Source organism: Lolium perenne, chromosome 7 (assembly GCF_019359855.2).
Source record: "Lolium perenne isolate Kyuss_39 chromosome 7, Kyuss_2.0, whole genome shotgun sequence".
Lineage (NCBI taxonomy): Eukaryota > Viridiplantae > Streptophyta > Magnoliopsida > Poales > Poaceae > Lolium > Lolium perenne.
The window spans coordinates 2,455,892-2,525,551 of NC_067250.2; the positions used below are offsets into that span (position 1 = coordinate 2,455,892).

The 69,660-nt window shown below is 43.5% G+C and overlaps 5 protein-coding genes and 1 long non-coding RNA gene across 9 annotated transcripts in view; 2 read left to right on the plus strand and 4 right to left on the minus strand.

Annotated features, from left to right (window-relative positions):
- Positions 1-566: 566 nt before the first annotated feature.
- LOC127313885 (uncharacterized) lies at positions 567-2,513 on the plus strand. The gene is made up of 3 exons (XR_007859229.2): positions 567-774; positions 862-1,020; positions 1,393-2,513. It is a non-coding gene; the product is annotated as an uncharacterized lncRNA (long non-coding RNA).
- Positions 2,514-4,009: 1,496 nt separating this feature from the next.
- On the minus strand, positions 4,010-9,110 carry LOC127311683 (dihydrolipoyllysine-residue acetyltransferase component 2 of pyruvate dehydrogenase complex, mitochondrial). Of its 2 annotated transcripts, none has more exons than XM_051342140.2 (19): positions 8,952-9,110; positions 8,187-8,280; positions 7,782-7,882; positions 7,606-7,688; positions 7,455-7,495; positions 7,279-7,334; positions 7,087-7,161; positions 6,914-7,006; positions 6,570-6,809; positions 6,475-6,496; positions 5,880-5,965; positions 5,710-5,795; positions 5,458-5,533; positions 5,173-5,240; positions 5,011-5,077; positions 4,844-4,939; positions 4,657-4,759; positions 4,472-4,564; positions 4,010-4,364 (listed from the first exon to the last, which is right to left on the minus strand). In XM_051342140.2, the coding sequence occupies exons 1-19, from the start codon at positions 8,979-8,981 to the stop codon at positions 4,294-4,296; spliced, it is 1,581 nt and encodes a 526-aa protein (XP_051198100.1). In that variant the 5' UTR covers positions 8,982-9,110; the 3' UTR covers positions 4,010-4,293. The 2 variants fall into 2 exon arrangements, with proteins under 2 accessions (XP_051198100.1, XP_051198098.1); XM_051342138.2 differs by having other exon boundaries at positions 6,424-6,496.
- An 11,232-nt stretch (positions 9,111-20,342) lies between these two features.
- Positions 20,343-23,497, minus strand: LOC127311682 (uncharacterized). Of its 3 annotated transcripts, XM_051342133.2 has the most exons (3): positions 23,197-23,310; positions 21,085-23,120; positions 20,343-20,992 (listed from the first exon to the last, which is right to left on the minus strand). In XM_051342133.2, exons 1-3 carry the CDS (start codon positions 23,274-23,276, stop codon positions 20,613-20,615), a joined length of 2,496 nt encoding a protein of 831 aa, XP_051198093.2. In that variant the 5' UTR covers positions 23,277-23,310; the 3' UTR covers positions 20,343-20,612. The 3 variants fall into 3 exon arrangements, with proteins under 3 accessions (XP_051198093.2, XP_051198092.1, XP_051198094.1); XM_051342132.2 differs by having other exon boundaries at positions 21,085-23,497; XM_051342134.2 differs by having other exon boundaries at positions 20,733-20,992; positions 21,077-23,497.
- Positions 23,498-40,753: 17,256 nt separating this feature from the next.
- Positions 40,754-50,779, plus strand: LOC127311681 (protein arginine N-methyltransferase 7). The gene is made up of 14 exons (XM_051342131.1): positions 40,754-41,186; positions 41,714-41,936; positions 42,219-42,344; positions 42,454-42,618; positions 42,697-42,815; positions 42,891-42,991; positions 46,883-47,142; positions 48,177-48,413; positions 48,513-48,586; positions 49,458-49,551; positions 49,619-49,768; positions 49,849-49,923; positions 50,239-50,335; positions 50,466-50,779. The coding sequence occupies exons 1-14, from the start codon at positions 40,846-40,848 to the stop codon at positions 50,600-50,602; spliced, it is 2,199 nt and encodes a 732-aa protein (XP_051198091.1). The 5' UTR covers positions 40,754-40,845; the 3' UTR covers positions 50,603-50,779.
- A 1,436-nt stretch (positions 50,780-52,215) lies between these two features.
- LOC127311680 (uncharacterized) lies at positions 52,216-61,616 on the minus strand. The gene is made up of 13 exons (XM_051342130.2): positions 58,712-61,616; positions 58,314-58,637; positions 56,702-56,830; positions 56,501-56,623; positions 56,233-56,394; positions 55,422-55,547; positions 55,211-55,345; positions 54,636-54,763; positions 54,445-54,556; positions 54,036-54,344; positions 53,604-53,711; positions 53,229-53,524; positions 52,216-53,147 (listed from the first exon to the last, which is right to left on the minus strand). The coding sequence occupies exons 1-13, from the start codon at positions 61,346-61,348 to the stop codon at positions 52,619-52,621; spliced, it is 5,118 nt and encodes a 1,705-aa protein (XP_051198090.1). The 5' UTR covers positions 61,349-61,616; the 3' UTR covers positions 52,216-52,618.
- A 5,827-nt stretch (positions 61,617-67,443) lies between these two features.
- Positions 67,444-69,660, minus strand: part of LOC127311678 (protein REVEILLE 3) — a 4,439-nt gene continuing 2,222 nt past the window's right edge. The window contains exons 6-9 of the mRNA XM_051342127.2: positions 68,725-68,834; positions 68,450-68,509; positions 67,866-67,963; positions 67,444-67,766 (exon numbers count right to left, since the gene is read on the minus strand). Of these exons, the coding sequence (XP_051198087.1) occupies positions 67,751-67,766; positions 67,866-67,963; positions 68,450-68,509; positions 68,725-68,834 (284 nt within the window). The 3' untranslated portion in view covers positions 67,444-67,750. The remainder of the gene's footprint in view (positions 67,767-67,865; positions 67,964-68,449; positions 68,510-68,724; positions 68,835-69,660) is intronic.

The following is a 69,660-nucleotide window of genomic DNA, read 5'->3' on the forward strand; positions in this document are numbered from 1 at the left end:
ACCTCGTTGGCCACCACTCACGGCTTCTTCTCTCTCGCGTGGCCTCAGCACATCATCCTCCCCAAACCTCCTCCCACCGCCAGTCAGCTACTCTAAATCATCCCGTCTTCTTCGGTTCTGGCGAGGGCTAGCCCACACCGGAGGGGTGCACGTCGATGCACTAACCGATACAACAGGTGTCAAATAGGAAACATCCAAAAAGATTTGACAGAAGTCCACCGATCTATTCATAATCCTCAACAACAGTATAAGAAAACCTAAAAGTAATTATAAACTAAAAAAAGTCTTTTAACCACCTAGCAACGACTACAAGCACTCAAACACGCACCCCTATTCTTGTCTAAATGTCTATTATCTCTATTACTTATAAGGACTTATAAAGGCACGAAGTGCCGTTGGAAAATTGAATCTGAAACGTCCATCATTTACATCACAGGACCACGATGATCCGTTCTCCCCGCCCACGATTTCAGCTAACAGCATCTCCCCCACGTTTATTTTTCAAAAAATCTGGCTGGAGACTTCCGGAACGCCCAAATCACGGAACAACATGGAAACGATTCCCCTAAATCGGTCCTCTTCCTCACGAGTTCTGCAACCTCGCCACCGCCCCTAGTCCCGACCTCCTTCATTGTTGTCCACCCACGCGCCTCCTCCACGTTGCCGTTTGTGCCTCCTCCCTGGTGCAGCCCTAGTCGGATGCAGCAGAGGCGGAGACACAGGTCGTGCCGCCACATCTGGAGAGAGTGCAGGGGCACAGGATGTGGCTCACGTGTGAGCAGCAGCCATGTCGATACGCTCCCTAATTTCTCTCTAAAGCTTCTAATTTTGGATTCTTTCTTCGTGCTCGAGCTTGTGCAGATGGGCTACTCGGGCAAATGCTCCGACCCCCAGCCATGTCCATCTGAACAACGTCTTTGCGTTCGTCACCAGCGGCAGGTTGAGCGACCTCTTCAGCTACCTAGCCTCTATCACCGCGCAACCCGTCGCTAGGTTGGCTCTCCTGGACCCAACACTAAGGTGTGATTTTTTTTATCTTTTCTGGTCTGAAGTATTGCTTGACATCATGGCATAACTATTGAAGCAATATGGTTGTGTATGTGGCTTTAATAAGGGCAACTGCGTATGGCTGTGATGCATTCATGCTTCTATTTTCTGATTTAGAATTATAATCTCTTGGCACTTTGCTTAAGTTCTGGATTTTGGTATTTAAGTGTTAGGAGGTGTAACTATACTCCCTTGCATAAAATTGTTGCTAAAGGAATGTACTCATGTTTGTACTCTCAGTTTATTATTAGTTTGCATATACCATTATATCGGTTGGCAAGATTGTTTTTCTTCATTTTCTTCAATTTTGCTCTGTGAGACTCTAACTATGTGCACATTTGAAAGGACCAAAAGGCCGATAGGAAACATGGAGGTTCCAGTGTAGCTCCGAACATTAAAACTGAAGAGCCTAATGGTGTTCTACAAAAATATGCAGAAGCACAAATAGGAGTCAGGGAGCAGGCAATCTCACATTTTGTCCAATTCACCCCAATGGTACTGATCCTCGCCTAAAGGTTAAGTGAGATGGGGGCATTGGTATCGGTCTCACCAAAGCCGCTTGATTGGGCCAGGACCCCAGGATTATTATATCCAGTGTAAGGTATGACATCCAACATCCTTCACTACCACCACCTATGCTCCCTTCTATGTATGTATGTCATTTACTCTTTGGCCTTTCTCTTAGTGCTAGACTAGCGTATGTACCTAATGAATCACATGATACTTCAGCTGTTAGATTTTTTGGCTCACATAATAAATTCAAATCTTTAAGTACAATGCCTTTACAGATGAGTTAGATCATTTGCTGGTTTATTGTATTCATATGTAGAACGAAAGAATGAATTTTCTTTTCATATGTATTCCTTAGAATCCATTGCTCATGTTAAATACTATCTGCAGTAACATGTGCACATTGATTATTAGCACTACCATTTTCAAATTTCACTCTTCAAATTGTGGTCATCTTTGTCTTCATGTCCACTGGAGCTGGTGCATCTGACTAATGGCCATGACAACAAGGTCACCATCTGAGGTCACCAAGTAGGACTGCATTATTTGCTTCAAGCTACTAGGATACATCTGGTCAGCGAGTGGTTCAATTCATGGACGATGCACTCGCTATGAACAGGACCATCGTGCTCACTGGTGGAGAGGTGAAGCAAGAGCCAAGAGGGGCACAAGTTGACAGTGGTGACGCTGGATATGATGAAGATCCAGAGACATCTTGTAAATTTTGGTTGGGCTACTTCATTTGCAAGCTCAACATTTTTCGCACAACACGTAAAATATTGATACGTAAGCGAGAAAAATTTTGTTCGAATTTTTTTGACATTTCAAAATGTTATTTCCGGTGGCAGGAGCATATATTCCCATGTGTCGAATTGAATTTATATTAGTTGACATGCTTCTGTAACATACATTTTCTATCATGAGTACAAAGTAATATTAGCTTCAAAATGGAGCAAGGGGAGATTTTAATATCCTGGATTACATTAGTTTGGAAAATATCAGACACATGATTACTTTGATGAAGACGTGCGTTGCACGTACAGCTGGGCATGGGCAGCCCGGCCTGGACGGCCCGACCCGACCCGGCTCGAAAATCCCGGGCCGGGCTCGGGCTTGAAGAAAACAGAGTTTTAGCCTAGTTCGGGCCGGGCTTGTCGGACCGGGTCGGGCTTTTGTTAGTTCGGGCCGGGTTCAGACCCGATTTGCAAGCCCGAATGTCGGGCCGGGCCGGGTTCAGGCCTGGGAAATTAGGTTCGGCCTTTTTCGGGCTTGGCCCGAAACCTGGCTCGGTTCGAGGAATGCTCAGGTGTAGTTGCACGTACAAGCTAACTAGTTACGAAAAGTTTTGAATCTTGAGCTTCTCCCGTTGAGATATTTAAAACTAGCTTCATATTGATAGATTTTGAGAAAAAATAATAATACTCCCAAAACTACTTTGTTATAGTTGGGTTTCAGTGTAGTTGTAATACTATGGTTTTAAGTGCACTTTGATTTTGTAGCGTAATTGTAGTTATACCCTGCGTATTTGGGACAGTGCAAGTTAAAGTTGATTGGCTTATCTTTGTCGCCAAGATAAGGGTGCGTGTTGATGCGCTAACCGACACAACAGAGGTATAAGAGGAAGTATAATAAATCCTAATCAGCTAGCTACAAGGATTAAAATAATACTCCCTCCGTTCCTTTCTATAGTGCCTATAAATTTTTGGTATTTGTTTCAGAATATAAGGTTGTAGCTTGATTTTTTTTCAATTACCCCCTCCCCCGTTTAGCTCCCACACGACATGCGTGAGAAAAAATACATACAAAATTGGAAATAATTAATTGAGATTCCTAATGCATGGCCCAACAATTCCTTAAAATTAGGCAGCAATGTTTTACTTTTCTTAATTGAACTTGGCTGCACATATATGGAGAATCAACAAGAGAGATTTGTGGGATTTGTTATGGTAAGTTAGGAAGATATGGATTTCCCAAATTTTACGTTGATCTAAAATCGTTCGGGTCTCTTGCGCTAATTTCCGTGCCAAAAAACTATAAGCACTATAGAATAGAATAGAGGGAGTATATTTGTGTATAGTTGGAGGAGAGAACAGGAGAGAGAATGCCAGTGGGCTCTTAAGCAAGAGCTAGCTCTAGCACATGCTGCTATGCAAGTTGTATCAATAAAATATGGATCATCCATTAAAAAAGTGATACATTTTTATAGCTAACTATTGTATTTGTTGGCTATAAGTTGGTTATAGATGACATGACATCTTGCTTATAACCAACAACCGGCTATACTATTGGAGTTGGTCTAAACAGTTGCGCCGTGATGCTAAAAGTGGGTCCCAAGCTGTAGAAGGTCGTCCATCTCTCCTATCTCATCTTCACAATGGCATATTTTGAGAAAGAACAATGCACACGCACAGATAGTTGTCTCGCTATGAGCAGATACTTCGCCTACCAAAGAAAAAAAAAACTGGTACAGGGTATTTCTGAAATCAGATTCGGCCGAAACCGGCACAAAAGTAGGCAACAAATTTGCACCAGCCTGAATTTGCCCAGGAACAAGTTAAACAGCCTGCGCTGACTCTGCTCTTTTTGATCTCGGTTTCCAGCCCTCGTTACCGAGGTTATGCACAGCAAGAAAAGGGCGGGAAAAAATTGAGATGTGGTTATTTTGTGATCTTTATTAGTGAGAGCCTATGAAGGAGAAAATTGCTCTCATCATCATTTACAGAAGAAAATAGCTCCCTACAGCAGCATGGTTGTCGGGTTCTCGATGTAGCCCTTGAATGCCTTCAGCCATTCCGCACCGATGGCGCCTGTGAAACGGAATAGTGGATAGTCAGCGCACAGACTTTGCCATAGATAGGAATGACAAGCATCATCCACTGTTTATAGCTGACGCAGGAAAAAAAAAAAGAAGTACCATCAATGACCCGGTGGTCACAGCTTAGCGTGGCTGACATGAAGGAACCGACTTCGAACTGACCCTCAGCTCCAGGGATCACCCTCTTCTCAGCTGCTCCAAAGAAATTTCCAACCATATGGTAACTCATAAGTAATGGAGCGGTTTCGATAAGGACTATCAACTACTATGAGGCAACATATTACCAGAGCCAATAGCCAAAATTGCTGATTGGGGAGGATTTACGATGGCACAGAATTGCTTAATTCCGAAAGGGCCTCCCAAATTTGAGACGGTGAAAGTGCCACCCTGCAAAGCATAGCGTCAACATTGTCAAAGATAAATAAATACTATTAAGTTCTGCCAAGATATAACTCGGTCTATACTCTATACCTCGTATTCTGATGGTTTTAGACTGTTATCCCTTGCTCTTTGAGCCAACTGCTTCACCTCATCGGCAATAGTAGCCAAGCCTTTCTTGTCTGCGTCCTGTAGAAATAATTCAAGTTAAAGAAGCAGATAATGTGGAAAATAGCACGATACCAAGTCAAACAACCCACCCTAACTACTGGAACAAACAAACCATGCTCGGTTTGTACAGCAACATTAATGTTCACATTGTGATACCTGCATGGCAAATAGATGAAATACATCACATTATGAGTAATGGAAAGTTGAAAACAAAGCTCCCAGTTTTAAAGATTTTACTGTCCGTATCTTACTGGCGAATAAAATCGTTCATCCAGGAACTGTTACACGCGGGAACCTTACGAAGAGCCAATGCTGCAGCCTGCATATCGAACAACAATCAATTCAAACCTGTAGCATGGAGGCATACAAACCGCTGATAACTGCATGAATAACCCAAGATAAACTTATTCGAATAACTTTTCCTGTCACTCAAGCAATCAATGAACACCCTGCCTTCTTAAAAAACTGTGAACTCAAGTCGGTACTTGAGTACAAAGAAAACGGAGCACCAGAAGCTACCATACATCAAAACTTACCTTAATAACAAGGTCGTTTATAGATATCTTCTTCCCACCAGAGGCATCCTGCAGAGGGTTCAACTCGCTCCGCAATCTAGAACAGAAAAAAAATAATGAATTGATCTTCCGTCAAAGCCTTCCAGCAGAAAAATGGTGCAAACAAAAGATAGGACCAATTATCCCAAACAATGATTGAGCAGATTATCTATCTAATTCACACAAAACCAGTATGTGTAAAATAAAATACAAAATGATTAAAGAATTACATACTTAATAAGTTTGTCAACTCGACTTTCAACTGTCAGATAGTAGTGAGGGATGGTCTGCTTAGATTGCAGCAAGCGGTTTGCAGTAACCTAAGGCAAATAAAAATAGAAGTTGTCAAATTAGAAGTTGGCAAACAAATCCATGTTCAAAGAATCCCATGGCACTGATTTTACCTTCCTTATTTGTGTATTTGGAAGATCCACATAGCCTAGTCCTGGAGCTGCTGAAGCTTCCTTCTTCGTATCCTTGGCGGCAGAGGCTTCATCAAGCATACACATAACATCATCAGTTGATTACACTAGTTCTACTTGCATAACTAAACTGATAAATTTTATGTATTCCCTCCGATCCATATTACTTGATGCTAAAATGGATGTATCTACAACTACAATGTGTCTAGATACATCTATATTAGTGTCAACTAATATGAATGGGAGGGAGTATATTAAACACTTCAAATACACTTTTCCACCATCCATTAATTTTCCTACAAATGGGAGTGGTGGAGTGAAAAAGAAATGATGGTGGAGAAAAAAGTGCTAAAATTTTATGTAAGCAAAAAAGTTGTATGTACCATAGCCACAACCTACTCCCTAAATAAACATCATTCATGACTAATCATGCTCTGTTTCTGCACTTCTAGAACAGTGTCATAGCACCCAATCAGGAGTGAATTTTTTCATTGGCAGGGACAAAAAATAACAGAAGAGAGCATACACAAGTAATCCTCAATGTCTGCCTTCAAAATACGCCCATCTGGACCAGTACCTTTTAAGCTTGAAAGCGGTACCTGTACACAAATTGGATGGTCAAAAACTGCATTCCTTAAAACTGTCTGGATAGCTGAAATGTAAGTTGCTTACGTTGTTGTCTTCTGCCAACTTTCTGGCGACAGGACTGGAGAATAAGCGATCCCCTGACTCTTCAGTCTTTGTAGCCTTTGGCTCGGGAGCCTTGGACAGCTCTTTCTTCTCCTCTTTTGGTTCTGGGGCCTCAGACTGGGGTTTCGATTCAGCTGGAGGTGCAGCTGAAGCAGAGGATGAAGCCTTATAGTCCTTAAATTTCTCAATGTCCCCCTCCTCTTCCACAGTTATGCAAATAATCTAGTTCACACAAAAACATATGGGCATTAGTAACAAGCCAATAAGTATGTCACCGATGGTAAAAAGAAGTTTCGCCTATACATCAGGATATATCATATCCGTACCTCGCCAACTTTGATCTCTTTTGCGCCATCTCCACAAACAATCTTAGCAAGATAGCCTTCCTCCATGCATTCCATCTCCACGGTAGCTTTATCCTAGTCACCACAGGTGTGCTTGAAAATTATCTAGCTGCACATTCGTGGTCTGGGTGTACATGGAAAGAAACAGAACTTACGGTTTCCACTTCGCAAAGAACTTCACCAGGTGAAACTTTGTCTCCTTCCTTCTTCACCCACCTTGCAATATTTCCCTACAGGTAATTTAAAAGTTTTTGACACCATACAGAAAAATGAAGAAACACATGCACATTGGTCATGCTTTATGTTTCTGTATCATTACTTTTTTTTCCGAATTTTGAGTGAATTACCTCAGTCATAGTAGGTGACAGAGAAGGCATCCCGATTTCTTCGTGTGCTGGCAAATCTGAAACAGTGTATAACTTTGTTAAAATGCTATACGACGGTATCAACTTGTCTGTACCATCGCATAACTCAAAGTTGGATAGAATGTTAAAACATTAGCATGACTGAGCGAGGAAGGTACCTGCACCACTCGAAAACTGCCTTGCCGAAACTACATGCCCACTGATAAAATAGCAATGAACAGTCAAAACATGGTTGCTGCTGTGGTAAACCAGCATAGAATATCTGGACACATAAATTCAGGAAAAAAAAACATAAATGAGAGTGCCTACCATGAGAACAAACTATTGGCCCCAGTAACAGAAAATTGCATTCTCTTCGGGATGTAGCTTCCTCTTGCCTCTCGTGGAGATACCTGCAAAAGTAATAGATGGGGCAGCCAATCTAAGTCAGAACAGATAACAAGATGTTCAACTAAAGAAGTACGATTTAATTACAGCTGCATAACCTTAGAGGTACCGGGCCCTTTTCCAGACAACCTCTCTTGGAAAATGCTCGAGCTTCCAACTTTTTTCCCATAGTCCCCATGAACACTAGAACTTGAGACACCTGCAGCAGGGAGCCAACGATTAGTTTTAATGAAAATTATAAGCAAGCCACTGAGAAAAACACTAATCCAGAATAATATGTGTTGCAATCTGTGCAAGGTTCATATTAAAAGAAACAGCGGGTACATTATATTATCACTGAGAGCAAATTTTCACTTTGGAAGAGCCAGTGGCTAAGAACAAGATGACTACTGTATTTCCATTACCAGCATCTCAGTTGAACATGCGAGGATGAAATCAACATTTAACTTGTTCAGCTTGGATTAACCAAGGTGTGCAAGGAGCACAGGGGGAGAAGCACATACCGTCTTCCTTCACAGCAGCGGAGCAGGCACTGGCAGAGAAGTGCCTAGCGATGCTCCCACGCTCGTAATCCAGGACACCGTGCACTCTTTGCAACTGCACACGCAAAGCAACTATGAGCATACGAAAACCATACACGTGGCGGAACACTTTCGGAGCTGAAAGGACCGGCAGCGAGCAACCAATAAGCCACACGGTGCCAGAACCTGTCTTCTGCTCTGTCACGCCACACCAGTCACGAAACATCGTCAAGCGCTCCACACAGGTGTCGCGATAATATTTTGAGGATGGACTACATCGATTGCACAAGGTAGCAGCTCAACCTTTTTGATGCTACGGGTGGTGGCCTTTATGCAGGTCTTGCATAACAAATTTACGGTTCCAACAAATCACATACGTACATGGCCAGCGGGTCGAGGCAACCAATTGGCCAGCATCTATGACTTTTCTACGAGTTTAAATTCACAATAAACTCTCCACATTAATTTGCTCCAACTTCCAACCCAACTTGCTAGTCTAGCTTTATCTAAAAAAAATCTTGCTAGTCTAGGGAAAAAAGGCATAAGCCGTGTACCAATCTAATCCGCCGTGAGCCGTGAGAATTGTTGCTATCCCCTGGCTCGTCGTACAATTCTAACCATTATCACCGTCGCTGGATCGGATCGCAGAGCCGCGGCGGACTGGAGGGCGGGACCAGATCACCAGAGCGATTCCAAGAAAATGGGAGGCCCTGCCGCAACGAAAAGTAGGGAGAGGGGGAGAGGTACCTTGCGGGAGTGACGGAGGAGGAGCGCCATGGTGGCCGCCGGCAACGGCAACGACGACGGCAACGGAATTGGCGGAGATCGGAAGCCTTTCCGATGGAGGAAAAGGAAATGTAGAGGAGAATCACGGAGGAAGGGGGCGGTTGGTGCGGTCAGGCTATTTGTTAACTTTGATTCTGTGTATGTATTTTTAAGGGACATATTTGCTTATTCGCCAATCGCCCAAGCATTGCCACCTCTTGCAACTTTGAAATTCATTGTTGCTCCATCCGGCCTAAAAAAATTGACACACGTTTAAAAAAAAATTCAGACAGCTCAAGTGTACATGATTGAAGTAACTTGGGTGGGGGGAGTATTATCTATACTATTATAGTGGATGGAGTTGCCCCTAGGTCGTCAAATGCGTTCAGTGAAGGAGATTGGGATAATCCGAACCGTCTGTTTGCTCACTCCCCAGCGTCTCGCATCGTACGATCGATCCACGAAGTCGAGTCCCCTCTCGAATCTCTCCAATCACGCAAAAGAAAACCCTTATCGATGGCGGCGGGGATTGTGCCACTTGGGGCGGTTGGCTTTTTTTATCGGATCTGCCAAACTAGATTCGAGAAAATGGACCCGACAGGAAGCCATTGCTTCCTGCCCGTGCATGAAGCCGGTGCGGCCCCTTCCGCTCCATCAGGCTCTGTATTCCAAACCAATCTTGCAAATTGTAGACATCTTCCTTTGCTTTTTATGTTTTAGTGTTTGGAAAGTTCTGCTTGTTGAATAGGTCGCTTTCGTTGTGGATGATGATGTCATGAAGAAGACCTTCCTTCTCCACCTTAAGATGAGACGGATACTCATTTCAAGGGTTTTTAGTGTTGAACGGCAGTGCAATTAGCCTTCACTATTATTTTGCCCGGTCATCTAGTTAGCATCTTGAATTGCTTACTTTTACCTTGCTTATGGCGTTACGTTGTGATAATTAGCATTATAGTTTGACAGAATTGAGACGTAACAATGATGCCTTCAAAAAATAATAAGAGAAGTGAATAACAGAACTGAGACATGACAAATTTATTATTCTGAAACTTATTTTACACTGTCTCCTATAAATTTGAAAAATGCAGTCATAACTTCTTTATATTACTTAGTAGGGCTTATGTTCAATTAAAAATGAGGTAAATACACTTGTAGTACTACATCTTCTCCTGGATGTGCAAGTTAGTACCACATCTTGCAAAAGGTGTAACCGGGGTACCTAATCTTGCTTTTCAGGTTAATCCTAGGTACTTGAACGTCCGCTGGTGACACGTTTGACGCCACGTAGGCACCAGGCACACGTTCTCAAGTGTAAATTTTGCATAAGCCCCCACAGCATATCTTAGTAATACAGATTCCTTTGCTGTTAGATGTAGAATAGCAAAAGGAGAAAATAATCCTCAATCGAGAACGTGCGGCAACGGAGACGTGGAGACGCAGCGGCGCGCTGTTCGTCGACATCGGCGACCACGCCCATGGATATCGCGCCGTCGGCACAGCACGCGGACGCCTCTCCGCCGCCCACGCCGCCTACGCCGCCGCATCAAAGCTTCCTGTACAGCACGCCCACGCCGCCGCATCCAAGCTTCCTGTACAGCGCGCCCACACCGTCATGTACAGCAGCTACCGCCGTCCTCCTACGTGCAGCCACGCAAGGAGCCGACTGGCATCCCAGGCAGCGATGGAACGACGGCCGGGGAGGGCACCGACAAGGATGATGATCCGTGCTCGCTGACCCTTGAGATTGAAGCGGTGTCGTCGGAGCAGGACTGGGCATGCAGGTCGCGCTGAGCGACAGGGAGAAGGCGGCCACGGCGGCAGAGGCTAGGAGGAGGATGAAGGAGCTGACCAGGCTGAAGCACATGCAAGCTGGCGGCCACAATGTTACTCTTCTGTGCTCAAATTGTTGTTGAATTCCTCTGCTCAAATTGCTCTGCTTTATTCTGTGCTTTGTTTCTGCTCTGATCAAATTGATCTACAACTTGTACAGAATCTGTGCTGAGAACAAGATGCTAACAAGCTGCTCAGGAGGATGGCTGAAGTGGAGCAAGAGCTTGAGAATTTGAAGGAAGAGAACAAGATTAGAACTAGAGATAGGAAAGAAGTGGCAATTCTGGTTGTAGCTGCAGCTTGTGTATGATTTATGTGTGTCTACCGCTGGTTACTATCGGTTTTCTGTGATGTAGGAGAGTGAGCCTGTAACTTTTACATGATCTTGTTGACTATTTGCTAGAAATAAATGGCATGAAGTTGTTTCTGTTTGTTGGAAATAAAGTAGCATGAATGGCAGAATAGCATGAAGAAATATATGGCAAGAATTCAGAGATAGCATTGCAAATGAATGAACTTGTTACTGCTACATTGCAAATGAATGAACTTGTTATTGCCACATTGCAACATTGCAACTTAATTAAGCCAGTAGGCAGTACCAAAACTGAAATCAAGAACATCTATATGTCATCAGTTGGTGGCGCATTCTGACTGAAAGGAAATTCTTGCGTGTTGAGATCAGTGATAACATAGTCATTAAGATCTGGTATGTCAATAGCTCTTCTCTCCTGTGCATAATTAGGTATTTCTGTAGCTACATGTGGTGTTCCACTAGTAGAAGCTTCTGCACTTCTTTTCTTACTCTTTGCTTGACCTCTACTTCCATCTCCTTGTGTTGATGAATTTGTTTTTGATTGTGGCCTTGGTGCATTTGACCTTCCAGATCCTTTTCCACTTCCTCTTCCTCTCAAACTTCCTCTTGTTGAAGCAGTTGTGACCCTAGCTCTTGGTTCTAGAATGCTATCTCTAGCTACAGCAACAAAAGCATTTTCTGGCAAAGGCCCAAGAAACCTATCTACAGGGACATTTTGTCTCTTTCCTGCAATTATATTTACATATATCTGTAAGTTGCAATTTTATGGCACACTATTAACAAGATATGAACAAGCAGTACCTCTAGCTGCATCTTGTATACCATGCTGTCCTCTACATTTGTAGGATCGAGATTTGGGTTTGGTGAGTGTGGGATGATGTGCTGAAATACAACAACAGAAAATGTAAGAAACAATATTAACTATGTATGTAAAATTGTTAGGAAAAATATATATCACCTCTAGAATGGAAGGAATGTCAACTTCTTCGTGGTCTCCAACTATGCCCTGTTTCATTTGCTCTACTTGAGTGTTCACATATGCATTGTGACCCTTCTTATTGTGGCCATCCTTACCACAAACAGAGCAATGAATCGTAGTTCCCGCCTTTGTAATTATTGTGACCCCCTTTTAAACTTTCTCCTCAGGTGCCTTCTTCCTATTTTTCTTAGGTTTGCCCATTACTTTGGTGTACAAAGGAGGATAAATTGGTTCTCCATTCATCTTCTCCCAGAAAACTCTCCCTCTAAGTGGTGCCAAGTTGAATCCATATGCTTTGTTAAATGTGTCAATGGTGTAACAACTGTGCACTAAGTTCTCTGGATTAATCCTATCTTTTCTACAACAAGCAATAGCATGGTGGCAAGGAATTCCAGTCAGCTGCCACCTTTTGCAGTCACATGTCTTTGTTTTAAAATCTACATTGTATTGTTTCTCAAATTCATGACTACTAACAGCATATAGAAAATTACCAGCTGACTCGACAGTGCATTCATTACTCCATTCAAAGAATTTTTCCAGCTTCTTCTTAATCTTCGGGCAGACTCTTCCTGGCCACTTCTCAGCCTCTCTCTGTTTTCCTTCATGTCTTTGCATAATTTTGTAAAAGATTGTTTCTAGCATTGACAAGAATGCCATCTCCCTGGCTTCTAGAATATAGCTGCATTAGAAGATGAACAAGAATTTGTGAGTCGCAATAGTTGTCACACAACATGTTATCTGGTAAGTTTGAATTGAATAATAGATCACTACCTATTGAACACCTCCGAGTGATTATTGAGCAGCATGTCGCACTTGGGAAAGTCACTAAAAAATGCTTTTATCCATGTATTTGGCACAAGCTCTTGGATCCACTCAAAAGCTTCATGGCTATCTATATGTACTCTGTTCCTTATGCTGTATGCAGCCAATGCTTTCCTCAATTATGCCACATCACTAAATACCATCCCCCTTTTGAAAGAAGGATTGTCCATGTCTACCACAGGATTAAAAGCCGACAACTTCTTCATCAATTTTACTCTCCTGCCTTCTTCCATATTTAGATCATCATCCTCAAGTGCTTCATCATCTTCATTTTGTACATACTTCCCTTTCATTATGATCACTCACAGATTTGTCAATATTGTCCGAGAATAAGTCATCATCACCATCCTCAACATCAAAGTCACTATCATACATCACAAAATCACTGTCTGTGTCACTGTCACATGCATAGCTCACTTCCTTCTTTGCCAATTGAACAATTGATGAACTGGAGGAAGCTGCAGGTGCAGCAGAAGTAGTTTCTCTTGGAATTTTGATAGAACTCATTACAGGTGACAATGCAGGTCCGTCACAAGTACATCCTTTCTCAATTGCCTAAGAAAATTTGTGTGGTCTACAAATAAGACAAGTGTCTTGGCTGTCCTGCTTGACTTGGCCATATGTCTGATGTTTGCTTCATTCTCAATTAGCACTAATCCATCTTGTATCTCCTTGTCTGGCAAACACCAGTAAACATGCAGTTTACCATCTCTCACATATCCCAGAATTCTTAGCATCTCATCAATCCATCGAAGAGACCAAGTGTCAGCAGTTAAGTAGTCAAACTGATCATAAGACGCACTCACGTATGTCAAATTTTCTCTTAACCCACAAAAAAAACCATTGTGCACAACTTCTACAGTGAACAAGTCACTATCTTCACTTGAATTAAACACTGACGGAAAGAATGGCAATCAGAAAATATAGTATGATTATAGTAACACATGTACAGAATCTTATAGATAACATATGGAGCTGCAATTATTCAGATAACAGTGCAATTATTCAGACACTTGTTCTCTACAATTATTCAGATAACATTTGTACATCTGCAATTATTTAGATAAAACTGCAATTCTTTAAATATGTAGATATCAGTATCGAAGCAACAAATTGTCTTAATTTGTGATGTACGGAACATTTACCTCGACTTAGAACAAAAAAAAAGTTCAATTTTTGCAGCAGCGGAGATCAGGAGTTGCCTTGGACTAAAAGATGAATTACACGCACAGTAATCCAGACCTTTTATACGTGTAAACCATGTACCAGTACTACATATGCAGGTTCCCATGATTAATCACCAGTAAAATCACCTGAATTCTCCCTGATCAAACGCCCACCTTAACCCCTACCAAACCCCACGGTGATGAACAGAGGAAGAAGGTTGGGGGCGGGAAAAATTGCCTACCATACTCCGGCGGGTCTTCCTTGAACTGCCGGTGGTGCATCTCCGGTGGATCCTCGACGGAAGCGACGACACGTTCAAGGTCGCCGTCGCCTTCTCCCTCTGCTTCGAAAGCTCTGCCTACGAAACCGAAAAGAACGCGATACCCAAATAACAGCCGATGCCTTTCCATCCGTTGTGCCTTTCCATCCCGGCGGAAGGACCCGCTTGTTATATTATTTCGTCCGTCGTGGGCTAAAATGCTAAACTACCCTCCAGCTAAGCGCCCATGTGGCAGACTTCCGACTAATTTGACTAAACTGTCACCATTCAGCAAGATTAGGTACCCCGGTTGCACGTTTTGCAATATGTGGTACTAATTTGCACATCCGGTACAAGATGTGGTACTACTAGTGTATTTACCTCAAATCCATAAAAGAAACTTCCATGCATAACCTTTTACCCTATTTAAACATGGCATAAACTCCTCTATTAAGAGTCTCATATTCAGTTTTCCAGTGAACAGTATAAGAGAAATGATTGATAAATTGTTAAAATGAAGGTGTGAACGATGCCAATATGATACATGTGTGCAGGTGAAGAAAATGGTTATATAACTCTACGATGATGGTCATTACAATTTAATGCCACTTTATCGTAGGTCTGTCTCACATTTCCATGCCAGCTCATAGCCATGTACCGCATGGAGCTGCCCCAACAAAATTAACAAGGTAAGAAAACCGTGATTGTTGGATTCAATCTGTAGACTGAAAAATGAGGATCGAAAGTGATAATTATTGAGTCAGTTACTGAAAGGACACGGATGTCGCCTAGAGGGGGGTGAATAGACGATTTAAAACTTTTACGAGATGGGCTTAACAAATGTGGAATAAAACTAGCGTTTACTTTGTCAAGCCTAAAGCCTATATACTATGTTTCACCTATGTGCACCAACAACTTATGCTAAGCAATACAAGCAACTATGTGATAGCAAGATATATAACTTCAAGCACGATGGCTATCACAAGGTAAAGTGCATAAGTAAATAGCTCAGGTATAGAGATAATCGAGGCACGCGGGAGACGAAGATTTATCCCGAAGTTCACACTCTTGCGAGTGCTAATCTCCGTTGGAGAGGTGCGGTGGCTTAGTGCTCCCGAACGCCACAAGAGGCTCACCTTGAGGTGTGGTTGCTCTATGCACACCAACGCCACAAAGGCCTCACCTCAAGATGTGGTACTCACACCACACACCGAACGCCACGAAGGCGCCTCACCTTATTCTCCGGTGACCCTCGCCACAAAGGCCTAGGTCACAGTTCCACTAAGGGATTTCCTTCGAGGCGGAAATCGGGCCTTACACAAAGATTGGGGCACACATCCACAACTTAATTGGAGGCTTCCAACAAATCGCCACAAATGCCTAAAATCCATCTAGGGTTCCAAGAACCCAAGAGTAACAACTTTCTTGCTTTCACCTCCACGAATCACCGTGGAGAACTCAAACCGATGCACCAAATGCAATGGCAAGAACACCACAAAGATGCTCAAGTCCTTCTCTCTCAAATTCCAACAAAGCTACAAAACCTATTGGGGGAATAAGAGAGGAAGAACAAAGGAATTCACAAAGAACACCAAGATCAAGATCTAGAGAGTTCCACTCACAAAGAGATGGATTTGATTGGTAGAATTGTAGATCTAGATCTCCTCTTCCTTTTCCCTCAAAAGGATTCAAGAATCATTGGAGGAGTAGAGGGATGTGGCAACCTCTCAAGGTCAACAATGGTGGAGAGCAAAAGGAGGAAGAAGAAGTGGGGAGAAAGAGGAGGAAGAAGGCCTTAAATAGGGGTCTTAGATTTCTGCCCGTTGGGGCCAAAATCGCGACAGGCCTGCAGTGCCAGCCTTGTGCCACCGGCAGTGCCGGGGTGGCCGGCAGTGCTGGCCTTGGCCACCGGCAGTGCCGGGGTGCTCCCGGCGGCAGTTCCGGCCCCCCTGTTTTTACCCAAACACCTGATACGAAAACCTTAAGAACTTTTGCATCCAGACTCCGATTCGTTGATCTTGGGCTCGTTGAAATCACAACAACGAGCTCTACAACAATATGCATAGAAACATCATAGTCCAGCAAAGTAGGATAGAAACAAATGAATAAAGGTTTTACCTATCTATAAAAAGCAAACCGATAAAACCTCTAATATGGAAAATGCAACAACTTGAGTTAGGGAACTCGGATTTAGGTGAAACCAATTTTTTTGTTAAAAAGATGACAAGAGCTACCCCACAAAGAGTGAAAATCTTAAGAACAAGTGGGGTAGGTTTTTCTATGTATTTTAGATTGAAACCTCTCAATACGAGAAACCGAGAAAAACTCCAATATTGAAAACGCAACAAGTGATTCATGCGGAATCCGTTTTTGATGAACTAGAGCTTGTCATGAGAATAAGCACAAACTCTAAAACACCATATGGATAAGATCCAAATAACAACCAAGAAAGATGATGCAAGAATGCAAAGGTTTGAACTCTCCGAATGATACGATCGAGTTACTCACTCGAGAGCCCTCTTGATAGTACGTCAACTAAACTATAAACCGGTCTCCAACTACACCATAAGACCGGTGAGAAAGAAATCCTATCAAGAGCAAACCTTAACCTTGCGCATTCCACTTGAGCTTGATGATGACGGTCTTGACCGCAACAAGATGGAACGCCTTTCTTGATTGTGCTTGCTTGATGAAGTCATACGAAATGCTCCCCCATACTCCACTATGGGAGAGCTACTTCTTCGGCGCATCTTCACATATCCATGATCACCATATGGATGGCAAGCTTCAAGCATATGATCTCTTCGAGTTGGCTTATCTTGAACTTGCACTTCATTTCTTCATTCTTCATCATGTTGATGTCTTGATGTAACTTGAGGGCTCACTTCATCTTCATCTTCAAGACATACTTGATACTTGATATCCTTCATCAATTTCTTCTTAATGCAACCTTGAAGCCAACATATGGTTCAAGCATTGCTTATGGACGACTCCTACAAATATAACTCAATGCAAACATTAGTCCATAGGGATTGTCATTAATTACCAAAACCACACATGGGGGCTCCATGCACTTTCAGTTACAGCTGAATCATATTGGTATAATTTTTGTGGCATATATCTCATATTTTGTTGACTAAATTTATAGTCAAATTTGTTTCTCGGAGTGCGTAATTGCCCATTAATCTGGTATGGAGGGAGTATTTGATATGCTGTCAGCGTTGAGAATATTCTAGAAAATATCATTTGTAGTATCCTTCTCTCTATATATTTGTTGCCTGGGAGTGGTCAATGGCACATGCACGAAGTTCCATTCGGTGTGATGTAATACAAGATTTCTTTATTATATGAATTCTCTTCGTTTTAATTATCCTACTACTTCTGCACTTACCCTACCGGCCAAAACTTGAACAACAATTACTCTATTAATATGTTGTTTATGTGATATGGAAGCATAATAGTTAGTACTGAGTACAAATCTAGTACAAATCTAATGATAACAATTTTATGTTATATAAATTACATACTAATGGAGTATTTGTTGGCCAAAGTCTTGTTTAAAACAATCAAAATATCATACAAAATGAAACAGCGTGAATGATATCTTTGTCTAAAGGTTTCCATTGTGATTATCTATGGTAAAAATAAGTTTTCACATATTTCATCTCTCCATTGCTTGCCTACTACTGAGAATGTTTGCAGATTGCACATGAATGGACTGTAGTTTTGGGGAGTGCAGTTGGTAATTGGTCGTCAAACGGGTTTGATGAAGGAGATTGAGATCCTTAAGACCGTTCGATCTAATCTCTTTGCTCCGTTCAATCATTGAGATTTGTTGAAGATGATCATGTAATTTATTCTGAAGTACCACAAAGCTTTTTTGCAAAAGAAAAAGCACCACAAAGTTATGTGACAAACAATTAGGTTAGCATAATCAAATTGGTATCTTATTAGAAAAACTTTGAAGGCAGAGAACCAAAATAATGCCGTACCTCTAGGAGTGTTGTTGTTGCCAAACATGAACTTGGAGTTCCTTGGTCTACGATCATCAGGTTCTGTACATTTTCACTCATTGAGCAGTAAATTTTTGTAAATGTATAGATCAACCCATACATTTTTTAGTCATGTTTAGACCTATGACACAAGCACGTGCTTCTTGTTCACAACAATGAACCATATGCACTACTGTTATGCATCAAATAGGTATCAGCTGCAAAGTACGAATATTTGAACGGGAGCAGATGTCAATCTGCACCAAAGCTCATTGTTTCTGTGTTGGACCATACAACTATCGGGGACAGTGAGCAGAACATAATGGTTTGCTCAGTTGGCAGGAAATCTCCCAATAATCTTCTAGCTTAGCCGCAACTATAATCCAGCATGGTAGCCTATCTTCTAAATCCTTGCGACCCATTTTGTGTGGAAGCATGGAGGAATCTAACAAAAAAATAAGTCATCCTCACCGTTGAGTCTCCAAGCAAGAAGTCACCTAAAGCACCATAAGGCAGCGAGTTAGCAAGGCTCATACGACAACTCTCAATTTGTATTATCATGGGTTGTTTGGGAACAATGATGTTTATAGCACCTAGATATTGTTGCCACTTAGCCATGAGATATATTTGGTCGATGCAACACACATCGCAATGTTTGATGAGTCATTCATGTTTAGGAATATGGCTAACATATACAACATATTATATTGATGGCCCCGTGTTCCCTTCTTTCCTTCTTCTTTTGACTCATTTTCTTCATTTCAGAATAAGGTTATTATAAAATTTCAAGCGAAGCTGTGAGCCTACGATGTTTTGAACTAACATTAACTTTTTTGGTTTTTATTATTTACCTGCATTATGTTTGGCTTGACAATAATTATCTGTAGCAATGCACGGGTGAATAGTGCTCATGCATGAATAGTGTCTGATGACAGCTTTTTTTTTACTTTTTACAATAATCTTTATACAATTTTGGGTCATTTTCACAACAATTGGCCATTGTAATTTAGAAGTAGAAATCCTCAGCTTTTGCAAAAAAAAAAAACACTAGAATTTGACAGTGCTATTTGATAGTAGTTTCTCTAGGATCTTGAAGTAGAAATCTTCACCTTTGGTATAGTAATTCCCGATGTTAGTTACTGCTACTTGATTGTAGTTTTCGAGGATCTTGACGTATCCATTTTTTTGAAAAATAATGTGTCAGTAGAAATATTCTTCCTTAACAGTAGTTTACCGATGTTAACTATATCCGAGTAGTTTTCCAAGGAGCGTCACTTATTTGGCATCATGGTGGCCTTGATGGTAGGCTTGACAAGGTCGGCGCGTTGATCCATCCTAAAGATGGGTTTAAGGAAGATGGCGGCGACAACACAAGCGTGTGTGATGGTGCGCTTTGAGAGTATGCTGGACCGGTAGTGCTACTAGCTCGTCGTGGGGCAGCCAGTTGAAGCTTTCGGTCTTTAGATAAGGCTGGTCGGTGTTTTGTCTGGGCAAGTGGCCCTTGCATAGTCATCCACTTCATCAGTTTTTTAGGTTTAGCGATCTGTAGGATGGTAGCTTTGATTTGATCATTGTATTTCAGGTTCAAACCTCCATTTCGAAAGAAGGCTTGGGCGGTGTGCTAGCACAGGATGCAAGTCTATGGATATGTTTGCTTTGTTATTTTTTTCAATTTTGGCATACTTCTGCTTCTTCGGCAATTCCTTCAGTTTTGAAATTGAACTCATCCTTGGACTTGCTTCTTCGCTAATGATGGATTCATGCATGATTTGTAGTGTTGCATTTGTGCTAATTAAACAGAGGATACGATACAACAGTAAACCAAAGAAGCGTATTCCTGGTTTAGAAAAATTCAATATAACATGCATGATACATATAGCTTTTATATTTATATGTGCCAAGTTTCAGGGGAAAATATGTATGCACGTGGAATACAAAGAAAAGAATACCACCTCTGTCTAGACACATCCAAAATTAGATAAATCTAAGACATTTATTTGTAAACGGAGGGAGTATGTAATTTGCACAAATTTTTATCAGTCGTTGCAATGCATGGACATGTTTCCTAATTTTTCTTATGATATCACCAATATTGCATCACTTAGAGTAATTAAAAACTGATTGCATCACTGGAAGTATAAATCGTACTTTTCTATAGTAGTACAGGAAATAAGCATGGGAGGAAATATTGAAACTGATTGCTTTCTCACTGGAGATTGCTGGCATCTTGGTGTCCTCCAGAAACAAAATTTCATATGATCGAGCGAAGAATTTCAAGTAGTCATTGTGTTGCACCACACGATGACAATGTTATCCTTCTATTGTACTCTTCTTTGATCTTCTTCAAACAGATGACCGCGTCAGTCATCGTCATTCTCTGGTCAGGCAAGTCGCTGGAGCATAGCAAACCCAGCTCGAATACCGACGCTAGGAAACTCTCGTTCATGTTGTGGCTAGAAGAACAGGCCGAGCCTTGAAGTAGCTGGTCATCGACCACATGTACAAGCTCCAAGGGAAAAGCACGGTGTACCCATTGTCTAAGGGTTAGTTCTCCACCAAAGATAGCATCTGTGGGCCTTCTTCTGGTAAAGACTTCAAGGAACATGATCCCGTAGCTAAATACGTCGCTCTCCCGTGATGCTTTTCCAAGAGATCCATACTCTGCATGAAATAAGATAGACGAGGAAATATAAGACCAAGTATGTACGGTAGATTATAATTATGTGATGGTTTAACAAGAGCTACCTGAGTACCTGGTGCCATGTAGCCAACTGTTCCAGACATGCTTGCACAAATCATGGAGTTATCATCACCTAGAAGCAGCCTTGAAATGCCGAAGTCTGCCACATGCGCAGTCATGTCCTGATCAAACAACACATTGCTCGGTTTCAAGTCACAGTGCAAAATTGCCTCGTGCTGATCATTGTGTAAATACTCCATTGCCATTGATACATCGAGCATGATGTCAAGCCTCTCAAGGAATCCCAAGTGCATTGGGCTTGTAGGCTGGTGTAGTAGCTTCTCTAAACTGCCATTTGGCATGTATTCAAGCACAAGTGCTCTAAAGTCTAGGTTGGAACATGTGTTGAGTATACGTATCAGGTTACGATGCCGTGTCATGCGAAGCACGCGACACTCAGCATCGAAGCTCCGCATGGCCTGCTCTAGCCGCATGTCAAGAACTTTTATCGCCACCACCAAACCATTTAGCTCGCCTTTGAAGACTTTTCCAAAGCTTCCATATCCTAATATGTTATCTCCATCAAAATTATTTGTGGCGTGAATGAGATCTCGACAGGAGACCATTTGATGGCCTATGCTATCCAATGACTCAAAAGAATTTTTTGTGTCTACCTTAGTGATCTCAACTTTCTTTCTTGTACATAGGTATAGGAAAGTAGCAATACTGCCAAAAGCTACCGTGGCAATTGGGAGTAGAAACCTTATCAAGTGTCTTCTACTTGAATGAGATTTGTCAAAACATGGTGAAAATTCTAGGCGTGGAGAGCCACATAGTCGAGTATTCCCGATCAAACATTGCAACGAGAGATTAGAGAAAACACCCCCCTTTGGTATTTGGCCTTCCAACATGTTGAATGAAAGGTTCAAGGTAGTCAAGTCGGTAAAGTTTGCAAGAAACATTGGAATGGTACCAGATATGTTGTTGAAGGAGAGGTCTAATGAAGCTAAGCTAGTTAGCTTTTGAAGTGGGTCTGGAATGGGGCCTATGAATGTGTTGTGAGATAGATTTAGATTAGTTAGCATCTTAATTTGCCCAATTGATTCCGGGATGCTTCCTATCAAGAAATTAGAAGAAATGTCCATTCGGTATAATTCTGTTAGCCTCGAAAAGTCCGTTGGTAGTGCGCCATCAAAAGAATTGTAAGAAAGATCGAGTATGAGAAGCTTATCAAGGCGGAATAGACTTGCAGGTATCGTTGAACTTAATTGATTATTGGACAAGTTTATTTGCTCTAACCTAGTAAGATTACCGAAGCTACATGGTATTGAGCCAAACAATCTGTTTCTGTTGAGGAACACTCGTTGTAGACTCCCAACCATGCCTATTTCTGTTGGGATATTGCCTAAAATTTCGTTGCTAGAGAGATCAAGCCACGTGAGATTTCTCATAGTGGCAATGGATTTTGGAATCGGCTCGGTGAGTAGGTTATTGCTCAAAATTAACGTTTGAAGGCTGCTTATGTTTGAAACTGCTGCCTCAAGTCCACCAATTAACTTGTTGTAACCAGCCCGGAACGTGACTAGTCGGGAAGCGAGGCTTCCCATATTGTTAGGGAGGGACCCCGAGAAAGAATTATGCTCTATGTTAATCTCTTTGCAATTAGAAAGAGTTGACATGAAGTCCATGCTTCCCTCTAAATTGTTGTCTTGTATGAAAAGTCTCTCCAAAATTGTGTTGTTGAATAGATAGGGTGGAATTTGGCCACTCAAGTCATTTTCATATAGCTGAATTTCTGTAAGGTTGTGCAGATGTAGTAACATCTCAGGAGGGATCTGGCCCGAGAAACTATTGGTATCAATCAACATGTACCCCAAGGAATGTGTGTTGTTGAATAGATAGGGTGGTATTTGTCCACTCAAATCATTTTCATAAAGAGAAAGCCCCCAAAGTTTCCGTGTATGAATGAATATGTCATGGGGAATTTGGCCAGTGAGGTTGTTGATACCTAGGCTAAGAAGCTCAAGCCTTGTGAGGTTACCTAGGGCAGTAGGAATGCCATTTGAAAGGTAATTTCCTTTAAGACGGAGAGTCTGAAGCCAGCTTAGCCTGCCAAGTTCGGGAGGGATTGAACCCATGAGGCTAGCATTGGTAATGTTAAGGGTGGAGAGAAAAGAGAGGTTACCGAGCTGAGGAACCAAAGATCCACAGAGGGGTGTGTCCTGAAACTCTAGCTTGGTGACACGCTGCCTGCGACGGCAACATGAGACACCAACCCAATGGCAGAAAGACGTGCCGGTCCAGTTGTGGGCGAGGACACCAAGAGGGTCGGCGAGCTGGGCTTTGAAAGCCAGAAGAGCGGCGAGGTCCGACTCGCTGCCGTTGGCCATACTCAAGGAAGAAGAAGAAGCCATGGCCGAGAGTGCTAGCACTAGGAGAGGGATGACGGGAATTTGAGCACATGGTGGTGCAACTGCCATTGCTCCAGCTGGCTTTCCAAATGTTTATATGGTGAGAGTATTTATATGTTTATTTGTGTGTGTGTAGAATCTCGTCCTGTTTTGCCTCACAATCACAGCTATCGTTGGATCGTAGTCGTGTGGCTCGCATTACCGTCTCCGCACGGCAGCGCCACATGCTCTAGAGCTAAGAGCATCCCCACTCGTTGGCGCTCCCCACGCCCAAATCCGGCGAAATTTTCGTCCGGATTGGAGGAAGATTTGGCGTGGGGAGGAGTAGTTTCCCAGTCGTGTGCTCCCCAAGCGGCGTTTCTCGGGGAAAAAGAGGATGGCTCGGGGAATCCGGACGAAAGAGGAGACACGTGGGCGTGGGCGGTTGGTTTAGCTTCATCCGGAGTCCCCGAGCGCTCCCCGGGGGGCCGGGGATGGCGTGGGATCGCCGGATGAAAATAGGCCCAAATCCGGACCAAAACGAGGAACCGGGGGCGCGACTGGGCCGAATTTCGCCGTCCGGATGGAAAAAAGTGGCCGTGGGGGGCTTTGTGGGGAGACGAGTGGAGATGCTCTAAGTCCGGCCTAACTATGACCTGTGCTGAGATATGCGCCATGAAATTAGTGCAGGAAGCGGACGACTAAATCATTGATGTGGCAATAGTCTTACTTTCGGCATAATGCCACAACCATGCATGAGCACGCTAAAATACTCACACCATTCCAAAATAACTGATCGTGATAGGTTTATCGTTGAAGGTTAACCAAGTTAATAGAATAATATATCAACTGCCGACAACACCGCTTTAATTTGATTACATTTACCGCACAATAGGTTTTCAAAAACTATATATGGATGGTATGTCATAGATATATATCAACTCATTTTTATTTATATTCGGTCAAACTTTTATTTTTTTGAAAAAGGGTCAAACTTAGAGAAGTATGGCTTAGAACAATGGGATTAAGGTATTGCTAGTTCTCGGCTAAACAAAATTCGTGATCAGCCAAGTTCTCCACCGATTGATTGCAGTGATTCATGCGTATGAATTGCAACTTGGTTTGCAACTGAATTCTTTTCGGTTGCAAGTGGAGTTAAAATTAAGATTTTTTCGGCTGCATCTCCAACTGGGCGACGTATTTCGAACGCTCAAAATGTCCGCTTACGTCCGTTTGCGTCGGTCCAAATTTTCGAAATCGGCCGCATGTTTGTTTGCGTCGGGGGTGGCTCCAGCGGCATGACGTATTTTTTCGACTTTGCATTTTTTCAACATAAAAACATACATTACATAGTAAAAGAAAGGAAAAAAACCCTAAAACCTAAGAACGGCTGCGCCTACTGGTCATCGTTGTCGCTGTCGACGAGCTCCGGTACCGGCCACGGCCAGTTCGCAAGCGGCAGAACATACGCCGGTGCCGCGAGCGGTGGTGAAGTTTGAGAAGCCCAGGCTGGTGGTAGAGGTTGAGCAGCCCACTCCAGTGGTGCTGGTGGCGCAGCCCACGCCGGTGGTGGAGGTGGAGGCCTCCACGGGTTGTACGACAGAGGTGGAGGCGGCGGTTGCATGGCCGAGTCCTCAAGCGCCCGTCATAGGGCCTCTTCCTCCTGAGGCCCGGCCGTGATGAGACGAGGACGTCGAGCCTCGCGATCTCGTCGTCCGTCATCGCCTCCGGGTACTCGAACTTTCGGCCCTCCACCATGGCCAATTGCCATTCCTGGAAAATGCAGGTGACGTAGTCGTCGCTGTCGTCCTTGGCCTCCTCGTTGTGGTAGGCCAACGCCTCGCTGTAGTCCTCCTCCTCCTCATCTTTGTTGTCCTGTGCAGGCGCCGGCGGCTGCTATGTTGGACGACCATGCGCTGGTGGATGGTCAAAGGGGAAGTCCTTGTCGCCGAGGAAGCCCGCCCTCCTCCTCGAATCCTTCTCGGTCTCATGCCAGGTGTCAGAGTCGATGGCGTAGGCGGGATCGGCGCGGAGGTCCGGCGGCAGGTACCGCCGCCTGCGCCGGATCAAAAGGAGGGATGTTGTCTTGAGCACATCCATGGTTCTCCTCCTGAATGTACAACCACTTCTTGCGCCACCCTTGAACCGAGTCAGGGAGCTTGACGTCGAAGTAGTCGACGGTGGGGCGAACGGAAATTACAACGCCGCCTATATTATAGGCGACGTTTGGAGAGCCATTGCGGCGACAGAAGAAAATGCGCTTCCATAGCGCCCAGTTAGGCTGGACGCCAAGGAAGGCTTCGCATAGGGTGATAAAGATAGAAATGTGGAGGATGGAATTGGGTGTCAGGTGATGAAGTTGCAGACCATAAATAAAGAGTAGTCCACGAAGAAAAGGATGAATGGGGGCGGAAAGACCGCGGATAAGGTGGTCGACAAAACTTACCCGATACCCCATTGGAGGGGTTGGGTAGCTTTCTTCGCTGGGGAAGCACAGCGCTTGGGGCTTCTTATTGATCCCCAGTTTCTTCAAGAGATTGGCGTCCTGGGCGGAAATCTTGGACCTTTCCCACTCCGCGGTTCCCAGATCCACGGCACCCATTGAGGATTCCGGCGTGCTGTGCCTGGTCAAGCGACGTGGTGGCATCAACAATGACGCAGGAGTGCAGAGCTTAGAGAATTGTGGAGCGCAGGAGGATTTGCAGAGGAGAGCACAACAACGGCGCGAGCGGAAGTGCTCGAGGAAGAAGAAGGAGATCTTATATAGAGGTGCGGCGAAACGGCGGACCGTTGGATGGAAAAAAGTGTGCAGCAGATGATAGCCACGTAGAGACAAGGGTAAAAAAGTATTTCAACATTGGAGAAGTTACGGTACGTGCGCCAGAAAAAGCGGAGGACGTGTGTCCCCCGCTAGCACGACGTGTCAACGTGGTATAAAAAGCGGACCCACAAGACAGACAGAGAGTAGTACTCAAGTTTTATGGAGGCAAAAAACGCGGCTCTCGTCCGATATGAAGCCACTTTGATTAAGGGAGGAAATTTCTACAAGGAAAGTAAAGAACATTTGGCGACAAGAGAAATTACTGGATACTTCGGAAGCCTTTGGTCAAATACAAGTTTTTGCCCAAATGCTCGGGGGCTACTTCGAAAAAAGGAAATTTCGAGTGTGACAATATAGAAATTGCGGGAGCCTATGATCAAACGCAAGCATTTGTTCATAGCCTCGGGGGCTACTCCCATCGGGAGCGCTGTTCGCGCACCCGAGATATAAAAAGAAGAAAATATCGAGAAGGAATGACAATATAGCGACACGGTGCACTAAAATGTTGAGCCTACAACCAAGCACAAGTCCTTGGCTGTAGCCTCGGGGGCTACTCCCATCGGGAACGCTGTTCGCGTGCCCGATGAAAATTAGCAAAAAGAAAAAGAAAAGAGAGAAAAATAAAAAGAGAAAGAAAGAAAGTAAAAGAAGGAAGAAGGAGTATATTTCGAGTTATAAAAATAACTCTACATATACTCCCATTGGGAGAGCAATATAAGTCAGAAATTGACTCGATGAAATGTGCTATTCCAACAGCTGAATAAGCACTCGACAATATATTCTCAGAACGCCAAAAGTTGCGAATAAATTCTGAATGCCGCAAAACACTGCGAAGGTAAGACCCCAGATCCATTCTGTGCGGCGTGGCACCGTCTCTGACGACGGTTTGCTACTTTTATCCGTATCAACAGATACGAAGAAAAATCCTAACGGACGCGTTAGGTACCCGATAAATTTGACTGGGACTCGACAGAATGGTAAGACCTTAAGCGGCACCTGTCAAAGTTTACACCAGTATCCCGAGATCATGTCCAGGGACGTGATCTTGAAGTAGGTTTTTGCGGATTGCCACTAGAACAGTTAACTAGTACCTGATCCGTCAGATGAACTAGCCCCAACTACCATTATCCCTGTACAATATAGAAATTCGTGAGAAGAAATATAGACAAGCTAAAGTTGTCGAGTAAAAATAAACCGTGGAGATTTTTTCTGACTCTACGATTCAAGCAAAATCTCGAGGAGCTACTGACATAGGCATCCCCAATGGGCCTGCCGAAGATAGTACCCGGGGTTTGCTGAAGGCCCATTACCCGAAGAATAAGAAGACTCGGAAGCCCAAAGATATTATTAAGGAAAGCTAGAGTTGTAATAGGAAGTGTTGTGTGTAATCTTGCGGGATGAGTGATACGTCTCCAACGTATCGATAATTTCTTATGTTCCATGGCACATTATTGATGTTATCTACATGTTTTATGCACACTTTATGTCATATTCGTGCATTTTCTGGAACTAACCTATTAACAAGATGCCGAAGTGCCAGTTCCTGTTTTCTGCTGTTTTTGGTTTCAGAAATCCTAGTAACGAAATATTCTCGGAATCGGACGAAATCAACGCCCAAGTTCCTATTTTCACCGGAAGCATCCAGAACACCCGGGAAGGACCAGAGGGGGGGCACTGGGCCCCCAGACCATAGGCCGGCGCGGCCCAGGCCCTGGCCGCGCCGCCCTATGGTGTCGTCGCCCCTTCGACCCTCCTGCGCCGCCTCTTCGCCTATTTAAAGCCCCTGGATCGAAAACCCTGAGGCGTACGACGAAACCCACAGAAACCTTCCAGAGCCGCCGCCATCGCGAAGCCAAGATCTGGGGGACAGGAGTCTCTGTTCCGGCACCCTGCCGGAGCGGGGAAGTGCCCCCGGAAGGCTTCTCCATCGACACCGCTGCCATCTCCATCGCCATCTTCATCACCGCTGCTGCTCCCATGAGGAGGGAGTAGTTCTCCATCGAGGCTCGGGGCTGTACCGGTAGCTATGTGGTTCATCTCTCTCCTATGTGCCTCAATACAATGATCTCATGAGCTGCTTTACATGATTGAGATTCATATGAGTTTTGTATCACTACTATCTATGTGCTACTCTAGCAAAGTTATTAAAGTAGTTTTATTCCTCCTGCACGTGTGTAAAGGTGACAGTGTGTGCACCGTGTTAGTACTTGGTTTATGCTATGATCATGATCTCTTGTAGATTGCGAAGTTAACTATTGCTATGATAATATTGATGTGATCTATTCCTCCTACATATGCATGAAGGTGACAGTGTGCATGCTATGTTAGTACTTGGTTTAATCTGTTGATCTATCTTACACTATAAGGTTACTTAAATATGAACAAATTGTGGAGCTTGTTAACTCCGGCATTGAGGGTTCGTGTAATCCTACGCAATGCGTTCATCATCCAACAAAAGTGTAGAGTATGCATTTATCTATTCTGTTATGTGATCAATGTTGAGAGTGTCCACTAGTGAAAGTCTAATCCCTAGGCCTTGTTCCTAAATACTGCTGCGTTACTACTGCTTGTTTACTGTTTCACTATGTTACTACTGCTGCAATACTACCACCGTCAACTACATGCCAGCAAGCTATTTTCTGGCACCGTTGCTACTGCTCATATATATTCATACCACCTGTATTTCACTATCTCTTCGCCGAACTAGTGCACCTATTTGGTGTGTTGGGGACACAAGAGACTTCTTGCTTTGTGGTTGCAGGGTTGCATGAGAGGGATATCTTTGACCTCTTCCTCCCTGAGTTCGATAAACCTTGGGTGATCCACTTAAGGGAAAACTTGCTGCTGTTCTACAAACCTCTGCTCTTGGAGGCCCAACACTGTCTACAGGAAAGGAGGGGGAACGTAGACATCAAGCATATTTTCTGGCGCCGTTGCCGGGGAGGAAAGGTAAAAGGTACTCACACTCCGTATCTCGGCTACTAAGATATTTTCCGGCGTTGTAAGTACTCGAAGCTATTTCCTTTAGATCCTGAAATTGCAACTTTTTGTTTCTTGTTTACACTAGTAAGGCATAATGGACAACATCTGTGAGCTTTTTATTCTATTTCCTGAGTCAAGACATGAATGGTTTAATGCGAAAATTAAAAAACCTATGGAATCTTATTTGCATGCTAGTAGCAATGATATTAGTATGAACGCTTTGAACACCATTGTTGCTAATGATATGGAAAATTCTAAGCTTGGGGAAGCTGGCTTTGATGAGCATGATCTTTTTAGTCCCCCAAGCATTGAGGAGAAAATTTTCTTTGATGATACTTTGCATCCTATTTATGATGATTATAATGATATTGGTCTTTTAGTGCCGCCTACTATGGAGAGTAATTTTTATGATGATAATACTATGCCTCCTACACTTGATGAGAATAATAATGATAGCTACTTTGTGGAATTTGCTCCTACTACAATTAATAAGAATAACTATGCTTATGTTGGGAGTAGTAATAATTTTATGCATGAGACTCATGATAAGAATGCTTTATGTGATAGTTATATTGTTGAGTTTGCTCATGACACTACTGAAAGTTATTATGAGAGAGGAAAATATGGTTGTAGAAATTTTCATGTTACTAAAACACCTCTCTATGTGCTGAAATTTTTGAAGCTATACTTGTTTTATCTTCCTATGCTTGTTACTTTGCTTTTCATGAACTTGTTTATTTACAAGATTCCTATGCATAGGAAGCATGTTAGACTTAAATGTGTTTTGAATTTGCCTCTTGATGCTCTCTTTTGCCTCAAATACTATTTCTTGCGAGTGCATCATTAAAACTGCTGAGCCCATCTTAATGGCTATAAAGAAAAGAACTTCTTGGGAGATAACCCATGTGTTATTTTGCTACAGTATTTTGTTTTATATTTGTGTCTTGGAAGTTGTTTACTACTGTAGCAACCTCTCCTTATCTTAGTTTTGTGTTTTGTTGTGCCAAGTAAAGTCTTTGATAGTAAAGTCAATACTAGATTTGGATTACTGCGCAGAAACTGTTTTCTTTGCTGTCACGAATCTGGGCAAAATTCTCTGTAGGTAACTCAGAAAATTATGCCAATTTACGTGAGTGATCCTCAGATATGTACGCAACTTTCATTCAGTTTGAGCATTTTCATCTGAGCAAGTCTGGTGCCATTTTAAAATTCGTCTTTACGGACTGTTCTGTTTTGACAGATTCTGCCTTTTATTTCGCATTGCTTCTTTCGCTGTGTTGGGTGGATTTCTTTGTTCCATTACCTTCCAGTAGCTTTAGGCAATGTCCAGAAGTGTTAAGAATGATTGTGTCACCTCTGAACATGTGAGTTTTTGATTATGCACTAACCCTCTAATGAGTTTGTTTCGAGTTTGGCGTGGAGGAAGTTTTCAAGGATCAAGAGAGGAGGATGATATACTACGATCAAGAAGAGTAAAAAGTCTAAGCTTGGGGATGCCCCGGTGGTTCACCCCTGCATATATCAAGAAGACTCAAGCATCTAAGCTTGGGGATGCCCAAGGCATCCCCTTCTTCATCGACAACATTATCAGGTTCCTCCCCTGAAACTATATTTTTATTTCATCACATCTTATGTGACTTACTTGGAGCGTCTGTTTGTTTTTGTTTTTGTTTGTGTTTGAATAAATTGGATTACATCATGCTTGTGTGGGAGAGAGACACGCTCCGCTGGTTCGTATGAACACATGTGTTCTTAGCTCATAGTATTCATGGCGAAGTTTCTTCTTCGTTAAATTGTTATATGGTTGGAATTGGAAAATGATACATGTAGTAATTGCTATAAATGTCTTGGGTAATGTGATACTTGGCAATTGTTGTGCTCATGTTTAAGCTCTTGCATCATATACTTTGCACCTATTAATGAAGAAATACATAGAGCATGCTAAAATTTGGTTTGCATAATTGGTCTCTCTAAGGTCTAGATAATTTCTAGTATTGAGTTTGAACAACAAGGAAGACGGTGTAAAGTCTTATAATGTTTTCAATATGTCTTTTATGTGAGTTTTGGTGTACTAGTTCATCGTTGTGTTTGTTTCAAACAACCTTGCTAGCCTAAACCTTGTATCGAGAGGGAATACTTCTCATGCATCCAAAATCCTTGAGCCAACCACTATGCCATTTGTGTCCACCATACCTACCTACTACATGGTATTTTCTGCCATTCCAAGTAAATACTTCATGTGCTACCTTTAAACCTTCAAAATGCTTCTCAATTTGTGTTAATGTTTTATAGCTCATGAGGAAGTATGTGGTGTTTATCTTTCAACCTTGTCATTTACTTTTGACAGACTTTCACAATGGACTAGTGGCTTCATCCGCTTATCCAATAATTTTGCAAAAAGAGCTGGCAATGGGGTTCCCAGCCCCAATTAATTACAACTTGCATTAATAATTCTCTTCACATGTTTTGCTCTGATTCATCAGCAAGCAACTTAATTTTGCAAATAGACACTCCTCCATGGTATGAGATTGATGGTAGGCACCCGAGGATTCGGTTAGCCATGGCTTGTGTAAGCAAAGGTTGGGAGGAGTGTCACCCATAAATAAATAAAAACTAAAATACATGTGTAAACAAAAGAGAAGAGGGATGATCTACCTTGCTGGTAGAGATAACGTCCTTCATGGGAGCCGCTCTTGAAAGTCTGGTTGGCGAGGTAGTTAGATTACCCATTACCATTCGTTGACAACAACAAACACCTCTCAAAATTTTACTTTTATGCTCTGTATGATTTTAAAACTTGAAAAGCTCTAGCACATGATTTATCCCTGCTTCCCTCTGCGAAGGGCCTTTCTTTTACTTTATGTTGAGTCAGTTCACCTATTTCTCTCCACCTCAAGAAGCAAACACTTGTGTGAACTGTGCATTGATTCCTACATACTTGCTTATTGCACTTATTATATTACTCTATGTTGACAATATCCATGAGATATACATGTTACAAGTTGAAAGCAACCGCTGAAACTTAATCTTCTTTTGTGTTGCTTCAATGCTTTTACTTTGAATTATTGCTTTATGAGTTAACTCTTATGCAAGACTTATTGATGCTTGTCTTGAAGTGCTATTCATGAAAAGTCTTTGCTTTATGATTCACTTGTTTACTCATGTCATATACATTGTTTTGATCGCTGCATTCACTACATATGCTTTACAAATAGTATGATCAAGATTATGATGGCATGTCACTCCAGAAATTATCTGTGTTATCGTTTTACCTGCTCGGGACGAGCAGAACTAAGCTTGGGGATACGTCTCCAACGTATCGATAATTTCTTATGTTCCATGCCACATTATTGATGTTATCTACATGTTTTATGCACACTTTATGTCATATTCGTGCATTTTCTGGAACTAACCTATTAACAAGATGCCGAAGTGCCAGTTCCTGTTTTCTGCTGTTTTTGGTTTCAGAAATCCTAGTAACGAGATATTCTCGGAATCGGACGAAATCAACGCCCAAGTTCCTATTTTCACCGGAAGCATCCAGAACACCCGGGAAGGACCGGAGGGGGGGCACTGGGCCCCCAGACCATAGGCCGGCGCGGCCCAGGCCCTGGCCGTGCCGCCCTATGGTGTCGTCGCCCCTTCGACCCTCCTGCGCCGCCTCTCCGCCTATTTAAAGCCCCTGGATCGAAAACCCTGAGGCGTACGACGAAACCCACAGAAACCTTCCAGAGCCGCCACCATCGCGAAGCCAAGATCTGGGGGACAGGAGTCTCTGTTCCGGCACCCTGCCGGAGCGGGGAAGTGCCCCCGGAAGGCTTCTCCATCGACACCGCTGCCATCTCCATCGCCATCTTCATCACCGCTGCTGCTCCCATGAGGAGGGAGTAGTTCTCCATCGAGGCTCGGGGCTGTACCGGTAGCTATGTGGTTAATCTCTCTCCTATGTGCCTCAATACAATGATCTCATGAGCTGCTTTACATGATTGAGATTCATATGAGTTTTGTATCACTACTATCTATGTGCTACTCTAGCAAAGTTATTAAAGTAGTTTTATTCCTCATGCACGTGTGTAAAGGTGACAGTGTGTGCACCGTGTTAGTACTTGGTTTATGCTATGATCATGATCTCTTGTAGATTGCGAAGTTAACTATTGCTATGATGATATTGATGTGATCTATTCCTCCTACATATGCATGAAGGTGACAGTGTGCATGCTATGTTAGTACTTGGTTTAATCTGTTGATCTATCTTACACTATAAGGTTACTTAAATATGAACAAATTGTGGAGCTTGTTAACTCCGGCATTGAGGGTTCGTGTAATCCTACGCAATGCGTTCATCATCCAACAAAAGTGTAGAGTATGCATTTATCTATTCTGTTATGTGATCAATGTTGAGAGTGTCCACTAGTGAAAGTCTAATCCCTAGGCCTTGTTCCTAAATACTGCTGCGTTACTACTGCTTGTTTACTGTTTCACTCTGTTACTACTGCTGCAATACTACCACCATCAACTACACGCCAGCAAGCTATTTTCTGGCACCGTTGCTACTGCTCATATATATTCATACCACCTGTATTTCACTATCTCTTCGCCGAACTAGTGCACCTATTTGGTGTGTTGGGGACACAAGAGACTTCTTGCTTTGTGGTTGCAGGGTTGCATGAGAGGGATATCTTTGACCTCTTCCTCCCTGAGTTCGATAAACCTTGGGTGATCCACTTAAGGGAAAACTTGCTGCTGTTCTACAAACTTCTGCTCTTGGAGGCCCAGCACTGTCTACAGGAAAGGAGGGGGAACGTAGACATCAATGAGTTAGAAACCTTCCCGGACTCTGTAAACTTGTACAATACGAATCCCTCGGCTCCGCCTCATATATAAGGGGGAGTCGAGGGACGAGAAAGGCACCGAATCATTGTTGAGCAAACCCTAATTTCTATTTCGTCGAGTACTTTTCGGCTGAAACCTTCGAGATCTACTTGCCCTCTACATCCAACGAAACCCTAGTCTACTACTTGTAGGCATTGACAAGTTAATACCTTGTCAGCACAGGTCTTCGTCGCTATCCTCTGGTGTACGTCGACGTTCATGTGCTCTGGTTTCGCGATCATAGAGGACTATTTTGCCTTGGACTAGTTCTTCATGGGGTACTTTCGGGTTGTGGTGCTATTTCTCTTCCTGCTAGTGCTGCCCCCATGACGCTGACTCCTGTCATGGCCATCTGGTACAATGACGCACGAGGATCTCCTAGCTGGGATTTGGATGGCAGTATGAAAGTTTGTGCCGCCAAATATCCTGCCTCTGGAGTTTTTGGTATTATGTTTCCTCTTATGTCTATTGACATAAAATACATGTCGAGGTTCTGGATCGGGTTTTCCCGTTCTCCTTCGGGTATATTTTCAATCTGGACCTTGCTCTTCGTCAATGGCCTTCTCCATTATTTGCCGAACTTCCTGAGTGTCGGCTCAAGTTGTTCCTGCGCTCGCTAGACGCATCTGCCGCGGCTTTTCTTTCATCCAATTTTTGCCGCATCTTTTCTAGCTCGCGCCCGGCACGCGTCCGGCACGCGCGAGTTTATATTGATATGCTTGCAAAGCTTCTGGTGTGGCATGCGTAGCCATCGGCTCCGCACCGCTTATGGCCCTTGCAGCTCTGTCCCATGCTTCTTGTGACAGTTGTACTTTTTCTCGCGGCGTAGTCCCGATATATTTACTTCTAGTTCCTCGAGTAAGATCCGTGGGATCGATGTAGGGGTTGCCCAGATCATTGAAAACCTTAGATTCCTCGTCAACTTCACGATTTTCTCCTGTGATGGCGTAGATTTGATGTATTGCTACCATGAAATTGTCATCAGACTCAGGGTCGGTGACACCGTCGTTACGATCGGCGAGGACCTCCTTGCTTGAAGTGGAGTCGTTGCTGATGGAGTCGAAGTTGTTGCAGCTTTCCGAGTCACTGTCCAGATCGGATCCCGTGAACGATCTGAACGTCATGTCCTTGAACATATCCTCGAGTGCCCCTCCGTGGGCGGGCTTGATGCAGCGTGGCTGCGAGACTTCATCGCCTGTCTCAACAGATGTTGTCGGCGATCCCGAGAAGTTGGATTTGGCCGCAGACGGTCCCGAAAAAATCAGTGCCAAAAGACGGTGTGATCCCTCCTTCCCGAAGAGAAAGCGAAAACTCCCGAGCGTCATCTCCGTCGAGTTTTCCATATGGGCATATGCATGCACACGAGCAGGATCGTGAGGAACAAAATCGACGAGATCGGGTTGCGCTTGTTTACCTCCTTCCATGATGTTGCTTGCTGCTGATGACGATGTTGATGATGTTGATTTTTCCATCGAGATTAGGACCTTGTCGCCTCCAATTCCCACAGACGGAGCCAATTGACAAGGGATTAACTTGTCAATGCCTACAGATTATAGACTTAGGGTTTCGTGAAAAGTAGAGGGCAAGTAGATCTCGAAGGTTTCAGCCGAAAAGGTGCTTGACTAAAGATTATGGTGGTTCTGTTGATAATAGATTTGATCCCTTCTTTCTCCCTCGACTTCCATTTATATAGGAGGCGGAGTCTAGGCTTTTTGTATCGTACAAGTTACAAACTACAAGAGACCTATGGGCCTTTCCTATATTGCTATTATATTCCTATTACAACTCTACTTTCTGTGTCCGAAGTTCTCCTGGGCCTCCGTGCTTCTCAATCTTCGAGTCCATGGGCTTCTTATCCTTATTCAGATAACACGTGTGCCTTATTCGGCATGCTTGCTAGGCATACCTATTTCATATAGAGCCAAACAATTTGTTTCCACTGAGTAACACTCGTTGTAGACTCCCAACCATGCCTATTTCTGTTGGGATATTGCCTAAAATATTGTTGCTAGAGAGATCAAGCCACGTGAGATTTCTCATAGTGGCAATGGATTTTGGAATCGGCTCGGTGAGTAGGTTATTTCCCAAAAATAAATATTGAAGGCTGCTTAGGTTTGAAAATGCTGCTTCAAGTCCACCTGTTAACTTGTTATAACCAGCCCGAAACATGACTAGTCGGGAAGCGAGGCTTCCCATATTGTTAGGGAGGGACCCCGAGAAAGAATTATGAGCTATGTCAATCTCTCTGCAATTAGAAAGAGTTGACATGAAGTCCATGCTTCCCTCTAAATTGTTGTATTGTAGGAAAAGCCTCTCCAAAGGTGTGTTGTTGAATAGATAGGGTGGAATTTGGCCACTCAAGTAATTATCATATAGCTGAATTTCTGTAAGGTTGTGCAGATGTAGTAACATCTCAGGAGGGATCTGGCCCGAGAAACTATTGGTATCAATCAAGATGTACCTCAAGGAATGTGTGTTGTTGAATAGATAGGGTGGTATTTGTCCACTCAAATCATTTTCATAAAGAGAAAGCCCATCAAGTTTCCGTGTATGAATGAATATGTCATGGGGAATTTGGCCAGTGAGGTTGTTGATACCTAGGCTAAGAAGCTTAAGCCTTGTGAGGTTACCTAGGGCAGTAGGAATGCCATTTGACAGGTAATTTCCTCTAAGACGGAGAGTCTGAAGCCAGCTTAGCCTGCCAAGTTCGGGAGGGATTGAACCCATGAGGCTAGCATTGGTAATGTTAAGGGTGGAGAGAAAAGAGAGGTTACCGAGCTGAGGAACCAAAGATCCAGAGAGGGGTGTGTCACAAAACGCTAGCTTGGTGACACGCCTGCGACGGTTACATGAGACACCAACCCAATGGCAGAAAGACAAGCCGGTCCAGTTGTGGGCGAGGACACCAAGAGGGTCAGCGAGCTGGGCTTTGAAAGCCAGCAGAGCGGCGAGGTCCGACTCGCTGCCGTTGGCCATACTCAAGGAAGAAGAAGCAGCCATGGCCGAGAGTGCTAGCACTAGGAGAGAGATGACGGGAATTTGGGCACATGGTGGTGCAACTGCCATTGCTCCAGCTGGCTTTCCAAATGTTTATATGGTGAGAGTATTTATATGTTTTTTTTGTGTGTGTATCCTGTTTTGCCCCACAAGCGTATCGTTGGATCGTCTCCGCACGGCTGCGCCACATGCTCTAGAGCTAAGTCCGGCCTAACTATGACCTGTGCTGAGATATGCACCATGACATATCGATGAAATAAGACAAACATGTCCACGTACGCCAGGAAATTAGTGCAGGAAGCGGACGACTAAATCATTGATGTGGCAATAGTCTTACTTTCGGCATAATGCCACAACCATGCATGCACGAGCCCTCTAAAATACTCACACCATTCCAAATAACTGATCGTGATAGGTTTATCATAAATTAATGAAACAGTTTGAAGGTTAACCAAGTTAGTTGATATATATGACCTTAGCTTTCCCATGAGTGTAACCTTGAATTTTTGTGTAAACTGATTCTGTACTTTTGGTTCAATAAAGATAGCCGTGTGCATCTATTGATGCGGATGCTGGAGCGATGCTCTCATATCTAAAAAAAAGTAGAATAATATATGAACTATCGACAACACCGCTTTAATTTAGTTAGATTTATCTCACAATATGTTTTCAAACTATATATATACATAAAACTCTGTCGATATCAACACATTTTTTTCTTTATATTCGGTCAAACTTAGAGAAGTATGGCTTAGAACAAGGGATTTGCTAGTTCTCAGCTAGCTGAAAATTAAATTCGTTTTTAGTCAAGTTCTACACTATTTGATTTCATTGTGAATTGTGCGTAGGAATTGCAACTTGGTTTGCAACTGAATTCTTTTCGGTTGCAAGTGGAGTTGAAAAATTCTCTGAACTGTTAGATTTGCTCGTGATTCGTGTTAGTCATGAGTTGCAATAAGAAGTTCACCTGAAATTTAATGACAAATTCTCAGTTGACTGATAAATAGTCACAGCCTTAAATCAGACCTTAAATGTCAATTATTTGGAGCGAAGGTTGTACGAAACATCATGATCGACGTCGTGCTGAGACTTCGAGACTGGAACATTTCAGATAAAAGATAGAGTAGTTTGTCAGGATGTCTAAAGGTCACTGCCGTTGGATATTTTATCACAAAGCAAGTAGACACTAGTTACGTGTTGTTGAGTTCATCTAGAAAAAAGAAAGAAAGAATAGGTATGGCCAAGCTTCTACTTGCTATCCTGATGCTTCAGTTTTAGTTTGTTTTGTACCTCCATATCCTTCAGAACGATCGAGAGATCGTTCGTAGCCACGTCCCGTCGTCCCGTCATAATGCTGGGCCTTTCAAAATAGTAGAATGCAATGTATACTACCTCAGGGCTCAGGAGCGAAGTCTCCTTCACGTGAAAGTTGCATCAGCTACATAGAATCATAGTGGAGTTTTTTATTAGAATTAAAAGATAATAATACTGATCTGATTAATTTGCCTTGAGCAAAACAACAGACCCATGCAGATTTCCTGATGAAATTACAAATGGAAGATCTCACAGGAGCTTTTCTAATCACAGGAGCCTTCAAGGTCACAGTCCCACACGGAAGGCTCCGAAACGGGAAGATTGCTGATGCCCCAAAAAACCAACCGTCTGCTAGTATTCTATGTGAGAATACATGTAAAGTTCTCTTTGTATAATGGGAAGATGTGTGGTTGTTATGTACCATGTGGATGTGGTGTCAAATATGAAAACAAGAAAATTAGTATTTTTTATTTTTTTGGATGATGATATTTTAATTTCAACCAAACCGACTGTTTGTATGGGAATTGTTTTTTTATAACCTAATTTACAATTTTTCAAATCTGTATTATAAGGTGCAAAAATCTCAATGGATTTTACTTAGCTTTTTGGGTCAAAAACTTGTTAATCTACACCATATGATATGACTACGACTATAGGATCATATACCTATTTCTATTATTCATTGAATAGTTAAAAATACAATATGTATGTAAGATCGTTTATTGTAGCTATTCTTACTGGTCCAATCTTCTAAGTCGGTCCATTGCATTGTTTTTTTAACAAGGCAAAAGACTTGCCATTTTTATTAATTAAGGAGAAGGTTTTTAGGACAAATGCCTAGAACAAATGCCTTGTCGACGTCACAGACTTAACAAACACAGTTACTCTCCCGGGATTACATTGCTCAAGAATTTCGCTCCAGCCATGCTCCACATTTTAGCCTCGTCCTTGATCTTTATGATTACCATGTGAGCCGGCGAGGCTTGATGACGGAAGACTCTTGCATTTCGCTCATTCAAAATCTCCCAAGACATAAGCATGAGGAGCGAGGCCATAGCCTTCCGGGGAGCTTCCATGTCCCAAAGACAACTTTATCCACCAACCAAAAACAATTTCCCCGTTAGCCCAAAACGCCGTATGTATGAAATGTCTAGTTGCCTACACCAAGGTAGGATGGCATTCCAAATTCTTATGGAGAAGTGTCACTTGCAAAGAAGGTGAGACGCGGACTCTTGAACTTGATTGCAAAGGAGACAATTCCCACAATTTGGCCAACCTCTTCTAGCCAAACGGTCCGCCATCCAAACTCTGTTTTGCAAAACTAGCCACGTGAACAACTTGCACTTGGGAGGGGTCCAAGCCTTCCAAATAGCGGGTTCCATTGTAGTGAGAGTGGTGCCTTCAAATTGCATCTTGTAGACCGATGCAGCAGAGTAGGAACCATCTTTAATAAGCTTCCAAGAGATTGTGTCTTTTACCCCTTCGGAGAGATGCACATGGAAGATTCGTTCTCATAGGTTAACAAACTGTTGAATGTGCTCGACATCAAAACCTTGCTCCAAGTCAATGTTAGCGACCCGAGAATCATTTTCCAAGGCTTCCTTGACCGGGATGTTCTCCTTCTTTGCAATAGCGTAAATCTTTGGAGCAATACCTTTTGGTCTACCTCCGGAAAGCCACGAGGAAGACCAAAATTTGGCTCTTTCTCCATCACCAATGTTGACAAGAGTTGCTGCTTCAAACATTTCCCGGTCATTGTCATTGCAAGGGTTGCCAAGGCCAATTCAAACCTTAGAATAGTCCGTCCACTCGAGTCAGAGCCAACGAAGCCTAAGAGCAATGCAAAATTTATCAAGACTCAAGATGCCAAGGGTACCTTGTTTTGTTGGGCAGCACACCGCACTGTTTTTGGACCGTGGTTCCAGATAGAATGTATGTTTTTCTTCGACGACCGATGTTGACAAGAGCCAAGAGAATTTCAAGTAGACTTTCCTTCATAGATTAAAAATATACTCCCTCCGTCCATAAATAGATGCTAAATATTTATTTAAATTTGGATATATCTATACACTAAATCGTGTCTAGGTACATTCAAATTTAGACAAATTTTTGGCATCTATTTACGGACAGAGGTAATAGAAGATATAAAAAAATACCGCGAAAGAATGAAGCTCATCGAACATGCAAGTGGCCACGGAAAAAGACAACGCAACATTCAATTTTCTGTATCACTTGTAGAGCAATTTGCACTTTTCTTCCCTGCTCCATTGTTAAAATGAAAAAAGAAAAGGTTCGTGCGAAGAGCCCCTTGAAGAAATATCAGTATTCGAAGCAGGCCCTCAAAGCAGAAATACGTGCGTCTCCAAGTACCATTTCGCGAAATCGCCACCCCCTAACGGCGAGCCCGTGCCTGTAAAACCCTAGACGGCGGCGGCGGCGGCGGCGGCGCCCCTCGTTCATGCCGAGCTGCCTCGTCGGCCTGGCCCCGCCACCGCCCGCCGCCCACCACCTCCTCGTACTCCTAGGCCGCCGAAGAATGGCCTCCACCACCGCCGGGCCGTCCCGCGCCTTCCAGCTCCGCCTCAACCCGCTCACCGGCGACTCCGAGTGGCTCGTCGTTGACGAGGAAGTGGACGGGGAGGGGGCAGCGCCTCCTCTGAAGACGCCGGCAGCTCAGAGGCAGCTCCTGGCCGCCACCTCCTACCTCGACATGCTCAATGATGCTGCCCGCAACCGCGCCTACCGCCGCGCCATCGAGGCCGCCGTCACCGACCCCGCCGCCCGCGTCCTCGACATCGGGTGAGCATCCGCCGGGTTCCCGGGAAGTTTCTTGCGCAATAGGAATGAACAACAAATATTTCAACTTGAGTGACCCTGCTGTGGGGGTTGGGAATAATCGAATTATCTTTTTCAATCAAAGAAGATGATTAGAGCTTTGTCGTAATACCATTAGAAGGAGGCCTAAAAAGTATATCAAATCGCAGCTGCAGTTAGGGTGTTGCCTTGAACCTGGAGTATCTAGGATCATTTTCCGCTTGTGCTTCTCTACTTATTTAGCATGTTATTTGAGGCGCAATGGAATTTTGTTTTATGAAGAAGTATTTAGCCAAGTCTACTGATTTTCTGATTCAAACTGCAACGGGTAGGTGGACGTGTAGCTTGGTTCTCTTTCTGTCTTGTTTCATATGGAGATGATGATTGCGCAACTATCTATTTCTTGGTGCTAATGCCATGCTAGTTTAGAAAAAAAAATCAGCTATGTTGGCTATATAATCTATAATAGCCGAAAAAAAACAGAGTGGATACTAATGCTTATGATGGTTCAGAGCTGGGACCGGTTTGCTCTCCATGATGTCTGCGCGGGCTTTGGGGAATGTTAGAAGTGAAGCTAGCGGTAGTGTATCAGCATGTGAGTCCTACCTTCCCATGGGGAAGTTGTTGCGGAAGGTACTGAGAACCAACGGGATGGAAAATAAGGTGAAAGTCTTTCATAAGCGGTCGGATGAACTCGAAGTTGGAGTTGAGCTTGATTCACCAGCTGATATACTGGTAGGACTTTGTTTTAGCTTAACTTGCACTCTTGTTCTACTATGGGATTCTTCTCCAATACGATCCATATTTATCCAGTGAATTGACCTAGTGTAGTATTCATACTCTTTAATATGCTTCTTCAACTGTCTCCTTATATACTAAATATGAATTTACTAGTGTACAATTTCAGTTGAGAATGGTCTCACTTAGCAATTAGCACTTCTGTTGTATTAGGCTTATTTTTCTGTTGCATATAAAGTTAATTATAGTTGTTTGAACAAAGCATACTATGTTTTACAGGTGAGTGAAATTCTTGATTCTGAGCTGTTAGGTGAGGGTCTGATACCTACTCTACAGCAAGCTCATGATATGTTACTGGTGAAAAACCCAAAAACAGTTCCATATCGAGCCACTACATACGGGCAGGTCCGTTTACTCCGTGTTATTTAATAATGATTTCATTTGGATGGTTTCTAAGGAACTAATGTTTGATTAGTTTATACTGGAATGTTTTTGTTGCCGTTGTGCATCGTAGCTAGTTGATAGTACATTCTTGTGGAAGATGCATGATTTGCACAACAATGAAGCAAATGCTGCAGATGGTGTCTGGCTTACTCCTGATGGGATGGAAAATATTGTTTCCGTGAAGCTACAGCAACATGCAATGCAGTGTGACCCATTACAAGACGAGATACGATTGGTATGGACTTCATTTTGCATGTTCTGAACTCTGATGCGAAAAATATGTTCCTCCCACGTCCTAATTGTTTTGCTCCAGCTGTCAGAACCCTTCAAAGTTTTTGAATTTGACTTTTCGGAACGACCAGATAGTCATCGAGAAACCAAGATCACGATAAAAACAACTGGTGATGGATGTGTTCATGCTATTATTTCATGGTAAGTATAACATCTTGTAGTCTCTCACTTTAAAGTTAAAACTGCTTTGGATAAATATTGTGTCTTATAATTCAGGTGGGTGCTTCAATTAGATTCTGCTGGGTCAATCTTCTACTCAACTGCTCCTAGATGGGCGAGACAATCAAGTATTGAGGATCTGCCAAAATGTGTCAATGGTTAGTTAAAGAATCATGGCTTTTGCCATGATTTGTTTTTGCATTATTCAGAGTGTCATTTTCCATTTCCGTAGACTGATGCGCTTATATAGTCGGCATGTCTTTACTAACATTTATAATAGTTGATATGTATCCACATTTCTCTGATGTATTGGAGTAATTTTGGACTTGGGCCTTGGGGTTTATCTGGAATTTTATGGGGAATTAACTGTTCGTTATTATTATTTAAAAGAAAATTGACTTCCATAACCACTGCAGTGTTTTACTGACACGAAAATTAGTGCAACACCAAAAAAATTCTATGTTACAGCTTTTAGTATTGAATTACATGAAAATACAATTCTCTGTGTCAACAAAAATATTATATTTTAAATTGGATCAATGCATTTGGTTCATGGAACTATTCATCATGTATGAGTTAATCAATTGCAGTGTCAAGTTTTAAATGAAATCAGTTCATCTTTTTCTGGTCTGCCATGAAACTTGAGGATATTCCTTGAAACGATTGTCAAGTAGCTTATTCATATGGTCATTTAGGTCTATAATTGGCCCGTTCCCAAGCTAGTAATTCCTTGACCTCTTTGGTCATGTAAGTTTTATTCTCTCCTTCACCATCCTTGTCAGCTATCTCACTCTTAAGGCGCTAAAGTCCTTCAAAAGAGGCATATACTCTGATATCAATTGAAATTATAGAGATGATAACCTAGAGGGGCTGAATAGGTTCTACAAATTTTCTTTTAAGTTCTTTAGCAATTTTAGGCTTTGCAGATAAATAAAATGGCCTAATGCAAACTAGGTGAGGCAACCTATAGGATGATACAAGTACTTCAAGCATGATGGTGTCGCAATTTAAGCAACACTAGTAACGAGCTCGGATAGAAATAACCGAGACATGCCGGAGATGAAGACTCGGTGTTCGCTCCCTTGGGGTGAACTATGTCACCGTTGGAGAGGGGTGGGATTCCACTAAGGATTCCCAAGCACCACGTAGGCTCACCTTCTCCTTGATCCTCCTCCACGAAGTAGGAGCTCACTCACTAGTGGTAGGCCTTGAGGCGGCCTCGAAACCCTCACAAACTTTCCACGGGGCAAATCACAAGCCAAAAGCCTTCGGGCAACCCTAGCCGCCTAGGGTATCCCAACAAACACAAGAGTAACAAGCTAGCTCGATGAACCCAATGAGGAATGAAATATGGCTTGGCGAGATTGTAGATCAAGACCTCCTCTTCCTTTTCCCCAAAGAGATTTGTATTTGGTTTGGAAAATGGGAGATGCTCAAGGTTTTGTATTTCACCAATGGTGGGAGAGAGAGCTTCAAGATATGCAATGTGAATGGTTGACCTAACCTTCAAGGAATAAAAAATGCGTTCTATAGCTCAAGGGAGAAAAACTGGCCATTTGGGAAAATTCTTGCGCACTTTCGGTACTAAGGCGGTGAAACCGACTCCAGCACTGGGTGCTCTGGTTCCTGGCCCGGTATCCCGGATCAAAAACCGAGTGGTCCGGTGCACCGGGCTAGACCAACTAGATCGGTTTGAACCGATGCTGCAACCAGGCGACACCAATCCAGTCGGTGTGACAACCGGTCATACCAACTCAGGGCCAGGACAATAGGAAATCTCAAATGGCTTTTCCTCCAAAGTGATAAACTCTCCTCTCTTTTGTGTGAAGGTATATTTTGGTGTTAGAGCATCTCTAGCAGAGCCCTTATTCTTCGGAACCGAAAAAGTTAGTTCAGTCTCCGGAAAAACAAAATGCGAGCGGTTTTGAGCGTGGTGCAGAACAACATCCGTATTCGGAAGCGAAAAACACTGAATTCAAAATTTGCCGGTAAAGTGATCATCGCAAACAAGCTTAAGAACTGAAATTCAAACATATTTGAGGCATAATTCGATAGATACGATCGATAGATACATTGCATTTGAGGTGGTCGACCACCTCCAAAACTAAACTAATTTCACCGGTGGCGACCTACTGTGCGCGCCGCAGAAGACTACGCCGTCGGCGGCCTACTCGGAGTCAAGGTCGACGACCTCCTGCTTCACGCGGCGGACGGCCGCCTACTTCGGCGCGGCCTCATACTCGCGCACGGCACGGACGGCTTCCGCCTCCTCGCGGCGGAGATGACGGCCACCTGCTGCACCGCCGTCGCCTCCTCCTCGTTGTTGAGGACGTAGTCCCCCGACTGCAACTGGAGGTTGCGCACCGGCACCTCCTCCTCGTCGCTGCTGCTGTCCGGGGCGGGCCGCCACAGCGCACAGCCGGACACGGCCGAGGACGACCCCTCGCCGCTATTCGCGTAGCGCGCGAGCTTCCCCGGCAGCGTTAGACCCCAGTTGGTCCAGCGCCGCACGCTGCTCTTCCGAGTGCCTTCTGAGCAGTTCCATTTGCGCCGCTCGGCCTCGGACCGGAAGACGGGGGGGGGGGGGGGGCGGCGGAGAGTTGCTCCCGCCAATCCGCCCGCCTCCCCTGCCGCTTCTGTTCGCCCCAGCCATGCGGTCACGGTGGTGTGGAGAGAGTGGAGAAGCGGCAAGCGGTGGCTCCGCGATTGCTCGCCGGAAGTCCAACCGTGCGCGCGGCGGAGGGGAGGACGCGACGGAGGAGGGTTCCAAAACCCTACTCCCCTCCGCGGCCTGTATATTTACCGGGCCCCTAAACTTCTTATAGGGGCCGGCCCACCGATTCGGGCTCCGTTCTGCGCCACTTTCGGCCCGAACCCGTAAATTCGCCGGAAAAAATCAGTTCCGGCAGGATTTACGGGCTCTGTTAGAGATGCTCTTAGGATATGTATTTGGATGTTTGTAACATCCCCAGCAAGCTCACCGAGATCACCTCTCTTAATAGTGCGGTGTTTCCTATTGACTCAAGAAAAGCAATAGAAATATGAAAGAAACTCTGGCACTGTTCTCTCAACAAATGAGGGGTCTCCAACCATCTTGCATCATCGACACCTATGTATAACACCTGTTGGTAGCATTAGTCCATCTCTAGCTTAGCTGTCATCATAGCCAAAATACCGATTAAGGGTAACATCCTCTACATCATCCTCTCGATCGTCTTCAAACATGGGAAAATATCTGACCGCAGCCCTGGAATTGTGACGAACCGATCTCTTGTGAATCACAACTATTAAGGGTTGTTGCCTGAATGATAAGCTTGTGTGTCCTAATTAAATTGATGTTAAATAAGTAACGGCGAAATCGTCCATAAGCCTAAAGTAAGGGACGGGACGCGGTTACAGGCATGGGAGATGACGGATGGCGACGAGCTGCCAGAGCCTGAGACAAGAGGGACGAGAGGCTGGAGACAAGATGGACAAGAGGGACGGAGCCGGTGCTAGAGATTTCGAACTCAGAGCTTCCGGTGCCGCGGATCTAAATTGCCGATGCCGCCCGAGATGAAAAATAAGGTTTTATTTGTTCTCTTGCTGGAGGTGACGCTAGATTTCATGCGAAACCGTGCAGCCAATTTTTCGTCTCCTGCCATCTCCATGCCTATTCCTGTGCTCACAACGTTCCTCTCTTCGTGCCCGCTGGCGCCTGTCCGAGTGGAAACCGCTGATTCAGGCGTGTCGGTTCTGCCCTGACGCTGCTTTAAGTTTTGTGCAAGCTCAGAACGTTAATTCCCGCGACAAACAAACGAGCATTTTTTGCAGCCACTTAGCCTGTTCGGGGAGGCTGCAAGGCAACCTAACTCGCCCCTAAGTGATTTCGGCACTTTGAATATGATGATTATAGATTTATAGTGTTGTTAGAACATCTGGGCTCCTTGAATTCATTAGTATTGAAGCCACTTGGTTGATCTAGCATGTTCGATATGTAAACCTTTTCGGACCCCACCCTGTTACTCTTTCTGAAGCTAATCAAAACAATTTCTTATATCTATTTGTAGACACCAACGATTGGTGTGATCACTGGAAGCATTGTGTTTGGTTTACACAAGGGAAAGGTGCTCCTGTCATGAAAGATCAAATTGTTTCTCTAAGGGCTAGTCATAACCTAACTAGCATCTCATATCAGCTGCTAAACACAAATGATGAAGCATGCAACAGAAGCTTGAAAGGTGACCAGCTAGCATTGTTACCGGAAAGGGTGGCACTTTATGGTGATAGATATTGGAGATCAGCTTTGATAACTGTAGTGAAAAATGCTGTAAGTACTCCAGTTCATTTGGTTCAAATATCATGTTGTTGCCTTGTGTGCATGATTTTCGCAAACTTCTGTTTTCCGCTGTTAGAATAGATCAGGATGCTAATTTAATACTTCAGCCTATGACTTCTAAAATAATTCCACAGATCTGCTAGTACCACAAAGTTCCAATGATCTGCCAACATTTGAAAATGTATTGAGGCCTCAATAGTTTCTGGTGAAGTTTGATTGTTGAAAAAGGAAAACCTATGCTTGCATACTCATATTCAAATTCTCAATTCACAATCTTTGCTGGTCCCTCTGAACATGGCCTGAAGAGATTCTTAATTTTTAAGCAATCTGGAAACTATGTTATTGTCCTGTTAATTTCGTTGAAAACTAATATCTTTCAGTTGGAGTAATTGATCAGTTCAATGGTTTAGCTACCTACCATTCTATTCCCTCTGTCCCATATTATAAGATGTTATTACAACATGATAACTCATATAGTGGCTGTAATAACATCTTATTTTTTATGCAAATTACCTCGGAAATCCACTTTGGCTCATAGGACGAATCGTCCCATTGTAAAAAAAACACATTTAAAATGTCAAAAAAATATTGGGTGTATTCTAGGCGCCCATCTAAGTTTAATGGAGGAGATTTTTTGTGACCTGTGTAAAAAAGACAATTTTCGATGCTATGACTTTTCGCGAGACATCTTTTTTTTGTTAGTACAAATGTTATTTCATCACAAAATGTTTGAGGACATGTATAAGACACATACATATACACTCTGAAGATTTTTTCAAAACAAAAAATTAAACATTTTTGCCTACGACACTACAAATGTTATTTGTTCACAAAATGTTTGAGCACATGTAAAATACACATACATGTACATTCTGAAGAAAAAATATTTTTAAAAATAATTTGAACATTTTAAAATGGGTTTTCCGTAATGGGAGTATCTAGTCCCATGAACCAAAACACTGCCTACCAAATTACCTACGTTATTCTAACATCCTCTTATTCATATTCAATGTTTCTCTGTCCAGCTGAGAGACAGATCTTCGCAAACCTGTATTGTGGCTGATGATAGTATATTCCTAGCTCTCTTAGTTTCGTCTCTGTCACCATCTTCAAAAGTCATTGCCATGTTTCCTGGTCTACGGGACAAGGGTGCAGCATACCTTCAAGCTGTTGCAGATGCTAACAATTTCTCCATGGACCAAATTCAAGTGATTGGTAGAAGAGTGGCATCTGTTACCGCGGATGATTTGAAGCATAAGAAGGTAAATGCTGCTAGGTGTGTAGTCTGACTTGAAAGTAGTTAAATGATTCATACTGTTGTTCTCTGAATGTCTCTTGATCTTATCATTTCATCTCTATAGATTAACTTATTAATGGGTGAACCATTTTATTATGGCGGTGAAGGGATGCTTCCATGGCAAAACCTACGTTTCTGGTTTGTTACTTCAAAATCCTAGTATTAATTGTACATCAGATTCAGCTTTGCATTATTTCTAATACATAAATATGTCAATAGATGTTGCACATACAAGTTCACACTTCACACTATAGAAATTGTGCTCTTATTTCCAGTGTACAAGTTCCCACACTGTTCAGAAATCGACAGTCGTATTCTGCTTTTGTCAACATTTTTTAGTACATTTTAATTCTTTATTTGTATGTTCCTGATCGATTTCTTCTGGCCTGGCAAAAGTTGATGTAGTAGTAACTTATGGTTGAACTTCGCATTTATACTTTGGTGTTCTCAAGCCCAAATTTTAGAGAAACAGTGTCCTATCAAATGTTTGCTTCTTGTGGTAACATAGTTTAGGAAAAATAAATAATGCACCCTCAGTTTAGAAAAAGAGAGGTACTCCCTCCGTTCCATAATACTCGTCGCATATGTCTTAACTAACAAGCTACGAGCACCAGGAAAAAGGTTTTGTGTTCAATTGTTGCCACCATTTTAGGTTAGGTGACCTATGTTTGGGCTGGAAGCCTGGCATGGTTGTTTTGAGTAGCTCAGTAGCATGTGAATCTTTGAGAACCATATGTAGCAGCCAAGTTAAACCTTGTAGGCTACAAGGACGTAAGCCAGTGTTTGTTTGGGCTGAATGTGGGATGTTACACTTACACCTATTTACCTAGTTTTTATTGAATTTACCAAGTATTACTCTTACTTCTTTATGAGAAGAATATGGAATCCACAATTTACATGGGAGGCCTAAGTGAACATTGACTTATTTCAGTATGATGTGAAATATATTCTTTTATGTTGTATTACCGAGTGAAGATGCCAAAATCTGTTCCTGTTATTTTGCTTTTAGGAATGCAAGAACTCTGCTTGATCCGATGTTATCCAAGGATGCACTCATAGTGCCTTGTAAAGGAATACTGAAGTTGTGCGCCATGTCTCTTCCGGTTAGTCTGTCATTTTTAAGTTGTGCGCAAGAACTAAGTTTGTATTCTAACTACTGAGGTACTGTAGGACTTGTGGAGGAGTCGTTGCAGCCTTAAAGACGTCGAGGGTTTTGACCACTCTGTTGTTAATGAGACTTTAGGAGCCTGCGGTGATCTTCCTGGAGAGCAGCAAGGTCCTTGTCTGCCATATTATGTATGGCAATGTGGTCATACAAAGGTAAAATCTAATAATGTCTCGGGGTTGTGCACAGATTTCATTTCACTTGGTTGACTAATGATACATTCAAACTTGAGCAGAAATTAAGTAAAGTATACTCTCTCATGGACTTCAACTTTTTTGAGCCTATTCACTCCTGCTTTGGGAAAACAAAGGTATGCTTTGTTATCTTTTTGGTGGGATACTGGGATGAAAGTCATCAGAGTTTTTCCACTGTAGTATGGGTCACTTCAAATTCACAAAGATTCAAGGTTTGGCGAATCATTATTGGTTCCCAATGATACCGAATCACAATAGCTTAGGGAAGCTTCGGTCTCTAGTGTCGCACTAAAATACATGGCAGAAAAGCATGTGTTTCGGGAACTGCCATTACTTTGCTGGCTAGAACATGCATGTCAGCATGTGGTCTGCATACTTTATTTGTGCTGCCAGGTCATAGTAAAACTCGTATCTGCATGTGATCTTTGTAGATTGAGTTTGCTGATGCTGGAACATGCCATGGTTTCGCACTTTGGATCGACTGGGTGCTTGACGAGAAGAACTCCACTGTGCTAAGCACAGGACCAGGTAGAGAAACCACCTTCTTCTCACTCTTGGGTACATTCTTTATCTGTGACTGGTACTGATACTGGTGATGAAAGTCATGGTTATTATATTACCCTCATACTGATATTGGTGTTGCTGATATTAACCTCAGATAGCCGATACTGGAAGCAAGGAGTGCAGCTGCTCAGCAAACCTGTGGAGGTGAACCCGGCCGATTCAGCGGTGCATGTCGAGGCCTCCTTCGATCCTGCCTCTGGAGATCTAACTTTTAGTTCCTTGTTCTCTTGATGTAACTTGGAATATTCAACTTCTCGCATGATAAGAAATCGCCTGGCTTTACTGTTTGTGGCTGCCAATGGTTGCTTTGCTAGTTGTTGGACAGCACGGCGATATGCACACGGAGATTCGTGTATAACTTGATGATTATGATGATGATGAGGCAACGCTTGTTTCTTTCAGGAGAAACTGCTTGGGATCATCACCATCTTTCTTTATTATTGAAAAAACTGCACTAGGACGTGTAGGGCGGCATGCCGCCACCGTCCCGCCAGCAACGGTGGCTCGTCAGAGTTTCCCCCTTGCTCAACTCGTTTGTCTGCACATCATTTGCTTGTGATAATGTGCATTATCATTTATTTATTCAAATAGATAGATGAATGTGCCATGCGTCATATTACTTGAGAGATACATGGTCGTGGTTGGTATTTCCTTTCCATCTTAAGTTACATCTTTCTACTAATCAAGCTACATGCCATTGTGGTTGAACACTGTATTGAAAATGATGTTGTTTATATGAGCTTGTTTGGGAAAATGTAAATAAATAGTCCGCGGCAGAAAACTGATCCTTTTTAGTCAATTATTATATTCACACATACATATTTCATCCGTCCATAGGTAAGTGTCTTAAATTTGTTTAAATTTAGATGTATCTAGACACTAAATAGTCTCTACATACATCTAATTTTGACAAATCTAAGGCGTCTAATTATGGAGAGAGGTAGTATTACATATACAATTTTACTTTCGTTTTATTCATCCTTCTATTACAAATCTTTTGTGAATTTGTAAATAATTAGTTGGTCCTCTTAAGTAATGATGTCCCCGCTATGCGCCGTGATGATGCCTGCGGCAGCAGTGTGGGGTGTCATCTCCGTTTTGCCGATGCTCCAGAGTCCAGCCGTGGGTTGTGATTCTTCGCAGTGCCCAGTCACCACTCACCATGAACGTAGCAGCAGCACGAGAAGGGGAATGATTTAGGATCGGGACGGGTAAGAGTTAGTAATGTGTTTCTTTTAACAGATAAAGGGGCCTAGAAAGACCCCGATCGATTCCATTCAGCCACGTGGCAGGTACATTTTATAGAAAAGCCTCATTACATCACTCCCAACGAAGAAACCTGAAATTTGAGGTAAGAGCCTCTCTATTTGCGAAAAACACCCCTGCAAAAAAGATTACCATGCAATCCAGTGCCTGAATGCCGCCGCCACCAATCACCGGCGATCTCCAGGCGTCGCCGCCAAGATCCAGGGCCAGGGCGCTCAAGGGCCTGCGACCGACGAAGAACCGCTGCCGTTGGCCGCTGTGGTAGTAATGTGGCTAATCCACATTGAAAGCTATACTGGCTGACTTGTAAATTTGTAATTAATAGTGTCATGTATGTTTGTTTTGAGGAGGGGAAGATAAATTTGGCTGGCACACATGATTGGCAAGGAATATTTTATCCTGCAATTTACCCATGGAAGCCGGGTATTGGTATGATTTTGTACCTGATTCTGTAAATGGTATGTTTGCCTACGACGACCATTCGCAAGGTCAACACTCGTTGAATTTACTTGGAAAAAAACACATAACCACGACAAGTAGATACACGACATAAGGACCAAGTAAACAACACGGAAACAGTCACCGAACAGCCCCAAGTAATTATTGGCTTCAAACTGTCAAGTTTACATAATGCAATGAATCAAGGATCTAAAAGGCAGGGGGAAATGTACCTAGTCTGTGCACACTTCTTTTCTTGCTATCTTAACAAGTTACTACAACTCTCCTCCCTCCCCTGGGTAATTATTACTTTCTTCATCTCCTGGCTTTGAATGAGTGAAACTCTATCTGTACAATGGCATCCGCACGCTTCTCATGCAAAAAAGAAAAGAAAAAGGGACACCGCTCCTTTTGTACCTCTCTAGACATATATATCACGGATATTAAATATACAGAACAAACTATGAGAAAGAAGGTGGTGACGCGATTGACTGATTACAGGACGAATAACGCACCTCGTCTTCAACTAATTCCCTTGTTTCATCAGAGCGCTACCTCCTGGAGATCGTCTGCCAGACCGTTGAGCTGGAGGGACGAGTTGCTGTGGGAGCGGCTGTGGGATGGTCTCAGTCCAGGTATGAAGGGCGGCGACTGCATCGCCTGCAAGTCTGGTGATCTTGAGGCAGGGGTGCTGCCCGGCTGCTCTGGGTATGTCCCGCTCCAGGACGCTGCACGTGACTTTGAGAACGAGCTGTTGCCACTGCCCGAGGGGGTCATGATGTTTTCCATGCTCGAGTGCCGCTGGAAGCTCGATTGCACTTGCATAGGTGGCGGCGGGGATGCATAGGAGGTTGACTCCACAGCCTGCGAGGAAGATGGCCCGTCCTGATGTGCAGTTTCAGCTGTTGGCTCTGGAGTCATCTGCATTGATGCGTCGACAGCTGGAGTCGGGACGAAGAAACTAGTACCAGGCAGCTTGTTCACAGCTGGCATGGCAGGTTTGTTGTATGATGGTGCTCCAAAGGCATTTCCAACACCACCGCCGCCGCCCTTGTTAAATGTGTCAACATATCTACACAAACAAGTTTATGCCATAACTTATAAGCCCACCAGGGTAAGAGGTATAACAGGGCAGTGAAACTAAACAATTTACCTTGACCTAACACCTGCTCTCGCACGTGCTGAGAACTGATTCTGGCCAGGTGGTATCGGTGGCATCCCTGAAATAGGCTCAGCAGGGTTTGGAGGCTTCGTCTCCGTAAACCCGTTAGGAGTATAACCTCCACTGCTAGGGGCTGCCCGATTGTAATTTGGACCACCGTTCTGGAATGAGGCTGTTGTTGGAGGTGGAGGAAGGGGAGGCTCCTCGGCGGGGACCTCGACGCCTCTTTCCACCCAGCGCTTCAGATTCTCATCAAAGTAGAAATTGTTCTGTTCCCCCAACTTTGCCTTCAGATCATGAGAAAATTATTTGAGTTACTGCACAGAGCGCAAGGTAGGCAGAAGTATACAATCTATTAACAAGCACCTGGTTGGAAGACGATTTTGAGACAAGTCCTACAGTTTTCTGCAGCAACCATCCAAAACGTGAACTGCCTGAACCTGATGAGCTTTGTGCATTATCTGATCCACCACCCTGTTAGAATGTCAATGTAAAAGAGAGAAATTGAGAAACTTCTAGAAAATATTCCAATGCAACAAGTGCTCCTTTCTTTGCATGTTCTGCATAACATATTTTTTGATTGGGGGTGATCACATCAAGAGACATAAAGGATGGCCATGCCAAATCTTGAAATAGAAAAAAAAAAGATTATTTGCACAGGCGTTAATTATCAATATAGGACAGAGGATATGTGATGAATGAGGCGAGCAAGGTAAAACACCAATAAATTCAAATGAACACATTATTATGCAACAAGATATTAAAAAGTATATGCCTTTAACAGAAAAGTAGGACTACCTGTTGTCTCTTAAAATCTGGTTCAGAGACACTTCTGTTATGTGTGCCTTTCCTATCAGGGCCACTATCTTCTGCCATTGCACTCACAAACTGCTCTGAAGCAGAAGATGACATAGGCATCGCTGACTGACTATTTACAAAATTATTAGCTGGAGGAGCAGAATAGGTATCTCTGTCAACAGAGAAGCTCTGTGATAATGGCGGCACTGGTGCAGGTTGTGTACCCATCATGCGGGACAAGGATTTATCAAACGATGAGAAAATCTTTCCAACAATCTTTGAAGGAGCAAGATTTGTGCCATATCCACCCTACATGTTGACGAGTCAATGGTCAGTTAACAGGAAAAAAGTTGTCCGCTAAAGTACACACAATAATCAATAAACAACATTGACTACACAGAATTGACACCTGCTGGTGGGTGCGTATCCGCTCCTCCAAAGATGAAAACAGTTGCTTCCATGCTTCTAGTTCGGGCGCACGACCAGAGGCTTTCAGCAGCTTCAAAGATGCTTGACAGTACCTTAAGAAAGCAATTCAAATTTTAAGCTGAGTGTATGTAGATAGGATACAAGTGGATATGTAATAACCCAGCAACTTACCTTAGTGAATCAGAGACCTTCCCAACCTCCGCAAGCATGTATGCGTATATAAGCTTATATGGTTGAAATGGCAGGAGGATATACTGAGAATTACCAAGAACTTTCGCATATTCATACAACTCCGTTCTCTGTAAGTTGTGTCGCACGGGTATTTGATCAGGAACAGTAAATGGCAATGAAAAACGATGTACTACCTACTATGAGAGGACAAGAAACTAGTAACCAAGAAAAATAAGTATGTGACTAACTATTATATCCATGAAAGAGATGCAGATATTTTTTCCACTGGTTAAAAATTGAAATTTCCAACCAGAAACAAATGCCAATAAGCAAGTTGCGACAATAAAATCTGAATTTGACAGCCCAGCAACATATCCAATCTGCAGCTCGGAACATCAAACTCTTCTACAGAACTCCGTGTGGATGGGTGGAAGAGGGGATGACGAAACAAGATGCAAAACTATTCATATCTGATCAACTAATATCGTGCAAGATCATATGCACGGTAATGAGTGAGTGTGTGTGTGCACGGCCACAAACAAACAGAAAGTGAAGTGTACATATAGTAACAAGACCTGGATAGCTTCAGGGCTCGTAAATGTGCGAGGACATCTCAGGTGGTCTGCTCCAAGCAAACATATTCTTGCACTTTCAGAGTAGGAATCAATATTTAGTTCAGCAACTAAATAGCATGAATGAGCAGCTGCAACCTGCATATAAATATACAATAATATAAGGTGTCCGGCTCAAACATGTATAGAAACTGTAGACTCAACAGATGCAAACCTCATTTTTCTCTTTCCAAAGGCAATCCCCAAGGTGAGTAATTACAAGGTCATCTCCCTTAGTCCTGTTTGCAGTTATAATAGCCAAATTTTGTTGCCAGTCATCCAGCATGCCCACAGGAGTACCCTGTCAGATAGCAACATATACTACGTTAACTTCAAATTAATTAAGAGGGAAAAAAGGGTACTCCGTCTGGAAATCATGACATGATATGTCTAAGAAGTCGTTTGGAAGCCAGGTTTTCATTTCATTTGTAGCATTTTGAAATCGTTTACATTGTAATTCCAGAAATTGACACTTGTTTGGTTGCCACAGGAATTGTAAATGACAGTAGAATTCAATATTGAATTTGTTTGGTTGCCACAGGGATTGTGAATGACAGGTTTCAGCTCGGGATTGTGATTACACATGGCATCATTTTGCTGGATTTCCTAAATGAAATGATGGCCCAATTCTGTGGCAACGATACAGCCCACCTATGAAATTTTAAAATGAATTCCAGAATTCCAGGCTTAAATGATGGATACCAAACGACCTCTAAGAGAATTCAAGCAAAATCCATCTCTGAATTAGAAAAACAGTTACAGTTTATCAGATGGTAAATTAAGTTGTTGTCCAGGCTAAAGAAGATCCAAAGTTCTGTTGCAACAAGCTATAACACAAATACTATGGACAGTGGCTCTTTCAATTCCTTCCAGTTGAATAGTCCTTCAACTCACGAGTAACGCATGTAGAGTTTCTATTTAAACATACATCCTACTGTTTTTTCCAATCATGGTAAGAATGCAACAAACAAGTACTTATGTATTACCCCTGCAGGCTGTTGCTGTCTTGTGCCATAATTCACATCGACAGGGTCCTCAGCGCTAAAAACATCGGCCTGTTGTCCAGCGATAAGAAGGCACAATGTCCTCAAAGGTGAACCAGATACAAAATGACAGCAAGCCATTTTCTTCACAGTATCCGCATAAAACTGCATGATCAGTCAACAAAATGATCAGCAATTATTCAGGGAAAAAAGAAAAAGGCAAAGCCATTAACTAGTCTAGGGACTGAAAAAATTTAGAGTTAACTCAAACCTTATCACCAAGTTGTAAAGCAAGTATTAATGCAGGTCCCCAAAGCTGACCTTCCTGCGCATACTGAAGAGCATCTTTCCTTTTACCAGAAACTAGAAGATTTTGAACTTCTTGAGCAGTAGCCTGCAACAGAATAGTTGGTTCGATCATGACCATTTTTGCTAGATAACACACAACCAACAGCCAAGCAGATGGACTTACCTGTATCTGGCTTTCCGGGGGAATATTTTTCATGCAATGGGCCATGGCTCCATATTCCCTCGTATGGGCACTATTACTATTACATGCTGAAAAAAGAGCTGTTACTGCAGTGTCTGGACCATCCATACCCTGTTACCAGCAATTCAAAAAAAAATCATTATTTGACCTGGGGTCGGGGGTCAAAATGAAATAATTTTAATACCATATACTCCCTCCATCCCAAAATATGAGCCATACGGAGTATAAGTTCAGTCAAAAGTCAGCATCTTCTAAGTTTGACCAAGTTTATACAGCAACTAAGGATACTAAATCAATATCAACAGATTCATCATAAAGTATATGTTCTCAATATGTCTATTCAATATTGTAAATGTTGATATTTTTCAGTAAATATTCAGGCAAACTTAGTAGGGTTTGACTTTTGACCAAACTTATACACCTTATATTTTGGGACAGAGGGAGTACTATCAAAGAGATAGACATGTATCTGGAGTACCCTTTTGGCACATGAGGTCATCCTACCATGTTACCAATAACTCAAAATTAAGATACATTATTCCACCTGAGGCCGGTATTAGCATGGAACAATTTTAGTCCTATCCTAAGGCATGTGGCGATAAATGATAAAGCTGAATCCAGTTACTTGTCAGCTCACAACATACATCCTCGCATATAGGCATGCGCCAAGTTACTTGGCACAAATATTGACCATGTGACAGATGCTGCACGGGCCAAGAGCTCATGAACCTCATATGGTTGGCGTAGGGATTGCATCTTGAGGCCATTTCAAGCAGAATAGAAAATGGAACCAAGGATTGCATTAATTTGAGATTCTCTAGAGAGCCTAATGGAAATATATGCTTAATGGCTAGCTAATAAACACAAAGCTGAGAGAAGATCCACATCCAGGACAACTAGGTATTGGTACTCTTGCCGATGTTCATTGACTACTTTCATGGCTGCGTGGAGCGCATAGCCTTGGCATTGCAGCTCAAAATCAAAATAATGGTAGAACCCTCATCGGTATTTACTGGTTTGTGGTTTGGTCTCTATGTCATTTTTCTGCGACTGCCTTAAGAAAAGTGCAAGATTGTGTCATTGAGGAAGAAAAAGTTTGAAGACCTGAATGATTTGCTTGTTTCTTTTAGTCTTCATGTTGTCATCGCTGGAGAGAGCTCACATATCTCGGCCATATACTATTTACTACTACAAATATATCATGGCATTTGATTGTCAAAACAAATGTACGAAAATTATATAAACATGGATTTTAAATGATTAATGACAAGCATCATTGCCATCAGGTAAACAACTAAACATTGACAAAATTTTCCACTCCCCAGTAACCAGGATCAGGACTAAAACTGTGATTGCTGAAATCTGGTACCTAACCTAGGTGCCCCACAACTCCGACATGTCAGTGCCTTCCAGCATCAAGATTTGCTATGTGGCTGCAGTGCAGTACTGGGATTATTTATCAGTGTGGCATTGGTGTTCATTAATTGTATTCACAAAGATTTTATAGTACACTAAATCAACGATGCTGCTCAAGGAAAAGCAAGGATACTACCAAACAGAACATAGCAAGGCGAAACAATGGGCCTATAAATACCTCACGCGATGGATCAGGTCCAAAGGGTGACCGAAGTTTTCCATAGTGTTGATATGATATTTTAAGCAATGAAATAAGCAGCTTCTGAACTTCCCCTCCTTGGAATTCCCTGACGGAAGACTCATAGCTTCCAATAATATCATCAAGCCATTTATTCACATCCTTTGCTGCAGCACTTCCACCAGCGAGGGGGCCAGGAATAGGTCGACGACACAAAGCATAGAAGTAGCTCAGTGCACTACCATTATTGATGCTTGGCTGATCAATTTTATCAGCAACAATCTCCGATATATTGAGAATTGACAACATGCCACGAGAATTGCCCTAATGGAAAGGTATAAGCTCTTAGTTACGAATTCCATTGCGAAAAAGGATATTACAAAGAATATTAGAGATACCTGATTTCCGCTGTCAAAGTTTGCAGTCATTGAGCTGGTCTCGTTCATAACTACTAGCTTCCCACCAAATCCAAATGCAACAAGAGCATGAGGTGGGCGTCCAGCTGACGACCTCTCCACGTGAGGGGAGTAACCATGCTGTTGAGATGAAGGTAGCTGCTGAGAAAAGCTCATGGAGTTCTCCCTGCTCAAATAGTTGTTTGGTAATTGCATGTGTGTGGCAGGATCAGTGTGTGTTTGCATCTGGAACACGCTCGCTACAGGAACACTTTTCTGTGGCTCGGCAAAGCCATTCGAATTCGCATAACCATGGCTTGCTGAAGGTTCAAATGCTACATGATGAGCTTGATTATCTTTAGAAGGTTCAAATTCCTTTTGGGAATTCTGGTAACCTGCAGAAGGTATAAATCCTGTGCTTCTCTGGTTGTTAGTGAAAGGTTTAAACCCCTGATGAGCAACTGAAACTTCAGTTCCCTTGTTACCATTGTCATTGCTAGTAGAAATACTTTGATTGCTTTTATATGGTTCAAAACCCTTGTGAGCACTCTGATAGCTAGTAGGTTCAAAACCCTTGTTACTAACCTGGTGCCCCTCACCACCATTACTGTATTGACTTGCAGAAGGCATAAATGTGTTGATAGTACTCTGACTGCTTTTCTGCGGTTCAAAACCCTTGTGAGCACTCTGATAGCTAGTAGGTTCAAAACCCTTGTTACTGACCTGGTTGCCCTCACCGCCACCACTGTATTGACTCGTGGAAGGCATAAATGTGCTGATAGTACTTTGACTGCTTTTCTGCGGTTCAAAACCATAGTGAGCAGTCTGATAACCAGTAGGTTCGAAACCCTTGTTACTAACCTGGTGGCCCCAACCACCATTATTGTGTTGACTTGTAGAAGGCACAAATGTGTTAATATTAGTCTGATAATCAGTAGAGGGTTCCGGCGAAGGCATGAATGTGTTGATAGTGGTGCCATAGTCCGTAGAGGGTCTCAAAGACTCGGTATATGCCTGCTGATTAGTCTGATTCTCAACATGCTGATGGGAACTGTAGGAACTCCCAGAATGTACGCTGTTAACCAACGAACCATGCTGCCATTGACTCTGCTGATCATAATTACTTGCCTGAGTATTCCCAGCATGACTAACATTTTGACCTGCCCCAGAGGAAGTTGATGCCGCAGTTGCAGCTTGTGTGAGAGCTTGCTGGTATGCCTCGAGCGTGTACCACTCCTGAGTGTTGGTGTCAAAGTAAAATCCAGGGTAGTCAGCATAGAACAGCATGTTTGGTGGGTATTCTGCTGTCGCTGCACTGCTCTGATCCTGGCCCCAGCTGACAGCAGTGGTGCTGCCCTCCTCCGCGATGGTCTCCAGCCCTGCCTGTGAAGAGTTCTGCAGGTACGAACCAGCAAGGTGCTGCTGCTGCTGCTGCTGAACATTGTCGCTGCCAGCGACCGTCACAGCACCGCCATTATCAGTAGCTAGTTGATACCACTGCCCTGTTGCCCCGTCGTAAGTCCAACCAGGGTATGGATTATTCAGATAGTTGGGATCCGAGTAGTCCACGGCCCCACTGGTCCAGTCCGACTGTGCATTGGCGTTCTGATTTGCAGACTCCGCAACGGTAGCACCCATATACGACTGCGAGCTGGCATTGCCATCCACTCCACCGAAGAAGCTCTGATCCGCTGCTCCAGCACTATCTGCACCCGAACCCTGCACTCCAAAAAAGGCATCCTCGCTAACACTACCATCTGCCACGAAGTCCCCCGCGGCACCAGCTCCCCAGTCCAGCTGCGAACCGGCGTCATTGCTACCCGCTCCACTGAAGAAGCTGTGATCGTCAGCCCCGACGCTGCTGGCACCGACAACAGCTGAAGGCTGCACACTCTGGACCGCGGCCACGCCGGCTCCGAAAAACGTGTCCTCGTCGCCTCCTGCCAGGAAGTCCCCGAACGGATCCGCCCCGGCTCCGCTGCTGCTGTCGTCCGCGCCAAAGACGCTCCACTGCACCTGCTTGACTGTGGTGGTCCGCACGCTCTTCCCCGACCCGGGCGACCCGCCCTCTGGCGCCGCTGCAGTATCTGCCTTCGGGTCGGATGCTGTGGCCTTCACCTCGGGTAAACCGGCCAGAACCTCAGCGTCTGTCGGCGCTGCCGTGGCGGCCAGAGCCTCGGCGTCAGTGGGTGCTGCCGTGGTGGTCAGAGCCTCGGCATCCTGGGTTGCCTCCGCGGCCCGAACCTCGGCGTCATGGGGCAACACAGGGGCCAGAACCTCGGCGTCATGGGGCGGCAACGCAGAGGCCAGAACCTCGGCCTCATGGGGCACTACCGCCGCCTTCAACTCAGCATCGTGGGGCGCCACGGGGGCTTCGACCTCGGCCTGGGGAGGTAGAGGAGGAGGAGGAGGATCTGCAGCGTCAGCCTCGGTGGCCTGAGGGGCCGCCGCGGGCTCGGGCTCGGGCGCGGGCGCTACTCCCGTGCCGGCGTCCCCGTCGTCGTCGTCGTCGTCGTCGTCGGCTAGGGTGAGGGACGCGAGGTCCTCCGCCGCGGAGGCAGCGGGGGTCGCCTGTTGGTGGTCGTCGTCGTCGTCGACCAGCTTGTCGAAGAAGTCGGCGTCGTCGGAGTCGGACGCCATCCGCTGATCTCCTCCGAGGAGGGGGCCCCCGGCGGCCGGAGAGGGAGGTGGCTAGCTAGGGTTTGTCGATGGGCGGCGGAGCAGATCCCGAATCGCGCCTCGCCGCGCCGCGCCGGATCGAGGAGGCGGCGGTGGATCGGATCGGGGTGGCGAGGTGAGGAGGAACTGGATTTGGATCTCGACTCGACTTTGGGTGGAGTTGGATTTTGGAGATGGGGCGAGGCGAGGAGACGCGTGCGTGCGTGCGTGCAACAGCCGACGTCGCGTCACTCATCGCAAACAGTTTTTTTTTTTTAAAAAGCTTTGCTGATATAATTTTTTGCGAAACACACTTCGACGCTCACGTATACGCACATACACTCACCCCTAATGAATGCACGCACGTACACCCTATGAGCACCTCCGAGAGACCGCGTCCAAGAAACTTCATTCGATGGGTCTTGAGATTGACGAAGTCACCACATGCGTCTCGCTGTCGACGGGAACGTCGCCTCCCGCTGGAGAATATGTCACCTTTAACGAGACACCAAAGTGTCAAACCTGAGGTTTGAACTCTAGTGAGCTGGGGGTGACACTGCCCTCTTAACCATCCAACCACTGGTTGAACTCCAAAGGATAGGAAGTACGAAACAATCCGTGCACTCACCGGAACTAGCGGCTGCAGCCAAACTACAACGCCAGCAAGGCACACGTACAATGCAAACTAGAGTGGGCATTAGGCCATAATATGTGAGAGTACCATCTCACTAGCAACCTTGGTAGTTGTTTGGTGTGTGTAATACCTATGTAAATACATGGTATATTCTTATATTTTATTGGTTTTTTGGAGTTATTGGCACTGAGCATGAATGTGAACTCAACTTGCATTTGCATTGTGTAACAAAGAGTTTTTTACTTTATGTTACAGCGTTGGAGGGGGTATAGCATCGTTAGTCTACCTGGAGACTGAAAGTGAGAGGATGGAAAGGGAGCCCAAGGAAAAAAAAGAGGATGATGATGCAATATCTAGGAATCAAGTACCACAACCACCTACAATCAAAGTACAGAAATTAGCACAATACGTACAGATGGTGAAGGAAGGGAGACATAGAGATCAAGACACACAAAACTGATTCATGGAAGTAGTGTCAGTACAATCGGGAGCTGGAAGAAACAATGAAAGAGGAGTTAGTCTATCTGATTTCTGGAATGCTAGACCAATACCATTTGCAACCGCACCTGAGCGGATGCTGAAGATTGGTTAATGGATACAGACCGGAGACTAAGAACTGTTGGTTGCAAACTTGCAATGACGAGGTGAAAGTTAGGTATGCTACTGTTGGAGATATGCCTAAGAGGCAATAATAAAGTGGTTATTATAATATCTTTGTGTTTATGATAAATGTTTGCATACCATGCTATAATTGTATTAACTGAAACATTGATACATGTGTGTTATGTAAACAACAAGGAGTCCCTAGTAAGCCTCTTGTATAACTAGCTTGTTGATTAATGGATGATCATGGTTTCGTGATCATGAACATTGGATGTTATTAATAACAAGGTTATGTCATTGGCTGAATGATGTAATGGACACACACCCAAATGAGCGTAGCATAAGATCAAGTCATTAAGTTCAATTTGCTATAAACTTTTGATACATAGTTGCCTTAGTCCTTCGATCATGAGATCATGTAAATCACTTACACCGGAAGGGTACTTTGATTACATCAAACGTCATTGCGTAAATGGGTGGTTATAAAGATGGGATTAAGTATCCGGAAAGTGTGAGTTGAGGCATATGGATCAACAGTGGGATTTGTCCATCCTGATGACGGATAGATATACTCTGGGCTCTCTCGGTGGAATGTCGTCTGATTAGCTTGCAAGCATATGATTGGATCATAAGAGATGACATACCACGATACGAGTAAAGAGTACTTGTCGGTAACGAGGTTGAACAAGGTATGGAGATACCGATGATCAAACCTTGGACAAGTAAAATATCGTGTGACAAAGGGAATTGGCATCGTATGTAAATGGTTCAATCGATCACTAAAGTCATCGTTGAATATGTGGGAGCCATTATGGATCTCCAGATCCCGCTATTGGTTATTGCTCGGAGAGGAGTCTCGACCATGTCTGCATAGTTGGCGAACCGTAGGGTGAGGCGCTTAAGGTTCGATGTCGCATAAGTAGATTCGAAATACGAGATGGAGTCCGAAGTTTTTGTTCGGAGTCTCGGATGGGATCCAGGACATCACGAGGAGGTCCGGAATGGTCCGGAGAATAAGATTCATATAAGGGAAGTCATTTTCCGGGGTTCTGGAAAAAGTTCGGTGTTTTGACCGGAGCTTCTAGAAGGTTCTAGAGAGCCACCAGTGGGCCCACCACCCCGGGAGAGGCCACGTAGGCGCCACATGGCATGGTGGGGCCTGCCCACTATGACATGTGGGCCCAGGCCGGCCTACCCCTTGGAGATAAGATCTATCTCTTAATTTAAATGGTTTAAATCTAGAGATAAGATCTATCTCTAAAATAAAGAGTTCAAATGAAGAGATAAGGGGAAGGCTTGAGGGGGAAGAAAAGTCCCCCCCTCATGCGCCGGCCAAGGGATAGGTGGGGCCAAGGGGGAACCCTAGGCCGACCCCTCCCCCTATATAAAGAGGGGAGGGGGTGGCCGACCACCACACCCATCCACAAACCCTGGCCGCCCTCCTCTCGATCTTCCTCCTCCATATACTGCGCAGGCTTAGGCGAAGCCCTGCAGTAATTCTTCTCCACCACCACCACCACGCCGTCGTGCTGCTGGGATTCGGTGGAGATCTACCACACCTCCGCTGCCCGCTGGAACGGGGAGAGGACGTCGTCGTCGTCGGCTAGGGTGAGGGACGCGAGGTCCTCCGCCGCGGAGGCAGCGGGGGGCGCCTGTTGGTTGTCGTCGTCGTCGTCGTCGACCAGCTTGTCGAAGAAGTCAGCGTCGTCGGAGTCGGACGCCATCCGCTGATCTCCTCCGAGGATGGGGCCCCCGGCGGCCGGAGAGGGAGGTCGCTAGCTAGGGTTTGTCAGGGGCGGCGGAGCAGATCCCGAATCGCGCCGCGCCGCGCCGCGCCGGATCAAGGAGGAGGTGGATCGGATCGGATCGGGGTGGCGAGTTGGAACTGGATTTGGATCTCGACTCGACTTTGGGTGGAGTTGGATTTTGGAGATGGGGCGAGCGAGGAGACGCGTGCGTGCAACAGCCGACGTCGCGTCACTCATCGCAAATAGACTTTTTTTAAATATATGGTACGTATATTTTTGGAGCCATGATTGATTGCACCGAGAGTATCTCTAACAAGGCTAGATGGGGGGACATATAGTCTACCAAGAGGATAAGAACACCCAGGTTGAGGTCGATTTACAGTTGAACTCACTCAAAGAGGTGAAGTTCGAACATATACCGGTGGTAAAGGAATTTCCAGATGTATTTCCACAAGAATTACCAGGAATGCCACTAGACATGGAGATTGAATTTACCATTGACCTAATAAATAGTGGAACAACACCAATAGCACGACCACCTCACAAGATGGGGCCAAAAGAGTTAGTGGAACTAAAGGAACAAGTTGATGGGCTAGTAAATCAAAGATTTGGCGTATCACCCTTGGGAGCCCTGGTGATATTTGTGGATAAAAGGGATAGAAGAAGAAGGATGTGTGGAGATTGTAGGAATTTGAACAATGTGACTATCAAACAAATACCCACTACCAAGAATTCAAGATTTGTTTGATCAAGTACAAGGAGTTGGAGTTTCCTCCAAGATGGATTTGAGATCGGGATATTACAAGGTACAAATCAAACCAGAAGACATTCTGAAGACTACTTTTTGTATCAAGATATGGAAATCATGAATATTTGGTAGTGCCATTTGGATTGACCAATGCACCTGCCATATTCATGAACATGATGAATAAGTGATGGCAACAACTTCGTGTGTACCAACTCATTGGGACTCCAAGTGCAGAGTGTTGTAGCAAGCGTCTTTTCCCCACAAGGGTGACTCGAGGGTTATATCGAACTCTTAGGGAATTAGCGAAGAATTACTCCCCTCCTCCTCTTCAAGCAGCCTGCAATTTTTTTTTGGTTGCCTTGAGTCCCCAACTCCACTATGTGGTTGTCAAGCATAAGGTTTTGTGTCAGTAATATGAAGATTATAGTACATAAATAAAAGTAAACAACAATCTATGCTAGGCAATAAAAGTAAAACAATGTTATTCTGTCGTAGGAATTTTTTGTTTTCTGCAACAGAACCCTACAATAACTTGAACATATCGTTTGGAGAGAGCACAAACCCTTGCATTAATTTGCATGATATTTCTTGGTTGTTCTTGGTTCTTATCCATGTGATTCTTTAGGGCTTGTGTTTATTCTTATGACAAGCGCTAGTTCATCAAAAATGGATTTTGTATGAAAAACTTGTTGTGTTTTCGAGTTTGGAGTTTTTAGAGGTTGCACCTCTAAATTATCAAAATACTCTATCCCACATGTTCTTGATATTTCTAATTTTTTGTGGGGTAGATCTTGTCTTCTTATTTCCAACAAATTGGTTTCGGCCAAATTGGAGTTTCCCATCTCAAGTTTTTTGCATTTCTAGTTCTATTGTTTCTACAATTTTGCTTTGGGCGATAGTACCGGTTTGGCCATCGGCAGTATCAATATCTCCATGGAGGCGGTACTACCGCCGCCCATCCATCCGGTACCCAGACGTTGTAACCGTTGTTGTGGGATTATCACTACTCCTCCAGGAGCGGTAGTACCGCCAGCGGTACCGTATGGTTCCATCGTGGGGGTAGAGTTTGGTTATGTACCCCGATCGGTACTTGGCCCGGAAGTACCCCTACGACAAAGTTCTACGTGGCTCGTGGTAGTACCGGCCATGGTACCGCTCAGTGGTCTCACGCGGTCACGGAAGTATCGGGCTCGGTACCGCTCAGGTACCGCCAGGGACACAAAAATCGCATAACAAGCCGCGGTGACTGGGACGTATCAGGAGTGCCGCTCATCCAACCGCACACGTTGACGAGGACTAACGGTAACACTCGGAGCGGTACTACCGCTCGCCCAAATGGTAGTACCAGTCGTGCGCGAATTTGCACATAACGGGCAAATTTCGTGGGGACCTATTTAAGCCCCCCTTCTTCCCATGGGGGCTAGAGCTCTTTCCGATTCTCTCCTCCATTGTTAATCTTGAAGGAGCTTGCCCTATCTCTTGATTCCTCCCATAATTTTTGAATCTTTTTGATGGAAAAGAGAGAGGAGATCTAGATCTACTACTCCACCAGTCAAAATCTTCTCTTAGTGAGGGAACTTACTAGATCAAGATTTTGGAGCCTTTTGTGGATTTCCTGCCTTGTTCTTCCTCCCTTATCCGCTATAAGTTTTTATAGCTTTGTTGGAATTTGTAAGTGAAGGATTTATGCACTTGTGTTCTTGCCATTGCATTAGAATTTGTAAGAAGTTTTTAAACCTCCTATTCACTTCACTCTAGGCGGCATCCTTGGTATATCAGTGAATCTCCATTTCTCATTTTCAATATGAGAAGTCAAGAGTTGGAAATATTTCATAGACAACCAAATTTTTGGCAGCCAACCAAACGAGCACCAAAATATCATGGGCTACCAAATATGCCCTAAAAGCCAGCAGGGACTGGGCGGTCGAACCCCGGTGCAAGGACCGGTCTAGACCAAGCCGGTCGGTCCTCCCGACGGTAGACCGGACTAGGAACTAGGTGTCCAACCTCAGCTCAAAAGGCATCATCTCCAAAGCACAAGACCTGTAACTTCTTTTTGATGTGAAATTGATGTGGTATGATGTGTATATTTGGCTATGGCAACATCCCCATCAAGCTCATCAAAACCACCCCTCTTGATAGTGTGGTGTTTTCTATTGACTCAAACATAAATAAAAGAGGAACAAGAAAAAACACCAGCACATCTTCTCGTCATCGTCATTAACTAAAATAATGGTTAAGGATAAAATACTCTAACAATCTACCCCTTTTTGGTTAACAATGATAAACTGAGCTAGTCACATAGATGAGCTTAGACGAAATGTTTTCATATACACCTAATGCAAAGCGCAACAAAACAGAGTATGTATAGCTCTCCCAAATCTTTAGAAAACATGAGTGGTATAGCAACTGGCTGGGTATCTACTAATATTCCTTACAAGGTACCACAGTCTGCTACTACAATAATGACATGCCAGACTGATCAAATACATAGTTAGAGCAAATCAAACCCCAAAGTTAGTGTTGAGATCACTACACAAAAACTATGTACAATCATATAAGACACTACGACGTGTGCCTAACGGTCCGCACTCAAGCATCTCGTGGTGCACCTGAGTCTAGAGCCCCCCGCTTCAGTTCTAATACTTTCCTCATTTTGTCGTTACCCTGCACAGAGATTCATATGTTTAGCGAAAAAAGCAATATTCCAAGTGTCGACCACAGGTGGGACTTATTTGCTACTCAGAACGAGGAAACATAAATTACATCAGTGGAAGCTGAAGAGTGTGAGTTGAACCCAGATCTCCTACGCTTTCATGCTTGACTTGGCCCACGCCGGCATCATGCGACGAGAGCAACCCCCTCTGCAACAGTCAGCGATATATAGAAGTTGAGTTGGATTCCAAAAAACACGAATCACAAACAACCAGAGTACACAAAATGATCTGACAAAGCATAATTCAAGCCATTTACTTTGCAATAATAATGAAATCTTGCCAAGAATGCACGGACTCTGTTAATATGCAGTATGGAGTGGAACGGGACATCATGTTTGTTCAGTTAACAACAGTCATAAAGAAAATCCATAAAGCTAATGAATTATTACTACAAGTTGCGAAAGAATCATTGTGCTAAAACAAAAAAACTGAACACAATAATTGTGACACTAATGGGATCATCGGACCAAAAAGTGAATATTACTCCCCCCGATCCATCATATAAGTGTCGGAGATTTAGTACTTCTTCCATCCATAAAAGAATGTCTTAGATTTGTCTAAATTTAGATGTATCTATATGCTTAATAGTGCATAACTTTAGAATATAAGAAGTAAAAAAAAGTAAGTCCTTACATGTGCCTCAAAGTTTGGGCTGGACAGGTTCATCGATAGATTCTTCATCAGTACTAGTACCTGGATATTAGACCATAAAACATCATTATCAGTGAATATAGAAGTTATGTAACAAAAGCCAACTCCCTAACAGTAAGTTCCACCTATCAACATAATGAACAAAGTAAGCATCTACGTACACAAACAAAATGGCCTGCCATTGATGCTTGCAGAAAGTAATACTTTTTAACAGGGCATATGAATTAATTATAAAGGGGAGATAACAAATGACATACTGTTTCAGCATCAATAGGATCCATCTCTTGCAATTTCTGCAAATGTCCACTTGTTTCAGGATCAAATACGCTTCCAAGAAATTTGTATACTCGAGCAAAGTCTGGCATGGCTGCAAGTTCACCAGAATAAACATGTCAGAATCAGAATGGATACACCAAAAACAGTAATTAATATCAAGGCCATCAAAGGGTGGTACGAAATAACAGCGCGCCACTCCATTTTCATATTGTAACAAGGTAATAACATCACTTATCATCCAGACATAAAGAACATTATGGTAACTTGCAGAATCTGAAGGACACAACAAAGGTAAACCAAATGCAGAAGGCTTAACAGAGTTAACCAGCTAGAAACAGACTGACACCACAAGCTGAAAGGCTCATTCAAGAGTAACTGAAGTTCTCGCTAAGGAGACCAATAGGTTGTTCTTTTTAGAAAAAAACATGATGTAAGTGTCTTGAGCTTGTTAGTAAAAAAACATTACACATCTCGTCAAACATACACATTTATGAGGTTGCTAAAACAGCGACAAGAAAAAGGGATATTTGCACAACATGTTAAAAACAAGATGCCAGAGTCAGCAAGTCATGGAGAGGCCATAGCAATAATCACTTGAGCTAATTCCTTTTTAGAACTAACATACACCACAAGCTCAAAGGCTCATTCAAGAGTAACTGAAGTTCACTAAGGAGATCCATAGGCTGTCCTTTTAGGAAAAAAACATGATTTAAGTGTCTTGAGCTTGTAAGTCAAAGACATTACACATCTCTTAAAACATACACATTTACGAGGTTGCTAAAACAGCGACAAGAAAAAGGGATATCTGTACAACATGTTAAAAACAAGATGCCATGCCAGAGTCAGCAAGTCATGGAGAGGCCATAGCAATAATCACTTGAGCTAATTCCAACCACTTTTTTGTGAGCCAGCACAAT

What these genes read in the sequence shown, in the direction of transcription:
- LOC127311683 (XM_051342138.2), bottom strand. Translation starts at nt 8,981, where the DNA reads ATGGCGCTCCTCCTCCGTCACTCCCGCAAG. An exon ending in TGTCACCTACTATGACTGAG is followed by an intron (nt 7,162 to 7,278) that starts GTAATTCACTCA and finishes AATTACCTGTAG; the next exon opens with GGAAATATTGCAAGGTGGGT. An exon ending in CGAGTTGACAAACTTATTAA is followed by an intron (nt 5,534 to 5,709) that starts GTATGTAATTCT and finishes TTTCTGTTCTAG; the next exon opens with ATTGCGGAGCGAGTTGAACC.
- LOC127311682 (XM_051342132.2), bottom strand. Translation starts at nt 23,491, where the DNA reads ATGGCAGTTGCACCACCATGTGCTCAAATTCCCGTCATCCCTCTCCTA. An exon ending in AGTTGGCTACATGGCACCAG is followed by an intron (nt 20,993 to 21,084) that starts GTACTCAGGTAG and finishes TATTTCATGCAG; the next exon opens with AGTATGGATCTCTTGGAAAA.
- LOC127311681 (XM_051342131.1), top strand. Translation starts at nt 40,846, where the DNA reads ATGCCGAGCTGCCTCGTCGGCCTGGCCCCGCCACCGCCCGCCGCCCAC. An exon ending in TACAAGACGAGATACGATTG is followed by an intron (nt 42,619 to 42,696) that starts GTATGGACTTCA and finishes GTTTTGCTCCAG; the next exon opens with CTGTCAGAACCCTTCAAAGT. An exon ending in TAACTGTAGTGAAAAATGCT is followed by an intron (nt 47,143 to 48,176) that starts GTAAGTACTCCA and finishes TTCTCTGTCCAG; the next exon opens with CTGAGAGACAGATCTTCGCA.
- LOC127311680 (XM_051342130.2), bottom strand. Translation starts at nt 61,348, where the DNA reads ATGGCGTCCGACTCCGACGACGCCGACTTCTTCGACAAGCTGGTCGAC. An exon ending in CCCCGGAAAGCCAGATACAG is followed by an intron (nt 56,624 to 56,701) that starts GTAAGTCCATCT and finishes ATTCTGTTGCAG; the next exon opens with GCTACTGCTCAAGAAGTTCA. An exon ending in GGATACGCACCCACCAGCAG is followed by an intron (nt 54,345 to 54,444) that starts GTGTCAATTCTG and finishes GTCAACATGTAG; the next exon opens with GGTGGATATGGCACAAATCT.